The 72,089-nt window shown below is 43.5% G+C and overlaps 1 protein-coding gene across 2 annotated transcripts; it reads left to right on the forward strand.

Moving 5' to 3' along the window:
- Positions 1–21,655: 21,655 nt before the first annotated feature.
- On the forward strand, positions 21,656–50,299 carry IRS2 (insulin receptor substrate 2). Of its 2 annotated transcripts, XM_087814231.1 has the most exons (3): positions 21,656–25,864; positions 37,163–37,386; positions 47,837–50,299. In XM_087814231.1, exons 1-2 carry the CDS (start codon positions 21,841–21,843, stop codon positions 37,369–37,371), a joined length of 4,233 nt encoding a protein of 1,410 aa, XP_087670357.1. In that variant the 5' UTR covers positions 21,656–21,840; the 3' UTR covers positions 37,372–37,386; positions 47,837–50,299. The 2 variants fall into 2 exon arrangements, with proteins under 2 accessions (XP_087670357.1, XP_087670358.1); XM_087814232.1 differs by lacking the exon at positions 37,163–37,386.
- Positions 50,300–72,089: the final 21,790 nt, after the last annotated feature.

Consider the following 72,089-nt stretch of genomic DNA (forward strand, 5'->3'; position numbering starts at 1 on the left):
CTCACTCCACCGGTTTGCTCGGTCGCGCAGCAGAGAGCCCACGGAGCACTTGCCTGTGCTGCCGTGTGAGAGAGGCTCTGAGGTAACCCACTTCCCAGATGATCCACACTGATGTTTCCAGGGCAGTGGAGATGAGTTTCAAGGAGGAATGGCTCGCACCTCATTTCACCATGAAGACTTTCCTGCCCATTATAAAGCATATTGTGTCTCCCTCCTCTGAACATTCATAGTCTTTCCTTCTCAACTCACGACTGTGCAACTATTCCTGTCTTAATTCAGTGCACACCCATTTCTAACTGGCAGGGAACATGACCCTGCTCCTCCTGTCCCCGTACAACATGCTAGGTGCTCAGTGTGTGGCTGCCGGGGAAGGGTGAGCTGAGTGTGGGGCAGCTTTATTGATTTCAGAGAGAGGAAGGGAGAGGGAGAGAGAAACATCAATGATGAGAGAGTCATTGATCGGCTGCCCCCTGCACGCCCCCAACTGGGGATTGAGCCCGCAACCCGGGCATGTGCCCCAACCAGGAATCAAACCGAGACTGCCTGGATCCTAGGTCGATGCTCAACCGCTGAGCCATGTGCAGCTGGGAAGACCACATGGGTTTTGACACAACCATTAACAGATGGGTTGAATTCTAAGTCAAGTTCATCTGCATTTAAAACCCCTGAGCTTTCCCCCGTGGTTACCCAGAAAATATAGTGATCACATACACTTATGCCTGCACGTGCCAGGCATTGTTTTATCACTCTTCAAAAATTAGCTTATGTTGTCATCATTATGTCAGGAATGTAGCTTATTTCCTTCTACCTGTGAAGTAAAAATGATATTTATCTCCATGTTAGAAATGAGCAAACTGAGGCACAGAGAGTGCTAGTCACTTGCCTGGGTCACACAGCTGACTGTGGTGGTGCTGGGATTTGAACCGAGGCAGGCTGCCTGGAGAGTCTGGGCTCCTAACCACTATGCTAAAACACGGGTGAACCAGTCATCCACAATAAAAGATGTATACTGTAATGCTGAAATGGCTGATAAAGACTCCCAGTGAGCCTGAGTTTAGACGGAAGCCCATATGGAACAGAGCTGTCAAACAGTCCTCCCGAGTGAGGGGTGAGAGAAGAGGAAGGGACCCCAGTCAGGAAGAGCAATGTCTCAATGGCACCAGGGGACAGTGCTGGGCTCCACGGAACGGAGTTATCTGGTCCGTGTCCAGACACGTTGTATCCATCCATAACTAAAACTTATCGAGCACTTACAATGTGCCTTACTCCATTAAGTGCTTTCATTGCCCTAAAAGACCTATTAATCTGTTTTACTACACAGATAGTCAGAGAATATGAAAACGAAACATGGCTATAAAAACCATCTAGAGAGTTCCAGCTGCCCTCAGGAAGGAAAGACTGGCTCAGCACTGTGGCGCTGACACCTGACCGGTGGCTTTGCACATGGCATGACCATCTTCTGAGAGGCTTCTTGGGTAGGGCTTTTCCTTCTTCAGGTGGCAGACCATACACTTCAGTTGGCTTACACCAAAAATGGGGGGCTTTACTGACTGCAGACCACAAGGTCCAGGGCCATTCCCTTAAAGTCAAGTCAGCTGCCTCATGAAGTGGGAGTGGGGGCTGGTGTCCTGAAAGCCATGTGTGTCTGCTCCACTCAACAGCCCTGGGCTGGTGCCTCACCCCGATCCTCTCCATTTCCTCACCACCGTGACTCCAAATACCTTAAAGGACTGATATACTCAATGTAAAATCCTTAAAACTGAGTTGTCATTTGGCCCCCTATTCCTACCATCTCCTCCTTACCTCTACCACCACCAGCACTGCAGTAGGTCCTTTGTGACCTGGCCCAGCCGTTAGAAGGTTCGGGATCCCAGGGGCTGGGAGGATGTGCCCATGAGAACCTCCATCACCCCCCCTCTTAGAATGTGTTCCGAAGATTCTGGACTTGCCTGCCAAACACGGCAAAGGGCTAGACACCCTTCTTTGGCAGGTGGGAAAATATGAAGCAAAATGAAGGGACGTTCCTGTTCCTATGATCCTATCTTTAACTTCATGTTGTGCTGAGCTAAGGAAATGCTATAGGTACCCAAGACAGAAAGAGGGAATGGAAAAAATAATGCTGTCTAACTTGCTGTGAGATTCAAAGAGAGGGGAACAGTAGGAAAATAGGACGAGCGAATTTCTTTTGCTGGTGCTCTTGGCTTGAATCAGGTTGTTTGTATGACTTTATTATGTAACTTTAAGTTCTTTATGAAGTTGAGTGAGTGGCAAAAATCCAGCGGAATGTGTACCAACCTTGCAGGTTCTCTCAAAGGTGGGCACAGAGGTAATCATAACATTTATAGAGTAAGTTCATTCATGTTACCCTGTTCATTCACTGCATCAGCCCTACCCTCATGATTCTCACAGAGGCATATCTCAGTGCTCCAGAACGTCACCTGCCACAAGACCAGGGCCACCACTCTGCACAAATCCACGGACCACCACTCTTCATAACATGCAATGACCCTGAAGTTGTGTGTGGCTTTAGGTGGTAGTCCCAGCCAACTGGAAGTAAATGGTAGAAGGTGGTGCTCAAAACTAGGTCTTTGTCAGCTCATTCCAGGATACATGTTACTTAAATATGTAAGTAAGGGAAGGAAGATTTCTGCCATGTCCTTTGTCTTTTATTACAAAATATAATGTATACTGCAAGTAAGTTTCCATTCATATATAACTTACTGAGGAAATTAGTCATCTTTTTAGACTCAATATCTTTAGAACTTTAAGTAACTTTGTTCACATATATTTTACTTAATTTTGCTGTCTACGGGTGTGATACAGTATTCACATCAAATGTCATTTAAAGAATATATATATAAATAGTTATACATTTTTTAAGTATAAAAACAAAGTTTATAGATTGAATTTAGATATTTGAAATACTCTAGCTTTCCCTTTCCAGCAAACTTACATTTTTGATATCCTGAAATATTTCTGCTATAAAATACCTATAAGTTATAAAATAAAATTTTTAAAAATCCACATCTTTTAAAGTTCATATGAGCTTGAAAGTAAGAGAAGTCCCCAGGGGACAAAACCATATGGGGCAGGAGTCTAGAGGTGAGCCAGCGCTATCATATGGTTTGCTGGAGGTACCTGCCAGCTTTCTAAAACTTTGTTTGGGTTTAAAAGCCACAAAGAAGCAGAAGAAAATACCTTGGATCTTGGAGAGCCTGACTGGACCTTCTCACGCAGCTAGAAACTCCAAGAGTCCAACTCAGCAAGAGAATACACACAAAAAATGGATCTACCCTTCAAAGAGAGAGAAGGTAACTTAAACATTTAGGCACAAAGATTGACAGTCAGCAAACAAACGAACAATGAGTTTCCAGGAACACACACAGACACAATATCGGATGTGGGACTTATCAGACACAGGTCTTTTTATGAAAAATCAAAGTTAAAAAACGACCAGGTTAGATTATTCCAGAAATGCAAATTTGATTTAACATTTGAAAATTAATCACTGTAGTTTGCCATGCTACTAAATTAAACTAGAAGATCCTAAGGCCATCTCAGTAGGTGCTGAAAATATTTGATAAATGTTCATATACCTTTAGCTTAAAACCATCAGCAGAAACACTGAATCTACCAAAATCTTAGAGCAAACATTGTCATAAATGGTAGAATTTAAAACATTCCTTTTCAAAATTCATTAAGACAAGGTTGTCCTTACACCATGAACTGGTGGGTCTGGATAGCTCAGTAAGATGAGGAAAATAATGAAATAAGAGTTTGACACTAAAATTCCATTGTTTGTGTACTATCTATGAAGACATTCCCTTCAAACATCTTTAAAGTACTCATATTAATAACAGGGTGTAACTAAATTGCTAGATATAAGATAAGTTAAAAATCAAGTTGATTTCTATAATCAAGCAACAAAGAGTAAATATAATGTTTTTATACAGGTGCTATTTAGGATAGCAACAGAATATATAAGGTGCTGGAAATAAATCTAACAAAAGGTGTTTAAGAGCTCTGTAGGGAAAATGCTAAAACTTTATTAAAAGACTGTTTTTCAATCCGCTACATAGATTGGGAAATGTACCATATGAATGGGTAGAGGAACTCAATATTTTAAAGACGCCCAATCTTCCCAAACTTATTGGAACAAGGTGGTTTATTAAACCTGTCGAGCCGATTCTAAAACTTATAAGAAATAGGGTAACAAACGTTCAAGATGCTCCGCAGAGGAAGGTGAAGGAAATGCTTTACCAGACGGTGAGATGTGTTAAAACACAAATGAGCTGGCAATTATCACAGTGCGGGGCCGGCACAGGAATAAGCAAGGACGGTGGCGAGAGAGCAGCACTCAGGCCCTGACACGACGCCCGCCACAGGCAGGACAGGACGCCGGGCACAGGCAGGACAGGACGCCGGGCACTGACAGGACAGGACGCCAGGCACAGGCAGGACAGGACAGGACGCGGGGCACCGACAGGACAGGACGCGGGGCACTGACAGGACAGGACAGGACGCCGGGCACTGACAGGACAGGACAGGACGCCGGGCACTGACAGGACAGGACAGGACGCCGGGCACTGACAGGACAGGACAGGACGCCGGGCACTGACAGGACAGGACGCGGGCACAGGCAGGACAGGACAGGACGCCGGGCACTGACAGGACAGGACGCGGGGCACTGACAGGACAGGACAGGACGCGGGGCACTGACAGGACAGGACGCGGGGCACTGACAGGACAGGACAGGACGCGGGGCACTGACAGGACAGGACGCGGGGCACTGACAGGACAGGACGCCGGGCACTGACAGGACAGGACGCCGGGCACTGACAGGACAGGACAGGACGCCGGGCACTGACAGGACAGGACGCCGGGCACTGACAGGACAGGACAGGACGCGGGGCACTGACAGGACAGGACGCCGGGCACTGACAGGACAGGACGCGGGGCACTGACAGGACAGGACAGGACGCCGGGCACTGACAGGACAGGACAGGACGCCGGGCACTGACAGGACAGGACGCCGGGCACTGACAGGACAGGACGCCGGGCACTGACAGGACAGCCGCCCGCCTGTCCGACAGGCTGACCGGGGCCGGGAGGAAAGGCCGAGGCCCAGACACGCTGCAGAAGAAAGGAGCGAACCGGAGCCGCACAGCGCAGCCAGGGCACACGCAGCGCCGGCGACCTGAGGCCCGGGGGAAGGGAAGAGGCAAGGCAGGAAGAAGGGACATGCGGGGACAAATGCCTGTGACTTCAGGGCTGGGAACATCCTTTTTAAAGGAAACCAAAAGAAAAATACAAAACCTAAAGAGGAAGTTTCATAGATTTGAATCCATTAAAATTTAGCATTGCTGCTCATGCAAAAGACATGAAGAAGACGAGGAGACGGTAACAAATCGGGAAAGTACATTTCTATAAAGTCTCAATACGCAGAGTATCTAAGCAGGTCCCACGAAGCAGTGAGAAAAGACCAGCACGCCGGGAGTGAACCGGCCAAAGGCCTGCTAGTTGCTTCTCAGAAGAGGAACTGCCAACGACCAAGACCCCGTGAAAAGATGCTCACCCTCTTCAGTAACTGCAGGAAATAAAAATTAAAACCACAATGAGATACTATTTTACACACACACACACAGGAAAATTGAAAAGTTGATGATATGCTTCTGGTAGAATTTTCAATTTGTATACCCACTTTAGAAAATAACTTTAAAATATGCATTAAAGTTAAAGATGGGCAGAACTGAGACCAGCTATTCTGTTCCTGTGTCCAAAACATGTGCATAAGAATATGTACCAGTATGTGTTAAATACTACTTAAATTGTTAAAAATTAATTGTTAAACATACATTTTTTTTACACCAAGTGAGGCTAAAATAAAAAAATAAAACATCTACAAATAACCTAAATTTCCACTGGCAGAAGTGAAAAGTTGTTACGTATTTATCACAGTTTAAACGAATGACCTGAAGCTACATGAACAGAGACACAAAGTGAGTTAGTGGCCCACAGGGCCTGGGGAGAGGGGGAGTCGGGGGCGAGCTACTAATGGGTGCAAGGTTTCTTTTTGGAGTAATAAAAATGTTCCAGATTTAGACAGTAGCGATGATTTAACAACTTTGTGAATATGCTAAAACTACCTCTTTATGTTGTGTAAAATTATATCTCGATAAGAATATGTAATGTTTAGTGAAAAAAGCAAGTTGCAGAAATAATACAAATAGTATGATAATGCTCATATAATGCTTAAAAACAAGCACAACGCAGGAATATATTATTTTGTTTACATACATACGTGATAAAGTCATAAACACAATCAGAGAATAGTAAGACAAAATTTAGGATAGTGATAAGTCCAGTCAGTGGACTTCAAAATATTGGCAATATTCTATTTTTTAGGCTTGGAGATGAGTATGTTGATCTCACATTATTTATTTATAATTGGCATAAACATTAAATACAGCTATGTTGTATAATGTAAAAAAAGCTAAAGTAAACAAAACAAAAATCCCTTTAAATATGTGAGAGAAAAGTTGGAAGAGGAGGAATGGTGTCTGCTTCTTAGAATCTGAGATACAAAGGAGATGATGAGGTCCTACTATATTACTCGACCAATTAGGGACTCAGAAATATTCAGACAAGGCGTTGACACAGGGGTGGGCAGGTGGAAAGAAGTGAATAGGTTTGTGGGGTATTTTGGTTGGACTGGGATTGGGAGTGAGAATGACAAGTAGGACCTTAGCTTGCATAACTAAATGCATGGTGACCTACTTACCACAACACAGCACACAAAACATAGCCGTGGACAAAGTAGGTTTACAGTTGTTCGAATGGGAAATAATACAATTAATTAATAATAATACAAAGATAAACTTTGCGTTTAGCATACTCACAACTGTAAACCTACTTTTGCCCACCCCTGTCATGTTTAGTCAGTTCAGTCTAATTTTTTTAATTAAAAAAAAAAAAAGTGATTTTGCATGTTTAATAGTAAGAAATTAGCAACAACAAAAATGGACAAGTATGAGAGAGAGTGATTAAATAAATCATGGTATGACTGCATGGAGGATGGATGTGTAGCCATACAAAATCATGTTTTATGAAATGAATGACATTCAGAAATATAAAAACAGACTAATATCTGCATATGCAGTATAGTTTCCATTTTGCACAATAATATAGATGCACATAAAGAGATGGACAAAAAGTCCTTAAAGTGCTAACAATGGTTGTCTCTGGGTGATATAAAATCGCCATGAGTTTTTATCTGTATAACTTTAATTTTATAACTAATTTTAAAATTATTACTAATTTTTGCCCTGCCGGCGGTGGCTCAGTGGTTGAGCATCGACCTAGGATCTAGGACATCAAGGTTTGATTCCCGGTCAGGGCACATGCCTGGGTTGTGGGCTCGATCCCCAGTCCGGAGGCAGGAGGCAGCCGATCAATGACTCATCATTGATGTTTCTCTCTCTTTCCCTCTCTCTCCCTCTCCTTTCCTCTCTCTGAAATCAATAAAGATATATATTTTTAAAAAATTATTACTGATTTTAATTTTCTTCTATTAACTTTTTCAGTTTAAAAATTTTCTAAGATAAGCAATTTTTTTTTGAGATTTTTAAAAAAATTGCATTTCAGAGAGGGAGGAACGGAGGGAGCGGGGAGAGAGAGAGAGATCAATGTGAGAGAGACACATAGATTGGTTTCCTCCTATATGCACCCCACCAGGGATTGAACTTGCAACCTAGGTATGTGCCCTGACCAGGAATTGAACCCATGACTTTCTAGCGCATGGGATGACACTCCAACCAACTGAGCCATACTGGCCTCAATTATTTTCTTCAATGATCAGAATATATACATGGTATTTTACATTGTAATTGAATGTTAAGACATTGAAGTTGTACAGTGGGTTGCAAAGCCACACATGAAACCGTGCATGCTCTGCGAGACAGTGTGGGAAATCAATTGGAAAGAGAAATGTATGTTTGTTATGACATAATTATGTGGCTGGGGTTTAAAAGCCTCTTTGGACAATCAAATTACAGCTTTCACTCAGACACTTTTAACACATGATTATAATGCCTTCTTTTCAAGCACATCCCAGGTGATTCAAAGTGAGTATTCAGCACAGCACCTTCTTGCACAAAACCACCTTAAGAGAGAAGGCTTGTTAATTCATCAGAGATATTAAAAGAAATCTGGTGGGATTACAGGCACTACATGATATTTCTCTTCTCCTTAATTTGGGAATGCCAGAGCTTTGCATGTTTATCCTGGCCTGGCCTGTTTGTCTTAAAATTTTCTGACCTTCTTTTCTAATCTCCTTCCCTTCCTTCCTTTTGAAATAAGAACATCTTTTGGAATAGATGTCATGTGTTCATTTGTGTATTTATTACAGTAGGGAAACCATGGTGTTACCTGAACCCTCTCTATAGAGGCGATGTGCTTTATTCATGGCAGATTTTTTTTTTTAGTAAAAATTCATGTTATATAATCACACACACACAAAAAGTTTAATTAGAGTAAAAAGTATACAAGTGTGATCTAAAAATGTAGAACAATCCTGATAGGCATATGCTGAACATCTACTACATGGTATGTTCCCTAAGAAACAATATCAGGAGTGAAGAGTGAACCAACAATGTTCAGGGGCCGTCAGGGGACCCTCTGCGTGGATGTGCCATGAAGAAAGGACAGCCTGTGGGCATGAGGACGGGAGGAAGGTGGGACATTTGTGTTCATATATGTTTACAATGATGTCAATGTTTGGCCCCGAGTGTTTAATGGCATCTAACACTCTCCTAATGGAGCCATCTCTAGGGATGTTTGGCCTGAAGGCACACGTGGGGAATTTCCGAAAATAAACAAGTTGCATCCGTTCTCAGGCATTACATGAACGAGTTCTAACACGCTGTCTGTTTGAGAGTCGGGGAAAGGGGGATCTTGACCCATATTCCAAAAACGCAAAAGTGTTTACTTTGGGGGGGAATCAGCAATGGGGATTCCCAGCTTTACAAGGAAACCATGAGATGGAGGAACGCTGGAGACCCACTATCCAGACATGACAGAGGCCCTGGCCAGCAGGCTGACTCACACAGAGCCACCCCAGGCACATGTGGATCTTGGCTTCTTCCTATCCCACCCCAGGAACCCCATGGCTGGGGCCCCTTACTCACCCATGGCAGCTTTGCCGCACCTACCATGGATGCCAACACAAGCAACATGCAGAAAGCAGGTCTTGAGTGGCCCCAGTAACGCCAGGCCTTGCTTTCTGGCTACAGCTTAATGAGCATCTTCACAGACACGATTAAAATTCAACCCACAGGCATCGCACTTCTGCCCACAGCAGAAGCCCCTCCAGCCACCCGCCTGCTCCCACGGGGTCATCCTAGCTGGTCCTTGCCTTTCAGGGGGCCCATTCTCCAACTTGACCTCCAGTAGGTTCTTTCAAGTGTCTCGTCCACTATAAACCTGAGTCTTGTCTGAAACCGGGTTCCAAATCTGAGGACACCAAATGTCCTTTGCTCCCTGAGGGTGCCGCTATGCCCCAGCCCAGCTTTCCTTGGAATTCAGTGCCTTTCTTGGTCCCCACTTTTCCAAGGCTTTCAACCCATAATGAAAATGCATCACTCATTAAATGTCATCTCCAGGGACCCGGCCATCTTCCTGCCCTCTCTGGGCTGCATTCCAGCCTCCCCATCTCCACGGACACCTCACATGAGGAAACGAAGCGCATCGAGGCCAGCAGCAGCTTGCACGCTGCCAGGCCCACCTGGCGGGATTACTCAGCACCACTGCCCACGGCCCACCAGTGACCCCTCCGCCACGCTCTCCTCTGTTCACTCCCGTGATTCCTCCCCTGCTGCTTTTCTCCTGCTTCAAGGACTGCTTCTTCCAGAATGTTTCCCATGGGCTCCTCCCCCGTCCCTGACTTTCTATGTTAGCGTGGCCTGGGCACAGTCCTGGGTGGTCTTCTCTATCTCGTCTCTTGCACTGATTTTTGCTAATCCCACAAACTCAAGTGCAGCTGTATGTCCCTGACTCCAACCGATATCTCCAACCCAAACCTCCCCGATAGTCTACTCGACATCTTCTCTGGGATTGTGACAGTTACGTGAAGCCTCTGGTGTCTGGAATTGCTCTCTCAGTTCCCCTTCTCCGCCCTCTACTGGGCGCCGCTTCCACATAGTGCCTGCGCAAGGCTTTCAGGAGCCATTCCCGATTCTTCCCTAAGCCCCCTCCCGCTCAAACAGGCACCAAGGTCTATGGGCTTTGAACAATTGAAACGAATCCTTTGTGCACTTTGATTATTTAATAGATTCCTGCTTTACAAAATTCAGAAAATCGAAAAAGTAACTTGGTGAAATGTGAGTCCTCCCCGTGTCCCACGCCCTGTCGCTCCAGGGTCTGCAGGGTTGCCAGCTTTGTGAGTATGCTTCCAGAGTGTCTGTGCACATATACGCACATTTCTTTATGAAAATGTAGCGCTCTACCATACACACAGTTTCATGATTTATATTCCCACTTTACACTGTATCCTCAAATGTTATGCATCAGTATAGCTAGAGCTGCCTCATTCATGTTACAGTTGCACAGTATTCTGGAATGAATATATATATAGATAGATGATATAGGTGATAGATGATATAGATATGTGTAGATCTGTATCTATAGATCTACATATTTCTATCCCCATCTACATAACCTATCTATCTAAAATTTGACCAGTTCCAATTGTTGACATTTAATTTGCTTCCAAATTTTTGCCAGTCTAGATAAGACTGTAATGAAGCTTCATCAATACATATTATTTCACACATGTGCATGAATTTTTATTCTAAACAATAATGCAATAAATACCCTTGTAAAGAAATCATCTCATATACGCACAAGTCATTCCTAGAAGTTAAACTGTGGGTCAAGGACCGTGAGCATTTGCCATTTGATAGATACAGTCAAATTGCCCTGCATAGGTGACGTTTCAGCCTGCATCAGCGGCAGCCCTGTGTGGAAACCGTTCCCAAAGTTCTGGCAAACACACAGTGTTATCGAACTCTCCATCTGTGCCGATCTGATAGGTGAATGATTGTAGCACTCTGTGGCTTAAATTTGCATTTATCTTATTATGAGAGAGGTTAAGCAAACTTTCATATGTTTAATACTTTCTTGCATTTATTTTCATAATTGTGAACTTTGTGTTTAGATCCTTCACTCATTTTTTATATGTGTTTTTGGTCTCTTTCTTATTGTCTTACATGAGCTTTGAAGGTATTAAAACTCAATCTTCCACGCGTCATACTTCTGCCCACAGCAGAAGTCATCTCAAACCATCCATCTCCTCCCACAGAGTTATCCTAATTGGTCCTTGCCTTTCTTTATGTTGAATTTAAAACATTTTTTTTTAGTTTTCAATGGCAGTTGACATTCAATATCATATACTAGTTTTAGGTGTACAACATAGTGATTAGAACACAGTGATTAGACATTTATACCTTATAAAGTGTTCACCCCAATAAGTCTAGTACCCATCTGACACCATGCATAGTTATTACAATATTATTGACTATATTCCCTATGCTGTACTTTACATTCCCGTGACTATTTTCATAACTGCCAATTTGTATTTATTAATCCCTTTCACCTTTTTCTCTCATTTCCCCAACCTCCCTTCCATCTGACAACCATCAATTTGTTCTCTGGATCTATGAGTTTGTTTGTTTCCTTTGCTTGTTTATTTTTACTTTGTTTTTTAGATTCCACATATAAGCAAAATCATATGGTATCGCCTTTGTCTATTCTGACAATTTTCAACAACATGGATTGATCTAGTGGGTATTTTCCTGTTTTCCTCCTTTATTTCCCAAACATTTCCAGTAGGTTCTTTCAATTGTCCATTTCACTGTAAACCTTTTAAATATCTACCTACCTACCCACCTACCTACCTACCTACCTACCTACATACATAATTAGCACTCCATCTGTGACACTAGCTGCAATTTCTTCCCAGTTTGCTACCTGCACTTTGACTTTGTTTTTACTGTATCTTTTCCCAAGAATTCTATTTCAAAAGTCACATTTATCAATAGTTATTTAATTTTCTCATAAATTTTATGGTTTCGTGTTTTAATATTTAAATCTTTGATTCATCTGACATTTCAGTGGAAGACAGGGATCCAACTTTAATGTGTCTTCAGATTGATTTTCCAGTATGCCAACCCCATAATCTATCTTCTCCCCAATGAAATAAAATGTAAAATTTATAATACACTCATCTCCCCTATGGAATTGGACCTGTTTCTGAACTTCACACAATTAGCCCTTTGATTTGGCTATTTGCCTATAGGTTCTCTCTCTCCCACTAGCTGTGAGCTTCCTGTGGACACTGTGGGGTCTGAGGCTTCATTTCACTTTTCTTACAAACTGATGGGTCCACCTGCTGCTGTGACATGCACGCTGGCAGAGGAGGTGAGCTTCTGGGACCCGACAATTTCTGGCACAGGAACTTGCTTCTGTTCCTGCCCCCCAAGCACCATGAAGGTGACATGGAGCGGCCCAATGGACACTACCCCATGTAGGGGCATTGTCACAGCTGATACACTGGGCTTGGGGAATCCACCTCTTTTATAGCAGCAAATAAGCAAGCCAGCTGTTTGTACTGGAGGAGCCATCACTTTTCCCTTAGGGTGACTGGCTTCAAAAGCAATCCCTAGAGATGGCCTGAGTAAAGGGAGGCCAGGGACATGCATGTTTCATTTGCACAGCAGAAGTTTTGGGAACTGGAGAAACCCATGGAAGGCTTCATTACAGGCAGAACAGTGGGGGGGACGGGGGTGGTGGTGGCTGTGGTAGGTTTGCATTTTGGTGTCCCCAGGACCACACACAATGTTTAACACAAAGTAGATGCTTGAAACATATTGATAAATTTAATAGAATCAAATATTTCATGGGATTAGTATGAATTTACCACCAGACTACATAACTGGGAACCATGTACTCACTATTACTCCATACTAAGCAGATAATTCCTCGTACTCTAGACCTGGGCAGGATCAGCAGTATAAAACATTAGCTTTAAAAAAATAACCTAAAAATAGACTAAATAGAATTACTGATGTTTGACTAATTAAAACTAATTTCCATGATACAAAATTTAGAGACTTTATTTACAATTTCATTCCCTCCAAAGTACTCAGCTGATAACTTTGAAAGCATGCACTGAGTTTAAGCACCCTTAATAGCTTTTAAATAAAATAGGCACTTGGTTATTATTACTAAAATGTTGCAATTACACATTATCATGTTTGAAAATGTAATCCAATCATGAAGGGGAATAGTATCTAGAAAACAAACTTGGGGAGATTAAAAAGGGTTTCCCCTCCTAGGAAATTAGTTAGAATACAAACACCATTTAGAAGAGAGAAAAGTGAACTTGTTTAAAAACTAAAAAAACAACAACCCAAAACCAATGGGGAACAGCAGAGAGACACCAACGGCAACTAGTTTCATTATATTTGAGGAACACTTTGAAATGAATGACAGGGACTTCAGCATCGTTATAAACGGACTGCTGCTGTGTGACCGAGCCGATGACGGCGCCGCGGCGATGCCCGGGCTCCGTGTCCAGCGGCCGGGCCGGGGTCGGGGACCAGGCGCGGCTGGGGACGGACACAGCTCAGCATCACCTGCAAATCAAGGAAAATGTTAACTCAGCACCTACCGTCTGTAAAATAAAAAGACATTGAAAACAGGATTAATTTTAAAGTTGCCTTACTTTATTTTTTACTTGATCCCCTTTCTTCTAAGTGCAAACGAAATTTTAATTAAAACTTAGTTCTATTTAACGAAAATGAAGTTCAGTTCTTCTTTCCTTACTATATCTTCACATCACCTTTTCCTAGAATTTTTCTGAATACGTAATCTGATGTGATATAAGGTACTTTGTGAAACTTCCTGGGCTCAAAGATAAAAACCATTTTATCTACCATGTATTATTAGTAAGAAGAGGCTAATATAGCAACATTAGGAATTAAAGTATTAAGAAAATTAAGAAAAATGCCAGATGATGGTTGTTATAACATATAACAATTTTTGTTTCCAAATTTTATGTGACAATATTGTAACAAAAGGTACAAGAAAAAGAAATGAGTAGTATAAAGCATTAGCTTTTAAAAAATTAACCTAAAAATAGATTAAATAGAATGATTGAAGTTTGACTAATTAAAAATAATTTCCATGAAACGAAATTTAGAGACTTTATTTATAATTTCATTCCCTGCAAAGTATTTAGCTGATAACTTTGAAATCACACTCTGAGTTGAAACACCCTTAATAGCTTTTAAATAGATGTGTTATTTATAAAATGAATGACAGGGTCTTCAATATCATTAAAAATGTGGTTGTTACTCTAACATAAATACTTTAAGGAAAATCATGCCTTATTATTTAGATAGAAAACCCAAGGGACAAAGACCTGTTTTAGATAATTCCTAAAATATGTTTGATATGTAACAAATACTTACATGTTTATTAATTCAGTGTTTGCCTATTTTATATTTTGAATCGAGAAAGATATAAATTCACCTGCATAACTAATGATAATCCTACTTTTTTACTTTTCTATAACTAAAAAGCAATGAGGCTCGATGACAAACTGCATATTAATTTCCTTTTTAATTTATACTATGAGAGATATGGGTGTTATTTCAAAATCGGAATGCACTTTTAGTCTGTACAAGTTTTAAAATCAGGTACAAAATAAAACCAGAAAAATATCATATCTCAAAATATTCATATATTTCATTTTCTGTGTGCTTTTCAGTAGAATGGAAAATATGACTTTTTAATTCTTACTATTTACTACCTAAAAAGTCACTCTTGCAGTACAAAATGAAATTTTAAGAAAATTTTAATGTAATTCTTATTTTTGCCTCTCTTTTAGCAAGACAACAGGCTGACATCTTACTAAAGAACTAGCAAGCTTGAAAATGCAGGCTGATGCTTATACTTCCAGTAGTAATTCTTAGAATGTGTTTATCTAAACTGAAATCTCTATTTAACAGTCCTCGGGAAATGGCAAAAGGTGGCATCTGCTTTAATTTCACAAGTTGTTGCTTTATTTATTTTCTTGTGAACCTCACTAATCCATATTTCTTCAAGTCACTTTAGCTTAGTTAACATCATTTGAGTTGTAAGTGTTCTAAACAAGGCAAAAAAGAATACATATGTAAATAGCTAATCATGCTTCCTAAACATTGTATGTGGACTCGCAGAACAGGTTAGTAAAGATTAGGGGAATTAAAAGACCTAGGCTCCATGCTCAGCTGTGTTAGAATCATATATTTATAATATGAGAAAATTTATAATTATGAGAGAATAATGTATTTTTCATTTATCCCACAGGCTGGTAAGAATCAAATGCCTTAATTTACATAAATACACTGATAAACTATTCTCACTAGTTATTATTATTATTATTATTATTGCTATTTTGTATACAAGCTTTTCCCCCCACCCACAGATAAAGGTACCAAAAGAACATGTTTGGTAGCAAATAAACTGTGTTCTGATCCCCTCACTCTATTTGGATAACTTAGCTCTAAATGTCATCACTAACTTGAATATCTATCATCTGCATTGCCTAAAGATTAAGACTAAAGCAATTAAGAAAGAAGATATAATTTATACATTTAGAGTTGATAAATAAGTCATGAGTATATAAGTTCAAATTATTTTAATAAAAAAGATAGCTACATTTGACATAGTAACTGCCACTTGTTATTTATAGTTTTAAAATGTTTTTATTGTCCATAGTTTTCAAAATGTATTTTATTTCCCATCCAGACTTTTTTCAAATTTTGCTTTCAATATCTCTCAAGAGACTTTGGCTTATTCTAATAATAATAATAATAATAATAATAATAATAATAATAATAATAAAATTTAAAGTGAGACTGATAGCCCAATTTAGTAGAGAAATATAATAAAATGTTTACCTACAAGACAAGCAAATCTTGATTGTAACTCTTAGGTTTGCTGTAGTAAACATTCCAAAACAATCCTGAGTTTAGATTCTTTTTTGTTTTTATTTTGTTGGGTAGGTAGTTTTCTAAAATCTGAAACGAACATTGACACACATTTTTGTACAATAGCTGTTCTTGGTAAGTAAATATGCAAATTGAAATATAAATGTATTAGAAAATGTGAACGTATTAGCTTGATACTTACCCAATCTCAAAAAATAAGTTCTTAAACTTACAAATGTATTCATTCCTCGTTATCTGATACTGTTCTTAGCCACACATGGTCAATGTTTCTTTGTTTTATCTCAAATTGTTTCTATCAACTTATTTAAAGATTTGTGCAAAGAAAATGTATGTTAGGTTGTAACCAACTTTCTACAAAAGCAACCACCACTCTGGCTGTGACAACTCGCAGAACAGGGTTCTGCCTCGGGAAGAAACATTGCCAGTTGGTGGCAGCATTCACAAGAGCGGGTCACATTTCCTCTGTTATCTTTGGGTTGGATTTCAAAACAACTCAAGGAAACAGACTCAAAGGCAAGCCTGGAAACAGCACGTGAACTGCAGAAAAGTGGTCGATTTCTGACTAAAATTCAGTTCCCCAAAACACGGGCGCAAAAGGTGGCTCGTGTCCTATTTACCTCCTGAGCAGTTTTAGAAAAACAGGGTGAAAGCTTGATCCTAGAACAAACAGTGGGATCAATGAACATGGGCTGATCTTTCCCCTTCCTAACATTTGCTCTCTGTTCAAGGACACTACCAGCCATCCTCACTGCTCATCCCCCCTCCCTCTCCTAGAAAATATAGCTGTGTCATTTTAGAGACTTTCTCTTCTGTCATCTGCTCACGAGCTACAGATTGGGAAGCAGACAATTTTGTTCTGCTCTGATAGAAAACAACAACAACAAACAAACGTTTTTACCCCAGTAGCTAGAACACTAACAATGAGCCCTACACAAGGCATCCATTTAGTCATGCAAAACGGCAGATTAGGTTACAGGGCCAGCATTCCAAGGAAGAGGGATGTTCTAAGAAGGAACCCTTTTGTCTTTTTATGTTTCAGTAACGTCAAACAGTCAGTAATGTAAAATTTTTATTTCAATCCTTGGAAGTCTTTGGGAGATTTTTTTTTTTTAATCTAGAATTACATTTTCAAAATTCAAACACAGCAAAATCCAGTGGTGAATTAATAAGAATTGTAAGTTACTAACGGCAGTCACTTTGTAATTGGTTGTTTATATATTTAAATTTCTTCAACAAAATTATATTTTAAATGAAAATACTTTGAATATTGGGTTAGCTGTTCTTGTGCCCACTGAATGAGTGTTCTTCAAAACAGTATTAATTCCATTTATTATTTACAGAATAATTGTAAAAGTGATAGTAGTTTGCTCTACTGTATATGCACATGAAATATTCCTTTATTTTAGAAAACCCTTCTCTAAATATTTGAGAAAGAGACTACTTAAAATATATCAGTATTTATAATGATTAAAATAAATACTAAAGTGGAAAGTCTTTACAATTTCCAAGGAACTGATATGATCTATTTACAAATCCCGATCCTTTAGACATTTGGAATGCCATACGTTAGATACTACATGATCTGAACAAGTTACATTCTCTCATTTAAAGCATTCTGCTGCTCAGAATGTGTTACAAAATTCTTGTGAAATTTCAGTTGAAACGTATTAGCAAATATATTTGTGAAGAAAAAAACAACTAGCCACTAAAATGTAGGAAGTCCCCTTATGAATCCTAGATGAAAAAAAGTCTCTTTGCATGGTTCATTTATCAGAGAAAGGGAAATTTATTAAATGAGCTACTAAAATACATTATTTATAAAGCAAAATGTGATGAAATGTTGCCATTCTTTCAAAAGACAAGTATATCCTGTGACATAAACCTCTGAAGTTAAAATCTATACCTCCTAAAATACATTTTAATTTAAAGCTACTTTAACTGGTCATATAGTATTCCACTTAATGATCTCCCTCGTCAGTTTTTAGGTAGAGTTCATCTAGATAGAAAATGTCAAATAGCTACAGAGTATTGAATTAAAAAGAAAATAAAACCTTAGGCACTGAGGTTATCCAATTATTTCTCCTGCACATGCCTTTCTTATACGAAACAGAGAAGAGCATAAATGATGCTTACTATTATTAGAAGTAGTATGGATTTTTATATATTTTTAACATTTACATTTTAATGAAATGGACTATTCTCTGAAAGGTAATTAAATTATTTCAGGAAGGACTTTTTGGTTTTAATAAAAGGGTCATTGCATACAATTTTATGCAGAAACCAAAACAACAACAAAAAACATTGCTTGCTAAAAGATATGGCCATTTTGTTATCCATGAAAGGAAAGAGAACTTCCAGTGAAAGATCTTGGACCATGAGAAAAAATTTCATCCAGGCGGCTTGCTGGCAACAGGCCACACAAGCAGTACCCAGCCCCGCGTGGAAAGCAGGTTGGCAGATGTTGTTAGCTGACTTTTGCTGAAAAAGTATGGGAGAACAGTTGGAAAATCACAAGGTGTCGAACAAGCTTTAAAGAAATAAATAGCTTATTTGGCAATAGAAAGGGCGAAAGACGACAAGTTCCTTCCCCGAGGAAGAAGACTGGGATACTTCTAATTACAGAGTTTCACGAACTGACTTCTTAATGAGAATGGGAATTGTATTGAGAGGTTCTAAGACTTCAGAAAGACAATTAATTTGCAGTTTTGCTGTAGATTTGTGATCTTCTTATATGAGAACACCACTGATACAGGTGATACTTCTTCCCCTTTCTGCCCCTAACTGGTGACTGAGCAAAGTGCAAACAGCCAGCTTAGAGCCTCTGACACCTTAACCTGAGTACTGGCATTTTACACTAGAATAGTCCTAAGGGAAAAAACAAACCCAAGATGACACCATTAATACCGGATGGGCACTGCAAGTAAAATATTCAATAAATATGTGAAAATCTAATTTTGTATTAAAGTCCAAATAAAAAAGAAAGGAATGAAACAATTGCAAAAGATAATCTTCAGAAGAAATCATTGCATGATGCTGAAAAGAGGCTGCCCCCTGGTCACCGTCTGCTAGTTAGCATCACTGAACATATAGGCAGGCCCGGTTACATCCCTTATAAAGTGGGATGTAAATCATCACAAAGCCAATAAAACCCAGCCACATTTTCTTCAAGCTCTAAGATAAGAATCCCTTCATCTGAGTAGACATATTGTGAGGCAACACTTGTTAACACAGAAAGAGCAATAGGATCTAAAAAGAATAAAAAATACTAAAGTACAATGTCCATAAAGGTGGTTCCCCCAACATACACACGGTCATACATGTAGACACACAGGTACATTTACACACATGCACACACATAGATACACACATATGTACACGAATGCCTACACACATGCACATAGACATACACACATACACACATGCATACAATACACGCACACCTATACACACATACGTTCACAAATGCATACCTACACACACATACATATACACTTAAAAATAGCATTCCTAGAGGTACTTTTTATGCCATGGTTTAAAATGGAGGTGCAACTTCAAATATACTTCTTTGAGCAAATTCTGTTATATTTGCCTCACCGATTATTCTCCCCAAATTTCTGCTACTCATCACTGTATGCACTGAAACACTGATGTTTGGGTAAGTAGGGTTCTCTCCCCACATAATTTTAACTAGCAGAATCTTTAAGTCGCATTCTTACAAATATGTTAAACTATATCACCTTTTCAAAAATTGCAATCTTTAGTTATTTTCCTTAGATTTAAGATTTCACTACATTAAAAAAAAAGGCTTTTATATACTACAGAGGACATTCAAAGGCAAACTTCCAGAGGTTAATAAAAAATAGCCAACGTTATTGTTTCAAATTATTTAACAAAGACAAATTTTTTAAGAAAACAAGGATTTGTTTTGTTAGCTTTCTTAGTTTCTGCAAGACCCGGAGCCTGCTAGGATCTCAACTCAGGAACTCCCATCCTCATCACAGCCCTCACTTTTGTCATTTACGAGAAGCCATTGTATGGGTCCTTATTTGTAATCGACTTGGAAAGTCACAAAAGCGGCGCAGATGTAAAAATTAAAAGCACTTATTCAAGGGCATCTTCGCCGCAGCAGCCGCCGCCTGCTAGGGACGCGCGGGTCTGGAGCCGCCCATCTCCCGCGCCTAGGTGCCGGGAGCCCAGGGCCGGGGGGCGGGGGCGCCCCGCCGCCCGACTCGGCTCCCGAGGCTGTTTTCTCACTGGAGCCCGCCCTTTCCCCCGCACTATGGAAACTGCATTTTTTCTACGCCTGCCGCCCTCCTTCTTTCATTACATCCCTAACAGACAATTTCAACTTCTGGAGAACCTGACAAGTGAATGGCGCTGATGACGCCCGGCAAAAAAGCCCACGACCCGGGTGCGGGGGAAGGACACCCCGGGCGCGTGGGGCACCGGGAACCACCCGCGACCAGCGGGGCCTGGGGTTGGTGGCGCCGCGCCCCCTCCCGTACCCCGGCTCTCCTTCCAGGAAGGGGCACGAAGCTGCTATCGATCCCGAGCTCACCGGTGACTAATGTGATGCTCGTAAACAAGCTGCAGGCGCGGCACCAGGGAACCACCCAGGCGCAGACCCGCTGCGGCGGGCGAGCGCGCGCCCACCCTGAGCCCGGGCGCGGGATCCGCTCGCCCAAGTGTGTGTGTTGGTGGGGAGGGGGTTACGGGAGGGCAGCCAAGTTCACTTGCCCCCCGCGAGTGCGGTGGTGGCGGGGCGATGAGGGACCAAAACAGGGTGCTCCCGCCCCAGTCCCGGCGCCCAGCCCCCGCGGACGGTCTCGGGCCTCGATCGCCACCGGCCCCCGCCCCCTGCAGTGTCTCCTCCTTCGACCCCCTCCCGGGCGGAAGCTCCGAGCCCAATTAATTGAGTCAAAGCCGGAGGGGAGGACCCTCCGCCCGGCGACTTGCCCCCGCCCCCTGTGCGCGCCCCTTTTCCCGCCCTGGGTGGCATCTCCTCCGCCGGCATCCTCAACAAGCCTCTGATTAATTAGTTTTGGGCCGGCCCCCACCCCGCCCGAGCCCCCGCCTCCGCGGGAGAGGGCGGGGACGGCGGGAAACGCAGCCCCGGGAGAAAGGGGGGCGGGGCGGGGCGGGGGTGTGCGGCCCGCCCCCCCCGCGCCTTCTGGCCATTGGCCGCGCGCGCCATCCGTCGGGAGGCGCGGCGCCAATGCGGGCGGCGGGGCGGGGCTGCCGCGCTGTGTGTGCCTGCGTAACGCCGAGTCACATGTTGTTTTGCTCTTCTTAGTTCAGTCACTCGGTGCGCGATGTGTTACTCACAGTGCGGCTGGGACCGCGAAGAGCCCGGGTCGCCGTTGGCGGCGGCAGCAGCAGCGGCAGCAGCAGCCCCGGCAGCGGCGCGGACCCAAGCGCTCGGGCGCACCTCGGCACCCCGGCGCGCGGTGCGGCGGCGGGACTAGTGCGGCCGCGCGAGCCTGAGGCTCGGCCCCTCGCCTCGGGGACCCCGACTCTCCACCCAGCCAGCGAGTCCCCAGGCGCCGCCCGAGAGCCCGGGAGGCAGCGGCCGCGAGCAGCCGGGCCAGGGGGCGGCCACAGGCGGCGCCGGGCATCCTCTGGGGCTCCGGAGCGCGGAGGGTGCTGCGCCACCGCTCGGTGTCGGCCCCCGTGGGCCTCCCCGAACCTTCCCCACCTCCTGGGCCCAAGGGACACGGGCTCGAGCGGGCGAGCAGGGGTGAGGGAGCAGCCCCCGCCTGCGCCCCCTCTGCTCCCCCCGAGCCCCTTTATGCCGGGCTGGGCAGCGCGGCCTGAAGCGCCCGCGATGGCGAGCCCGCCGCTGCACGGGCCCCCCGGGCCGGCGGGCGGCGACGGCCCCAACCTCAACAACAACAACAACAACAACAACCACAGCGTGCGCAAGTGCGGCTACCTGCGCAAGCAGAAGCACGGCCACAAGCGCTTCTTCGTGCTGCGCGGGCCCGGCGCGAGCGGCGACGAGGCGACCGCGGGCGGAGGTCCTGCGCCGCAGCCTCCGCGGCTCGAGTACTACGAGAGCGAGAAGAAGTGGCGGAGCAAGGCTGGCGCCCCGAAGCGGGTCATCTCGCTCGACTGCTGCCTGAACATCAACAAGCGCGCCGACGCCAAGCACAAGTACCTGATCGCCCTCTACACCAAGGACGAGTACTTCGCCGTGGCGGCCGAGAACGAGCAGGAGCAGGAGGGCTGGTACCGCGCGCTCACCGACCTGGTCAACGAGGGTCGCGCCGGTGCCGCCGACGCGGCCTCGGGCGCCGTCACCGCCGGGTCCTGCAGCGCCTCCCTGCCCGGCGCCCTCGGCGGCTCCGCCGGCGCCGATGACAGCTACGGGCTGGTGGCGCCCGCCACGGCCGCCTACCGCGAGGTGTGGCAGGTGAACCTGAAGCCCAAGGGCCTGGGCCAGAGCAAGAACTTGACAGGCGTGTACCGCCTGTGCCTGTCCGCGCGCACCATCGGCTTCGTGAAGCTGAACTGCGAGCAGCCGTCGGTGACGCTGCAGCTCATGAACATCCGTCGCTGCGGCCACTCGGACAGCTTCTTCTTCATCGAGGTGGGCCGCTCGGCGGTCACCGGCCCGGGCGAGCTGTGGATGCAGGCCGACGACTCAGTGGTGGCCCAGAACATCCACGAGACCATTCTGGAGGCCATGAAGGCGCTCAAGGAGCTCTTTGAGTTCCGGCCGCGCAGCAAGAGCCAGTCGTCGGGGTCGTCAGCCACGCACCCCATCAGCGTCCCGGGCGCTCGCCGACACCACCACCTGGTTAACCTGCCCCCTAGCCAGACAGGCCTTGTGCGCCGCTCGCGCACCGACAGCCTGGCTGCCACCCCGCCGGCCGCCAAGTGCAGCTCGTGCCGGGTGCGCACGGCCAGCGAGGGCGACGGGGGCGCGGCGGCGGCCGCTGCGGGGACCGGGACGGCGGGCGGCAGGCCGGTGTCGGTGGCGGGGAGCCCCTTGAGCCCGGGGTCAGTGCGCACGCCGCTGAGCCGCTCGCACACCCTGAGCGCCGGCTGCGGCAACCGCGCGAGCAAGGTGACGCTGGCGCCGGCAGGGGGCGCCCTGCAACACAGCCGCTCCATGTCCATGCCGGTGGCGCACTCGCCCCCCGCAGCCACCAGCCCCGGCAGCCTGTCGTCTAGCAGCGGGCATGGCTCGGGCTCCTACCCGCTGCCTCCGGGCCCCCACCCGCACCTGCCGCATCCCCTGCACCACCACGCCGGCCAGCGGCCCTCCAGTGGCAGTGCCTCAGCCTCCGGCTCCCCCAGCGATCCCGGCTTCATGTCCCTGGATGAGTACGGCTCCAGCCCTGGGGACCTGAGAGCCTTCTGCAGCCACAGGAGCAACACACCGGAGTCCATCGCGGAGACGCCTCCGGCCAGGGATGGGAGCGGGAGTGAGCTGTACGGGTACATGACCATGGACAGGCCCCTGAGCCACTGTGGCCGGCCCTACCGTCGAGTGTCGGGGGACTGCGCGCAGGACTTGGACAGAGGGCTGAGAAAGAGGACTTACTCCCTGACCGCCCCCGCCCGGCAGCGGCCGGTGCCCCAGCCCTCCTCTGCTTCCCTGGATGAGTACACCCTGATGCGGGCCACCTTCTCCGGCAGCTCCAGCCGCCTCTGCCCGTCCTGCCCCACGTCTTCTCCCAAAGTGGCCTACCACCCTTATCCTGAGGACTACGGCGACATTGAGATTGGGTCCCACCGGAGCTCCAGCAGTAACCTGGGCACGGACGATGGTTACATGCCCATGACCCCTGGAGTGGCCCTCATGGGTGGTGGCAGCGGCAGCTGCAAGAGTGACGACTACATGCCCATGAGCCCCACCAGCGTGTCTGCCCCCAAGCAGATCCTGCAGCCTCGGGCTGCTGCCGCGGCCTTGCCCCCCGCCGGCCCCGCAGCGGCGGCGCCCACCGGCGCGGCTGGCAGGGCCTTCCCGGGGAACGGGGCCAGCTGCAAGGCCGGCTCCCCGGCCGAAAGCTCGCCGGAGGACAGTGGATACATGCGCATGTGGTGTGGCTCCAAGCTGCCCGTGGAGGGCCCCGACAGTAAGCTGCTTCCCAACGGGGACTACCTCAACATGTCCCCCAGCGACGCGGGCACCTCGGGAGCCCCGCTGGACTTCTTCTCGGCGGCCTTGCATGGCGGGGGGGAGATGCTCAGGAGCGTCCCCGGCTACTGCTACAGCTCCCTGCCCCGCTCCTACAAGGCTCCCTACACCTGCAACGGGGACAATGACCAGTACGTGCTCATGAGCTCCCCCGTGGGGCGCATTCTGGAAGAGGAGAGGCCGGCGCCTCCGGCCAGCGTGGGCCCCGCGCGGCCGGCCGGCGTCCCGGTGGCCGGGGCGGGAGGCGGCTGCCCCGCGCAGCCCGCGCCGTGCGTGGTGCCTTCGCCCGGGAGGCAGGGCGGCGGCCGCCCCGAGGGCGCCCCGAGCCAGCGCTGCCGCGCGGTGCGGCCCACGCGCCTGTCCCTGGAGGGGCTGCAGACCCTGCCCAGCATGCAGGAGTACCCGCTGCCGCCCGAGCCCAAGAGCCCGGGCGAGTACATCAACATTGAGTTTGGCGAGGCGGGGGCGCGCCTGTCGCCCCCCGCCCCGCCCACGCTGGCGTCCGCGGCCTCGTCGTCCTCGCTGCTGTCCGCCGGCAGCCCGGCCTCGTCGCTGGGCTCGGGCACCCCGGGCACGAGCAGCGACAGCCGGCAGCGCTCCCCGCTCTCCGACTACATGAACCTGGACTTCAGTTCGCCCAGGTCCCCCAAGTCTGGTACCCAGAGCGGGCACCCGGTGGGCTCCCTGGACGCCCTCCTGTCCCCCGAGGCCGCCTCCCGGTACCCGCCGCTGCCCCCGCGCCCCGCCGCCCCCGCCCCCGGCGCCCAGCCGCAGCCCCCCGCCCCGCCGCCCCCGGGGGAGCTGTACCGCCTGCCCCCCGCCTCTGCGTCCCAGGGCCCCAGCGCTGCCTCCTCGTCGTCCTCGGAGCCGGGGGACCACGGTGACTACACCGAGATGGCCTTTGGCGTGGCTGCCACCCCGCCACAACCCATCGCGGCCCCCCCGAAGCCGGAAGGCGCCCGCGTGACCAGCCCCACGTCGGGCATGAAGAGGCTGAGCCTCATGGAGCAGGTGTCCGGCGTCGAGGCCTTCCTGCAGGCCGGCCAGCCCCCGGACCCCCACCGGGGCGCCAAGGTCATCCGCGCGGACCCGCAGGGGGGCCGGCGCCGCCACAGCTCCGAGACCTTCTCCTCAACCACCACTGTGACCCCCGTGTCTCCGTCCTTCGCGCACAACCCGAAGCGCCACAACTCGGCCTCGGTGGAGAACGTCTCCCTCAGGAAAAGCAGCGAAGGGAGTGGCGGCGGCGTCCTGGGTGGGGGCGACGAGAACCCTGCGCAGCCGCCGCTCCCGCAGCAGGCGCGGCCGCGGACGCCGGGCCAGCCGGGGGGCCTGGTGGGCTGCCCGGGGGGCAGCGGCGCCCCCATGCGCAGGGAGACCTCCGCCGGCTTCCAGAACGGCCTCAACTACATCGCCATCGACGTGAGGGACGAGCCGGCGCCCTCGCCGTCCCCGCAGCAGCACCCACATCTGCACCCACATCCGCAGCCGGGCGACAAGAACGCCTGGAGCCGGGCCCGCAGCCTCGGGGGTCTCATCAGCGCCGTGGGGGCCAACAGCACCGGCGGGGGGTGTGGGGGGCCAGGCCCCGGAGCCCTGCCCTCCAACACCTATGCCAGCATTGACTTCTTGTCCCATCACCTGAAGGAGGCCACCATTGTGAAAGGTGAGGCCCTTCACCTTGTGGCAGGTGGGAGGAAGGGCGGGGAAGTGGGGGAGCGTCCGGGGGGTTCACCCCTCTTCCCTGTTCTGGTACCTTGACCTAAATGCCAAAAGACTGGCCCCAGCTCCTTGTTTTGTTTTACTTTTGGCTCCTGCGCCCTTCTCTTTTCCCCAAAGACCTTGCCAAGAGCAGTCAAGTCATCTTTGACTTGAATTTGAAGCTTCCAGCTCAGGAGACTGCTGCTTGTTTATTTGGCCAAACACGTTTCTTGTTTCCCACAGTCCTCTTGCCATCTGCTAACTCTGGACATGCTCCCCAGGTCCCCACCTCTAAGAGGTGGCAGGCACTGTCTTCTTGATCTGAGAGTGGGAAAGTTCTGCTAGGAAGGGCCCAGAAGTTCAGACTTCTCCCAGGCTTGTAACCTTCGCAAATTTTCTCTTTGTTTTCCTGGAGCCAGGCCCCAGCTGATTCTTGCTGAGCCTCAAAGTTTATAAAAACAGGCTCGAAAGTCACTTAGGAAGTGAGCATCCATTTCTGTGGCTGCTAAAGGGAACAGTTCACCGTTTACAGTTTACACATAAACTGTGTCCATCAGAGACATTCTTTTTCTCATAAGGGGCTGGGATAGTAATACCCCTTAAACACAGTTCAAAAGCAGTGGTTCTCAAACTTGAGCATACCTGGAGTCACCTGGAGAGTCTGCTTGAAACCGGGATGATGGCTGGGCTGGACTGCGTAAAGCCCCAGAGATTCTGATGCAGTAGGTCTGGGGTGTGACCCAAAATGCGCATTTCTCAGACGTCTGGGGGATGGCTGACCATCCTCTGAGAACCCTGCCCCAGGTGAGACCCATGTGAGGAGGTTTGAGAAATTACCTACTAGGCCTCACCCTAGACACATTCAGGTAGAGCCCAGGCACAAGCGTTTTTCAGTTGCCCAGGTGATCATGTGCAGCCAGGATTTAGAATCAGTGCTTTAGAGAAAACAAGTGAAGACAACAACATGGGGCTTTTCAAGAACAGTGGGATAGATGGTGCCCCGCATTGCTCTTCACGTTCTCATCAAATATCCATGAGGAGAGAGAGACTCCTTGCTTTGCAGCTGGCGATGCGTGCTGACTGTCTCAAACTTTGATAGGGGAGAGAGAGGAATAAAGGGGTGAGGGATGTTCATTTCAAGAGAGTTTCTTCTTTAATTCTGTAGCTTTTTCTGTGCAGGGTTGCTAGTGAGATAGAGACAGTGTGGGAACCACGGAAGGCACAGGAGTGGATGCTGTCCAAGATGCTGGCCTAAGGTCAGCAGTCAGCAGGGGTTACAACGAGGTGATGATGAAGGTGGCTTGGGGATCCATATGCCTTTTTTCCTTAAAGTAAACAGGTCAGTTTAACGCTACCTAAATGCAGCGTATGTTTGATAACATCCACGGGATTTAGAATTATAGCTGTAGGGTAATTACAATGTAATATAATAGAGGAAAAACTATTTACGTTTTTATTAAAACCCTAGAATAAAAGATGAAAAGTCACAGAATTATCAGGAATGCAGTGCTTCAGCATTTAGCTAAATCAATTGGAAGTTGTCAGAATGTTTTCCATAAACGGTGACTCTCCGCTGAAGGTCATTTTACTTGGAGTTACAATAAGCACTACAGGTATGCCTGAAAAATTGCTAGTGTGTCAGAGAGTTAAGCATTAGCTGCCTTTCAAGACATGGACCATATAAACACACCAGCAGAACAGAACTGAGTGGGGGGAAAATACACACACACACACATTTATTTGGTATGCCCAAATGGGTATATGCCACAGTGAACATGAAAGTACATTTTGCTGAAATCTGATTCTAATCAGAAAAACAGTCTGAGAACATAACACCTTTTACTGCTTTTGGTAGAGTAGGCGGTAAAAACCTGGACTGGATTCAGGAGGGCCCCAGGAGTGGGTTCTTGCAGTAACAGGAGGAGTGAGCTGCAGTGTGCGTCTACGGGCCTAAAAGGATTTGAGGCTTTTTTGATAACATAGATACATTCAGAAATGTGATTCATGTATGATATAATGCCCTTTTCAGACGAGGGAAAATTTTAAACTGCAAGAGATAAGTTTAGGTAGAGAACCGATTTGGCTTGTTTTGTTTAAGATTTCCCACCAGTATAAAATTCCTTTCAACTTATAGGATTCAGGATTCTGAAATCAAAACAGCAGTTTGTATGTTTCACGGTGGCTGCACAAAGATGAGAGATCGTTTTGGTTTTTGTTTTTCCAAAGTCTGTGTGGGCATGATGGTAAACACCCTTTTAAAAAGGAAAAGGGCTCTTTTTAAGCAAAATTGATAATTGCAATTGATTCATTGTGCCAAAACCACATTTAAAAAAAAAGGACCACATGCTAAGTGGGTTTCTAGTAAACTCATTTGAACACAGGGAACAGCAGAATAGGAAAGAGGAGGGTGTCATCTTAATTAATGTGGAAGCTAAATTGTGGTCTGTGAAGCCAGGAGAACATTTAGAAATTCAGAATGAACATCCACTTTTATTTAACTCATGTATTCCCGTAGACATTTGTTTGGGGTGTTCATAAATAAAAAGCTAACGGGAGATTATTGTCCTTTGAGAGAATGATTTCTAGAAGGAATACTTGCAAAGCATTTCTTTGAAGAAGAAATAGAAAAAGAGCTTCTGGGTCATTGTGCGCACTGCCCTGGCTCTCAGGAGGGGCAGCTGTTTGTTTCCACATAGAGCTTCTTGGGGTCTGCATGGGAAAACTGCACTGGTTATGCTGAGGCAGAATAATTTGGGGTCACTTGGTGGTGTTTGGTATTTGCATAAGTCGTGACAAAGACAGTAAAGGTTCCAGCAACGTTCGGTAGTTGTTTACAATAGAATTGGGAATGGGGGTGGGGTTTCAATGCGAAAGCCAAGTCAAAGTTAGGACACTTTAGGTATATGTATATAATATAGATATATGAGTCCAGAGAAAAATAAAAGTTTAAATCTAAAGTATGCATCTCATTTGGGAGTAGGGGAAGGTTATTTACCATGTATTTTATGTGTGTGTATGTAGAAAAATTGAACTAATGTGTTAGCATGTTGTTGTTGGGGAAGTGGAGGTATGTTACTGAATTTACTATGCTTTAAAACTACTTTTTAAAATTAACTCATATTTTTGTTCTGATTATAGATTGGTGCATGCCATAAAATATGCTATTTTAGTGTTCCTTTTTAGTGGGACTTTTATTCTAAAATTGGTTTTTCTATATGTGCAGGGCAGATTAGGTTAAAAATGGCCACTGAAAGCATCTGTATTTAAATGTTCGATAAAAGGGACTGTTTATTCATATGCTATAGTAAAAGATTATGGATTAAGAGAAATGTTTCCACAGGAATGATACAGTCACCACTTACGTTTAAAAGTATTGCCTGTTGAAATCTTAAAGCAAAGAACGTGGACACTTTTAGAACTCCAGGGAGATTGCCGGACAGACCAAGACCCTTTATTTTTTCTGTTGTGTGCATTTCTCTGCTTCAGCTGGCCAGCTCTGTCACAAGATAGTCATGTGCACGCTCCTACCCTACTCTCAGGAACAGACAGTGAGGTGCTAATGAAAACACACAGAGGCTTTCGTGAATGAAAGTCACATGACTTGTGCTATTTCCCTTATTGAAAGAGAAACCTTTACAAAAATAGTACTTCGCAGAAGGAAGCATACATAGTATGTGGAACACTAAACCAGAAATCAGGAAACCAGGTTTCCAGTTGCTGATCTTAATGAGTCTTTGTGTGACTAGAGGGAAGCCATTTAATCCCTCTTTCTCACTTTGTCTGTAAAATGGGATCATTTTAAGCCTCTCCCTTCAGTGTCACAGGGCCACTGGGAGGTCCAGGAGGTAGTAAACACGGAAAGTGGTTAACGTCTTGCAAAGAAATGTGCTAATATATCTAATGATGCTGTTGAGACTTATTACCTTGAAATGGTGAGAATATACAGGAAAGACACTTTTGTAAATATGAGTGTTTCTAAATTAAAACAACAACAAGCTCATAGTTGTCTGAAAGTAGAGACAATCAATACCTTTTTAAGAAACGCTTGCCATTTCTGCTTGATTGCTAGTTCTACCTCAGTTTCCGAGAACCATTGTTTTTCCCCCTCTCTATTTAACTTGTGACTGTTTTCATCGATAAAATTATCAATTGTAAGGAAGGAATGTCTTAAATTACACAGTAAAATAACAATTAAGGAAAACAGCATCTTAATCCTGACACTAGACTAAGATTATACTTTTGATTACCTTTTATGATTTGCTTATATATTACGAGATATTGTTAAGTAGTGTCAAGATGAACATGTATAATTAGAATACACATTTATTTAAATCAACAGTGTTTGTTCTCCTGCTGGATGCATTGAAAGAAAAACACAACCCTTAAACCTTCTGTAGTTGAATCCTCCATTGCTCCACCCTGGAGTTTCACTCGTTGGGGTTGATTTAATTAGGGTGGTCGCTCCTGCACTGTTTTGACTTGTTTGGTTGTCAGAAGCATTAGGAAAACCTCTAGTGTTTGGTTCTTCTGTTCCTCCGCAGACCCCCTCCCCCCCAAAAGGAATTTTATTAGATAATTAATGTTTCATATTCTTTAGAACAATTAGTATTAAAATGAATCTCTTTCTGAAGAGGGGAACTTGCAAAAGTTTTAGTAACAGCCTGGGCATAATGGGTTTTCTGTTAAAATTCCCACTAATGCATTTTCTGTAGAAGCATAGTTCCAAGAGCTAGTTAACTTTTGGTATCAGATTTGGCAAGTGGAGAGGTTTCTTTGTTTTGTTTTTTTGGGTAGCACAGAATCAAGTGTTCCCATTTCACCTTAGAAACTTAAGGGAAAATGTAACTTTACTCTTTTATCTGCATTGCCAAGTAGAGTGGGGGAAACACTCAGAGGGAAGCAAAGCGCTGTGCCCTGCCCCAAAGCCAGTCCCTCACTGAGGCCACTGTAATGGGGAGCTCTCTGCAGACTTTACTACAGACAGGAGCAGAATGTGTATTTCTATACAAGTTAAGCAAGGCATTTTCATGTTGCCTTTTAAATAAACAAATGAAAAAGATTTCTGAACCTCTGTAATGGTTAGTTCATACTATTTGTCAGTGGCAGGTTTTGTGAAAACAGTGCTATCCAAATTTAAAGGGGAACACTCTGTTAACTTTGTTGATTTGAACGTGTTCTTTGAGATTGCAATGGTTATTTTTAATCATTCAAGGTAGGTCATTGTAGATAGAGTTCAGTGGTAGATTTTTGTGAACTGAGGAAGTCATCACTCAAGGCAGAGGAAATGCTGAGGATGATAATGGCTACTGATTATTTGATTTCTTTCTAGATAGCCACAGGGACTTATATTAACTATGTACTAAAATAAAAGGCACAGAAGAAAGTTTGACTAGAGAGAGTTAGAGTTTATGTTGTATATTGCTTTGTGGGTACAAATAATACAGGATACTTTTCTGCATTGTATTAGAACTGAATTCATTGAATTTTGCTGAAATACAATGTGGTTAAAACATACAGGCTGCCTGTATACACCTGATAAAACAGTCAGTTTAGGGATTCTGATTTCTTTTTTCTTGGGCTAGAAATTAAAAATTTTCAGAAAGTCACTTTTCATGTCCAGAAACTATATAAAATTTGATCAGGCAAATGTATCTTCAAACTTGGCCCAGTTTTCTTATGCTGTGTGGGTTATATATGCACACAGACAAGATTTATAAAATATTTACTTATTGTGCTATTACTAAAATTTGGACTATTCGGTCAAATATTGTGATCCATAACATACCTTAAAGAGAAATGATCCACATGCATAACACTTTGTGAATACTGTTTTTTTAGTATTGACTTTAAAGAGTATCAAATTTTCTATAAATAAGTATTTTTGGGTGGTGATGTGTGTGTGTCAGTGTGTGTGTGGTTCTATAGTTCTGCTCCAAGAGGCTTGATGTGGAGTTTTCATAATTGAACCTCAAATACTAAATAATGATGTGTTCTCTAATTATGTTAGAACTTTATAACCTTAAGTATAATTATAATCTTACAGTTATGTTAATCTATCCATATGATATTGATACAAATACTTCAGTGAATGATTATGGTGTAGTATTAAGTTTCAATATACAAAAATAGGTATTATAATAGAGTTCATTATATTATGTGATTTTAATAGTTACCTTAAAATTCATATGCTTATATGAAGAATGACTTATGCTTTTGCATGATATTAATGGATAATCTATAATATTGGGTGGGGCAAAAGTAGGTTTACAGCTGTAAGTACAGGAAACAGAGTTTATTCTTGTATTATTATTTATTAATTATTATATTGTTGTCCATATGAACAACTGTAAACCTACTTTTGCCCCAGCCTGTGTTTGTGAATGTGACACACTGCTTTTTCTATGCAAATTTAAAAGTAGTTACTTAAATCAGTCTATCTTTTGCCTCCAAATTATAACAATCCCAGAAATTGGTGGTCAATGAATTATGTAAGAATGCTACTGAAATTGGAGGTGATAAAAATGTAACCATTATTCTGATCAATACTGAAAGATGAATGCAAGCCTCTCTCCCCTTTGGATCAAAAGAATTGCTTAAAATTCAAAAGGTATTTTTCTTTGCTTCATAGTGTTAAGACATTTTCACATATAGAGGATCATGTAATAATACTCCAAAAACCTTATGACATAGGCAGACACACTTGGATCCCCATTTTTTTAAAATAAGGAACCTGCAGCTTTGAGAGGTCCAGTGACTTGCCCGGGATTCTCAAGCCAGAGGGAGTTGTGTTGAGTTTAACTATAAAAAGAGACTGTTACACGAGCATTTTCCTGTGGTTTCACCTGGTGTCATCCTCCCACCCCCAGCCAGTGCTCCTTATGTTATATCACAGTGTCTCCAAGTTATACACATTGTGTCTGCTTTGGAAGCTCATATACAATAGAGACATTAGGATTTTATTGTGGACTCCACCTTAGGCAACTTTCTAATTCACATTTTGTCTTTTATTTCACTTGGGTGATAATTTCTCTTTTCTTTATGCGTTACTCATTTGAAGTGAAATGGGGACAGTTAAGCAGAAAGACTGGACATTGAAGGAAAGCCCCTTATTTTATTTTATTTTATTTTTTTATTTTATTATTTTTTACCAGTTTTTACACCTGTCAGTTTGAAGGGTTTAGGATTTGATACTACTCTCAAGGCTGTCATATTGTCAGTGAATTTTAGGGTCCAGTTAAGTGGCTGGTTGGTCATCTGTTCTGGGGGTTTCCAGTTTCCCTTCCTGGATTTCTAGTGGTCTGCAAAGTGGAAAACTTATATTCCTTCTACTATTTTTGTTTCAATAAAACAAACTATTATACTTGATAAGCTACCTTCTCACCACCACCACCAAATACAGTGTGGTGACAACCAGGAAAAAAATACAAGGGAAAAGGGTTGGGAACCATTGGTATAATGTAACTTATTTTAAGGTTGTGCAAACAGAGCCCAAGGGAGGTCAGGAGTCTTTTCCAAGGTCACTGGTTTAATTAGTTGGTAGAGATGTTTGTAAATAGTATCAAGAAAGAATACGGAATTCTCTGTCTCCATGGGTCTTTTGTGTACTGATGAATAACTTTCTCCCAGGATATGACCTGTTCCTTCTAGAACAATTCAGTATTTGGGGAAATGGTATCCATCTTTTTTCTTTGGAACATTTTAGTAAATTCTTTCATGCATATACCAGGTATGCTAGTGGGCAGAAATAGAGAATGCAGAGGCCCCTAAGTAAGGAGCATGTTGTAAATCAGGGAAATAGGGCTGCTCACAACTATGTGAGCAGTGTTACTGATGAGGCAGAAGAGAAAAGTTATGGTAAACACTCAAGATCATGTGCTTACTTGTAAAATAAAAAGGAGAAGAAAGAAAATTCTTGGAATCATTCAGATCAATAGGCCTGTATTTAGGAAAATGTAAGTTCTTGCTCTTTGTAGATTGGTTCACCCTGGACCCCTGATCCGGTATCTCGGGGGGCAGTTGGTGTTTCTGTTGCTGCGGGAGGTGTCTTTAAGATGCATTTATCCCATAAGTAGAATGTTATATACTCCTCATTTTGATTAAGTCCATTAACAGTTTCCTAAGAAATGAGTCATTAGCCTATTTAATGATGAGTTTATTTGAAAACTAACCAATTTGGAATTTGCCTAAGAACCCATAATAAGTAAGTCATCAGTTGTTGCTAGGTGTTCTGGGGAGTGGATTATTTCACCAGGGCCCTTCTTTTAAGGTTTTGTGGTTGTTTTTTTCCTCCCTGAGAGAAACATTTAACTGAATTTTTTATATGAAGAGAAATGGTTTTTCTGAAGGTGCTACCTTTCTGCTGATGTGCCTATAACTAAGACTTAAGCAAACACAAAAAGTCATAAGCTGTCCGTATTTTTCAGAAATGTAGTTGGGAGTCTGTGGCCTGGTGCTCGTGCGGGTGACTCAGGGTTTTGTTTACATTCGCTGTCAGTCTCTGCAGCATCCGAGGAGAGAGTACTTCCTTCCTAGCAGATGGCAGCCTCCGGGGCCCTGCGCCTGCCTTTATAAGCAATGTGCACGCGTAATCTAGCCAGGATCTCTGTTGACAATAGGCATGGGATTGGAGACTGTCTGCCCCACAGGATAAACAAAATAGGGGAAGGCTTTTTCCTTCTATCAGGGAATAATGGGGTGGTGAAACTTGTTTTTAGGTGAAGAAGAAAGCCAAGTTCAGAATACCCTTCTACTATATCTGTTGATCACTTACTGAGTTATGTAGAAAAGTGGACACGATAGAGATTCTGATGTGCTATATAGGGAATCTTCACAAATAAACCCAGCAGGCTTTCCCCTGGGCGAGGTTTGGATTCCTTCTGTGAAATCTTGCCTTCCTCTGAGGACCTGGGAACTGAGCACTGGGTGCACTGCCCAGTGCTGGTGGTGGAAAGTCACCAAAAATAGGGACTGAAGTAAGAGACCATCTGATGCCTGTGAGTTCCCAGGTCTGTTTAGAGGCCACCCCCAAACCTATCATGTGAGTTCCACCACCCAGCCACTGCCCTGCCAGGGCCCAGATCACACCCAGGAGGGCTTCTCCTCCCCTTGCCTTGTTCCGGGCGCCCAGAGCCCCTTGGTGGCTGGATGAATTGGGGGGAAATTGTGAGGTAGGGGGAGACATTTGGAAATAGGCCAGGATGTCCTTACTGAATTTTAAAATGACGCAAATAATACTTGAAGAACTCTGGACAATAAGCAGGATTAAACAAGGCATGGGTTAGAATGTGATGGGCGGCTTGGTTTTGTTCAAAGATCAGAAATGGGGGTACTAGCACTCTGGTACATTGTGGACACCATGGGGTTCCTGAACTTATAAGACAGCAGACTCCTAGAGAGGAAGGTATTCACGGCCAGTTCGTACACCACGGCCTGGATGCATTTTAAAAAGAATTACTAAAGTGATTTGTGATCATGTTATGCTTCTGTTTTATTCTTATATGTTAGTAGGTGTTTTTTTATTGTTTTTCAACATAAAAGTGACCTAAAAATAACACTTTTCATATGCAAATGAAACAGAACAAATCCCTAAGCTGTATCCATGCTCTTCCAGTTTTATATATATATATATATATATATATATATTTTTTTTTTTTTTTCCCCTCAATCAAATAAGTTTGGTGAAACCTCTACAAAGAACTTTTGTTACTTCACCAAGTAGGTTTCTAGTAACTGTACAGGTCAATTGAAAATATTCAGATATGTTAGTTGCAAAACTGCAAGATCTAATCTTTCCTTCTTTAGGATTGTATAAATCCAGGAGGGTGAATTTACTCTATAGTCAGTTTCAGAAAAGTAACTTGAACTGGTTAAGTAAACAAAAACAAATTTAAAACTTTAATAGTGAGTAGTATGGATATATTAGATAGGAAAGCCTGACAAACTTATAAATATTAATGGATTTTTAAACATTATTTACATTTCTTTTATTTTGGCAAATTTCTGAAATGAGCATTTTCTTCCAAAGTTTATGTAGCTTCGAAATGCCATTTTGATATTTGGGCTTGTATCAGAATGTTAAAGATGCCACAGGACTGACTCACCTTAATTCTGTGTTACTTCTTATCATTATTTGCAGTTTAGCTTATCAGTAATGCTGGTTTATTAGCAGTCTTAGTTCCAGATGAAATAACCACAGCAGTAAAGTATCCCCGTTTCCCCGGCATGGAGCATTTAATTAAGTTCCTAGAATAACTCTGGGTGATAAGCATTCATCTTCACAGCTCCGGGGTCCCTGCGGTTCAGTTGGAACACTCAGAAGTCATGGGGTGTTCAGGCATTTTCCAAAGCTGGGACATGGTTGATATTTAAGCCAGTCGATTTATTGAGAATTCACTGTGTACCAATAAGGGAGTAGATGTTCTGGGAGATACAGGAAAATCTGAAACAAGCCTCTGTCCACTTGGCGCCTTTATAGTCAACTTGGACAGCGCCCCACTCAAGCTGTTTTCTGGGCAGCCTCTGGGAGCCCTTTACTAGGCGCCCACTCTCCAGGCCCTCTTGGCCAGAGACGAAGAATGGGATGTCCCTGCCGGGACTGTGGGTGCCCTTGCTGGAAAATTCTGAAGGAACCACTCAGACATTCAGCCCCCTCCCTACTCAGACTTGGGGCACATTGGAAGAGGCTGGATTTCCAGGTCCATTTTCTTCTCTGAGAAACTCTGGGTTTGATTTTGCTGGGTCCTAGTCCTAGGTGTCCGCCTGCTCGAGGCTCTTGGCAGCCTTGCCTCCTCACTAGTCCAGTGTTTCTCTTTGTGCCCAGCCTTTGTTGGCAGTGGTAGTATTCCAGAAACTTCCCAGGGCTAGGTTATTGGTCTCCCTTTCCTGTGCCTGCTGAGTCTTCTCTGCTCACCCTGCCCTGTTACTTTAAAGAGTCTCCCTCTTCAGTGTGCTATGTGAATCCCTCCTGGGGACTCATCACTGCTTTCCCTGGGCACTCGCAGCTCACACTGAAAGCCAGCACACACCATGCCTTTCCACAGAGAGTAAATGCTTAGACTTCAGTGGCTATTTTTCTCAGAAATAATCCACAAACATTTAAGAGAATCTTAGTTCGTTTTACATTTTGTGATTCAAAGTTGCTTAATTTTAAATCGTCCTAATAATTTCCAAATAGGATATAGTGTTTTCTTAAGAAACACCTATAACCATGTGTGGGTGGCTCTGAAGCCTTTTTTAAAAGTGTCGTATCCCGTCGTTTTTACAGACATCCATGACCTGTCCAGGAAAGCCCCCTTCTCCTCCTGTGCAGAGGAGGCCTCCTGGCCAGCAGCAGCCCCCTCCTCTCATAATGCCTCCTGCTCTGAAAACCTGCCGCTGCTGGACGCCCTGCCCCCCGCCACAGTGGCCACTGTAGTCGGAGGAGGGCAGTCTCATTTGGCTGGGCAGCTCTGTGTTACCAACCCATCAGGCTGATGGAGTCAGCTCCAGGTGAGTTTCCTGTCATTCTTACCTTTTACCACCTTTTATCTGTTCTTTCCAGAAAAAACAAACAAACAAACAAAACGACAGGAACTTCACTTAAGAGCTGCTTGGGAGGGTAGAAGGCTGGGCTTTGGGGCAGGAGGGAGATAGGCAGAAAGGGTTAGACTTCCTTTCACCTTTCAAGTGTAACCAGATTGCTAAATTTTCTTTTTCTTTTTTTGTTCCCCCATTACAAAGAGGCCAATTGTTATATGTTAAATACTTTTTAAAATATTTCACTCATTTGAAATATATTAAAGTACAGGCTAGAAGAAAGAGGTTTGGTTTCTAACTAAAAAGAAAAAGACCGAAGGTACTACTGAGTCTTCAAGTCTACCTTTGAAACCTAGGAAATAAACGTAATTTTGATATGTGTTCAGAATAGGAAGTAGTATTTTAGGTGGTAGCAAATGCTCTAGTAAATGCACATAAAGTGGGGGAAGGAGAAAGGGAGAGGTGACAACTTGAAGGTGGTGAAGAAGCAAGTCTTGTAGACATTTAGAGGGAGAATCCATGTAGGCAAAGGGAATGAGTAGCCATGCAAAGGCCCTGGGGCAGAAGATTGCTAGTATATGTTTCAGGATAAGAGGTAAACCCGTGTGTCTGACAAAGAGGGAGCTGGGTGAGAGTCATAGTGAAGTGAAGGGGGTAACGGGGCCATGTAGAGCCTGGTCAGCCATCATAAAGATGTCAGTTCCTATTCAGCAGTGTAGAAGTTCATATTTAACAGTGTAAAAGGGAACTAGAGTCTCTTTGGAACAATATGTAGAGCATTTTAAAACTTTTCTACTGGAGTCATCTCCTGTCGTAGTATCTTCTTACTTAGTGAGGTATTCGTCGAGTCTTCAATTTTCTTCTCAAAAATAGTACGTAAGATGTGAAAAAACCTAAACATTTTCTTGTAGATTGAAGATGCCGAGATGTAATTGAAGTGGGGAAGGCAGCCAGAAACTTTCACAAGATAAACAACGAAATCAAAGTGCCAGTGTTTAGTCATAGACTTGCAAACCTGATTACACAAACATCCTTGTAAGGCACCTTATAATTTATAAAACATTCTCAAATGGTATTTAATCCTCAGAACCTCCTTGGAGGGCAGGTTCTTGTTGTTGTTTTTTTAAGGAAAAACCCAAGGGTGGAGAGATCTACTGTGGGCGTGCCATGCTGGCGAGCCTTTCCAGGCCTATAGGGGGGCACTGCTCGGGGAGGCCTGCTGCTACCTGGTTCTCTGTCTTCAAAAAAATAAAAATAAAGTCCAGGGACAAACCCTGGACAGACAGATATCTCGGAGCTGTGTCAGTGACCTGTCACTCCTAGCCCTCCCTGACCCAGGGTCTTCTGAACATTCGCTTTCCCGTCAGGGCTGCTAAATTCAGGCTGTCCAGCACATTGATTTGATTCTTACGCTGACTTAGAAACTAAACTGATAGGTTGTTTATTAGCCTGTGTATTTCATAGAAATTCCACCTGAAGAGCGCTAATGGAGTGAGTTCGGAGCTGAGGGTGTAAGATTTGAGCAACGCTAGTGCACTGCTGGTAAAAGACCCCCCCACTCTCCTTTTAGCCCGCCGGTGAGGAAGGTGCACATTTAATCAGTGACTTGGGTCAGCTCTGTCTCTTATCTGCACCAGAGGAATGTAAATGTCCATCTCTATTTTGGTGCATCTTTGTGTAGAAGCTGGAGAAAACAGAGAGGCAGTGCCCTGTGGCCCCAACTAATCAGAGCTCAGCGAGTTGGTGACCCATCCTGCTCTCTGGGCACATGTGACATGAAGAGGAATTTGTCATTCTCTTTCTGTGCAGCTGCCTGCCCAGGGACACATGCCTCCCCTGTCCGGCGTTTTGTCCCGTTCACAGGGTGTGAAGAAAGCGGCTGGGCCAGGCTCTGTGTGCAGCGTTTGAGAACTATTAGCTTTACATGGCCTAGAGTTACCCCCAGAAAAACAATTCTACTTCTGTTCTGCTTCTCTCCCATTAAAACAAGTTTATTCATTTTATTCCGGGAGCTATTTGCCATTGTTATTGTGTATTCATCAGTTGTTTGTGTGCTGCTGAATTTGCAGTTGTTCGTGATGTCATTCATGGATATAATTTTGAATGAAGAAAAAGCTGTGGTGGCAAATGTGCTCAGAGATACCACGGCCGTGGCTCCACAAATTAGCCCAAAGAGCGGGGTGGGAGGGGCAGGCTTTCCTTGGCAGCAGAGGGCTGCCCGCGTTTAAGAAGCCTTTGTAGTTCAAAACAAAACATGTGGTTACATGTGTACATCATTTAAAGGTGCACAAAAAAAGCAAAAGGATCAACCACAAGATGCGAGTCATGCCAGTAGCATGTGCTTTGCGGCACATGGGAAAAAAAAGTATCGTTTGCATTATTTACTTACAAATTTTAATAAAATTTCATTTGGTAGTTTCATAATGACCCAGTGAAAAATTCAGGGCAAGAGGATAATGTCCCTGTTAACCGGCCGGTGTGGTGGTTCCTGGGCCCCGGGACCCTAAGTCTGGTGGGGCCGGTGGCTTTCCACACCCACGTCTGCTTGAGCCATGGGACTGGCATGCGGTTTTAAGGTGTGGGAACAGCTTGCCCTGAGTCATTCCTAAGCTCCCAGGAATGCTTTTGTGGTGACTGATGATGGAATGAGCTCTCCGACCTGTGCCGGGGCAAAGAGAGTGTGCACTTCAATTCCTGAGTAAGGTTTGACCTTCAGCCTTGACCTTACTGGTAGATCTTAAAGGGTGCCCATTTGCACAAGGGCTTTTAAATTAGATACAGTCTTCCTCCCAAGAGACAAAGCTGACATCCTGTATTATGCAGATGTTACAGACTGTAGTCTGGGAGGGAATTTACCTGCAGTTTGGAAGCAGAGGCTGCTCAGGCCACTGCGTTTGTGCCCAGTGGAAGCTCAGTATATGGAAGGAGGACTGGCCCTCTCACTGGCTCAGTGGGGTAGGGGAAAGGGGGAGGCAGTGGATTATAGAGTTTTTCCCTTTTTCCTATAATCTTTTTTTCCCCTATAGTGAAAGACAAGCACCTCACTATACCTATTTTTAATACATTTTCAAATTACCGCATTTTTGTTAAATATGAAAAACATTATATTTTAGAATCCCAAGGGTATACCTTTTAAAGTGTACTCATGAGTATATTACTTATTCAGTGATATTATAGGGGGTGTTTGAGTTGTGTTGGGCATAATTTCAGACTTCAGAAAATGTTTATTTCTATTTCAGTGGTAAAAACAAAAAGGAACTGAATCATGAAACTAAAAAAGCAAAAAATGTAATAGCAACTCTTAAGTATTTTAACATTTGAAAGAAAGAAAGGCTCATTTTTAATGATATATAACAAAAAGCTCTTGGGGATGGGTATATGTTGAATAAATTGTTATTCTAATTACCTAATTTCATAGGAAAAACATTCAGGTTTGAGAATTTCAGATATAAGCAACATAAACATTTTTATAGCATAAATAAAATACAGAATTTTTACATTGGTATAAAATCCTAAGCATAATGTATTAAATCTGAAGAAAGTATTACACCACACGTAGGATATTTGCAGTGTTTAGGCAAGTTGTTGTTGCTTGGTCCAAATATTCTTATTGTTTTGTGTATTGTTACACTTTCAAATGACCAAAGAAAGAGAAAAGATTTGGGCCCTTTTGAATTGCAGATCTGATGTGAGTAGCAGTGTGGGATATATTTAGTAATAATCAGAGTTATTCAGTGCTTTTGTGTTATGCATGAGAAACCACCTAGAAGAACCATAAGTTAGGGACATTAATTCCAAAAGCGTGCCGGCCTCATAAATGATTTCATGACTTGCTTCCTCCTTTTCAGTAGGGTCTGTAACCGGATAGCATGGTTTTTAGTAGATAGTATTGCATTTCTAAAGGATGTAAGCCTGCAGATAATTTTCAAAGGGTATCAGTTAGTCTCCAGGTGTAATATACAGATAGAAATATACAGTGTTGTTTTGACAAATTAGTCTTCCTTTCTCCTCATTGTCTTCCTTATGTCGAGGGGCATACAGTCTTTGTCACAACTGCTCAACTCTGCTATTAAAGCGTGAAAGCGGTCATATGCAGATGAACAAGTGTGGCTGGGTTCCAATAAAACTTTATTTGCAGAAACAGGCAACAGGCCAGGTCTGGCCGTATTTGCTGACCTCTGTCTTAGAATGCCACTCTCATTCTTTTAAGGTCTTTTCTCTTGGGCCTCAGACAGTTCTAAAGTTTTGTTCTCCTTTAGAAATTTTTTTTAGCCTTTCTGCCTATGAGACATGGTATAAACCACATGGGTTTTTGTTTCAGTTTAATTCAACAAGGCTTTGTAAGGACCAAACAAGCATTGTGCCAGATGCTGAGGACAGGCATGGTCCAACTCCTCGACAAGTAGGGGAGACAGATGCACAAAGCAGAAATTCATTGTCTGGGCAGTGTTTTGTGTCATTGGGGAGAGTTTTATAAAGAGCTAATAGTACCATGTAAATGTTTAAACTCTGGGTCCCCAAGTGGAAATTCCAGACGTCCCCCCCTGTCCTACCCACCCTTTCATTATTTGCAGAAATTGACAGTAGTGGCCCCAAGTGGAGCAGCGAGGAGGGTTCTGGGGGAGGTTATGGACTTTCCTTCCCTGCTGACCAGCTGCAAGGCTTTGGGCAAATCACTGATGCTCCCTCACCTAGGCTTTACCTAGAAAGGTTTAACATTTTATTATTTAACAGAAGAGTCCACCAGCAATTCAGGGGGCATTTTTGCCTCTTGGGTGTTTGTGTTGAAAAATAATAATATTTCTCCTATGATGTTGGACACCGCTGCTGCAGGTGTGGTAGGAAACCCTTGCCATAGAAGAGTAGCTTAAAGGACACATACACCAGGCTCTTTAATAACAAGCATAGAAAAGAAATGAATACTTAGGCATTTTGATATAAAGTCGGCTGAAGCTCTGCACTATAAAATTAACACAGGGCTGTGGGTGAAAGCTTGACTATGTAGAAGACATTTGAAGTATGTAGTTAACAGTCCAGGAGGCCTGCTTCCTCTCGTCTTTGGTGATTAAGACAAAGTCTCATGTGAAGGATTAAACAGGAGCTAAAGGAGGAGAGATACCTTTTATTAACCCCAGCCTTATATGAAAACTAGATTCTCTCATTGTCTCATCCTGTTTCATGTTGTGTCATTACCATCAAGTTACAACTTGATGCTAGGAAATTTCTTTAATAACAAGCATTCAGAATGAGATGGTTTTAATTGTCAGTGGAAGTGATGAGCTCATGTAGAAGAAAGTTTTAAATCTTTCACAGGTAGGGGTGGTAAAGTAATTTACTGCCCCCATTTTTCTGGGGGAACTTGTTCTTCCATATTTTCCTTTTAAGTAATTTTTTTCCAATTTAAAAGAAAAGTTCCAGTAACCATTTTTCTCAGAACCCCTGGCTTAGTCGTTATCACACCCAACCTTAACTTTTTTTTTTTTTCTTGCATATTCTAAGAGCGTTTTGCTTTCAGTAAAGTAAGGAGATACTAAATTATCAGGTTTATTTTTCTAGGAATTTCTCATGTAACTGAAAAGTTTATTTTTTCCCTGTAATTCTATGTTTAACACAAAAGGACCTGAAGGACATCTTTGGGCTCATCAAAGAGTTTATTTTTTAATCATAGTTGCTACAAAAAAAAGTAATAAATTTTTATTTTAAGTATATTGTTTCATTTTGTCATGCAAATTAATGTCTGTAGCACCCAATTTAGATATGCCCGAAAATGTTACCTGCTAAGTGGCTTTGCACTCTGGTCCAGTGTTGCTTACTGCGAGGCCCTGTTCCCTTCAGCAGGGCCATGGAGCCCTCTACGGGATCTGTCTGCATGGGGCTTCACATGAAACTCTGCACTGAGCTCCACATGGGGTCTACATGGAATGGAGCCTTACATGGGACTATATATGGAGTTGTGTATGGAGCCCTCCATGGAGCTGTGTATGGAGCCCTCCATGGAGCTCTACATTCTAGACCTGATGTTTCACTGTATTTTCCACTAATGTGATTGGAATCATGGAGCCCAGCACATAGGTGATGTAGCATGTTAGTATTTTGACCTTTGTGCTGTCTGGGGCAAGGGAGCTTTCCCACTTATTTTAATGACAAAATTTTTCAGTGATCTATCTTTTTTCCTCCCTCCCTCCCTCCCTCCCTCCCTCCCTCCCTCCCTCCCTTCCCGTAAAGTCGAGCAGATTGAAGGCTTGTTCTTTACTGGACTCTACCTTTACTCTTGTCACTTGCATTCTGATTGCTCTTCTAAATGGAGTAGAAAAGGGGTGGAATCAGTCTCCAGGGAATTATGATAACTGGCACATAAGACTGTGCTCCTCATATGAACATCATTTGTCATATGTGACAGAGAAGAAAAATAAAATATGGGGAGTAGCTAGCCTGCGTGACCTGTCATATGGAACAACTTTAATCATTTTGCTGAAAGTTTTGCTTTAAATCAAGTAACTAGATCAATGCTTGTGTGAATGGGGTTCTTGACAAAACGCTGTCTAAGCTGCGGAAGGTACAGTGTGTAATTACACGACAGACTCAGTGAGTATCAATAAGTTTATTTTTAGACGCATTGCCTCTGGGGGCAGAATTGGCGCAGGTCGTTCTGTAACTGCCTTCATAGCAGCACGTGCTTCTTGCTAGATTTCTTTTTTGTTTTGCTGCTGCGCCTAACGTGTTCAAAGAATGTCTCCTCTCTTAATGAATATTCAGTGTGCAGTGATCCTAAAATTAATCATTTGTTCTTTGCTTCTACTAGAATTAGTATAGATAATAAAATAAATAAATTTTTGCTGAATCTCATCATTAGGAAGTATAAATATTTGAAGGTTAAATATGTCAAGTCAATGGTGTTAGAAGACTTTTTTTCTTCCTAGTCTGGATGAACCAGATTAATTTTCAAGGGGAGGGACAACTTAACTGACTTTAAAAGTAAGTAAGTAAAAAAACATTCCTAGCTTCTGGCTCCTGCCTCTCTTCTGAGTTGGGGGGAGTGACACCCAAGGAGGGGTTTCCAGGTGGCCTTCAGACCTGATTTGATACCTGGATGCCCTGCCCGCGTACGAGAGCCTGAGCGACAGCACATGCTAATGCTTTTAGCCCAGTCATCTTTCCTGAGTTGTTTCCACGCCACCTTTTCCTTTGGCTGGTTCCCTCCTGTGGTCCTAGGTCAGAGCCCTTGCTGGCATGCCCATCAGAGATTGGCACCCAACTCCTATTAGAAAGGCTGTATTAAATCTCAGTCGAAGCAAGTATCTTCTGTCACTGGCTTTCTTTCCATAAGATTAAAAAATTATGGTTAGGTTTCCAAAATCCCTTTTTTCCTCTGTGCATTCTCAGTGTACATTTACCTTCCATAGGTTTTTGTCAGGATCCTTTTGCTCAGCAAGTCATAGTCCTCTCAATCTGATTTGGGGGTACCCTCAGCCTTTTCCTTGCTTTGCATCTCAGCAAGGATTGCTTTTGATGGCCAGCTCTGTTTATGTTTGTTGTGGATACATCACGTGGGGGAGGATGTTCACGGAGTCGGAGGTGAGGCGCAGGCGTCTCAGTGGCAAGCTGCTGGGTGATGTGGGCTGAAGTTCCATGGGCCATGAGGAGGCCCACAAGTCTCAGCTCTTTCCTTTTGCAGTAACAGGAGGCGTCCATAGAAAGCAGTTGTTTTGTATTCTAATAGGAGACAGGTTGCGTCCACGTTGTGTTTCCTCTAGTGCACATTTCTGTATTCATAAATGTGTTTGAAGCACTGCACATCTCATGCCCAAGCAGCTGTCTCTGAGCTGGTGGCCGTCTGCTTTCTGATCCCCCTGGCCTAAGCCTGCGTGCTTCTGTCCCAGGTGCCATGAACAGATTCCTCTCCCTGTGATAGATAGTACCTGCATGCATGTGAGTGTGTGCTCGGTCCTCAGTGGCTCTCCCTGGCCCACATGTAGGATCATGTCCCTGCCCCTTCCTTTCGAAGAGGCCTGGGGCTGTGCGTCCTCCTGGAAGATTGGGTTTCTTACTGTCCCAACATTAAATTGCACCACTGGGTTGCTGGCAGCCCTCGCTTCTGCTGCTCCTTTAGAATAGCTTTCTCCTTTGCTGATAACCGCAGCCTGGCAATCCTTCACTATCCAGGCGTTTTGGAGGGTTGGCTGCTTTCACTCCCTCCCAAGAGAAGAGCTCTCATGGGATTCCCATTCTAGTGGGAACTCTCCTCTCGCTCATCAATATCCCATGTGCCTCAGTGAGGCCCTGCACAAGACTAGAATGTTTTTAAATCTTGAAAGGGTATTGCATGAATAAATGCATGAATGAATGATTTCCTTGCCTTTATCAGCAATATTCTTTCGTAATGCTAATGCATAGAAATTAAGGTCTTGATAATTGTATCGTACTTCAGAAAATAAAATTACATGTTCAAACTGATGAGAGCTCATGAACATCTAGTGATAGGACTTGTTTCATAGCAAGAAAGCATCCTTGAAAACAGTGAAAATGGCCGTGGCCTTGTGACTTTGCAGATGAGAATGGAAAGTAAATTTCCAGCAGTAATTAACCCTCCATTTATATGACCTGTATTTAAATTTGGGAATTAAATAACTTACCTTGTTAACTGTTTTCAAGATAATGGGTTTAGAGTTAAGAGGAGACAGTTTAGCCACATTTAGCTAATCATTAGTGTAATAATAAACTATGAATAGAAATCTTTCTGGAAGCAGATCCCCTGGGTCTGTACTACCTACTCTGGGTGGCCGTGGGATTCATCTCACAGTCAAGGCGTGAGTGAGGCAAATCCAGGTAGATTTTAGCAAATGTCTCCTTCTAAGGGATGAGAACAATATTCAGATCCTCCCTGCAGCCTCTTAGAACCGGACATCACAGTGATAATGAATGAAGTAGCTGGGGGACACATCTTTCCTTCAGGGGACAGTTTGGGTCCTGTTTTCCATTAGGTTTCATTTGTAGAACTGTTTTCCTATTAAGTTTTTTGAAGGACCTAAGTAAGGCTTTTTAAAAATAATAAGATACACTTAGCACTGCCTCAAAATGCCACACAGTAGGGAGATTTTAAAAACAGTCTTGAAAAGATCCAGTATTTCCATTGCCCTTTGACAGCGCCGTGTCTGCACAGGCTGCTGTTTCTCTGGCCACACGCACGACGCAGTGAGCACTTCCAGTTTGCACCAGGGGGCTGCCTGGCATGCAGAACCCCAGTGTTTCACACGCTCACTCCCCGTTATGGGCCACACTGGAAATTTCTCTCTTGCTGGGATCGGTCCTCTGAACTCAAGATGAACAAAAAAGGTTGAGATTCACAAAGAAGCAAACCAGAGAGTGTGGTGGGTGTCTAGGATCGGAATTCTGAATGATCAGAAATGCAGGTTAGATAAACACGACTGCAAGGAAGAGCACATCCCTGCATAAGACGGGGCGTGACCCGCAGGGCTCACGGTAATCGAGTCGCTGCAGTTAGGAGAGCGGTGACATGAGCAACTTGGCACGTTTGTTAAAAAGCCTGGAAGCTTTTTTGCAAAAGGTAATCTGCTATGAGATGTCAGAGTCTGTCCCTTAAAGAAGGAGGAACTCAAGTGAGAAAATGCTGGAAATGATGGAAACTGTAAAAGGTTAAAGGAGTTAGTCTTTTGTCCGGAAGGACGGTAGCAGTTAGAGCTGGTTGGGGGCCCAACGCCATGTCCCCTCCACGCTCCACCTAAGGGTAAATTCCTTAACTGGGGACACGGGGACCTTGAGTAGATGAAGGAGGGTGTGTAACAAGTGTGTCATTGCAGGCAGGAGCTTTTGAAATCTTGGGCTGCTTTAGGAACAGGGTAGATTATCCAATTGCAAGGGTCTTCTGAAGGCAGAAGTGTGGACTCATGACTTCTGCTTTCTTGACTATGATACACATTTGCGCAGTCGGTCTCGTTTACAACGTACTTTAACATGTGCCGTGTTTTTCATCTTCTCAGCAGCCCTGTCAGGAAGGCAGTGGGTTTTTTTCCCCCTTAAAGAGTCAAGACCTAGGCAGTTAAAGGGGCCGCTGCCAGGCCGCACAGCTCCTCTCTAAAGGGTAGAATTACGCCTCTCTCCTGTTCAATGGAATGGCGCACAAAAGCACGTGCGAATGGTTTTCTTAAATTGAAAATATGAACTTCAGTGTGTGGACCTCACAGCTCACTCTAAACCTACTAGTTCTGCCTCCAGGGAAACCGAATAGGCGTTTACCCATCAAACTTGTTTCTGGAAAAGGGAAGGAATAAATGTTTGCTTTCCAAAGTGCACATTTTATGAAAGCCACACAGATTGGGAAGGCAGGGTAGGAGGGATCTTTTCTCTAACTCTGAAGATCGCTCTGTTGTCCGGATAGTCACTACTGCCTTCTTTTCTTTTTCAGAGTGAAGACCTCCCTGGCTTCATTACCACGACATCACACATCAGAGAATCGCTTCAAAAGAAGAGGATCAGCATTTTTTTTTTTTTAAAAAATTTAAGCTGCTTACAATTTTTCTTTTGGATCTGAGCAATTACCTTGTTTTAAACATCTGTGACTGTATCAGACATGGAACCAACAAGGCGAGAACTTGCCTCGCTCGCTTGTTCCCACAGGGGGCATTCATCCTTGTGCTGTTTGTGTTGTGTTTTGTTTAGTTTCTTAACACATTTTGCCGAAGAAGTAATTCTCAAGAAAATTGGATGTTTTCATTGGCCTTTCAAACTGTGGCCGGTGTCTTAATTTCTTCTTACTTTCATTTTGGCAAGGCCAATTTGTCCCTTGGCATGCTAGGAGATCCTACCAATACCCATTAAAGTGGTAAAATCTGGTATTTACTGGCATACACTCAAAACTACCACAGTCCTACCTCAGTTCCAGGTAAAGCCGGATTTGCGTGGTTGGGGGCCAGCAGGACCTCCCGTGTGTCTCTGCTGAATGTAGCGCAAGTGTGGTCATCAGCCTTATGAACTGGTTCCAGTACACAGCTGCTTGTTGGACTCCTACCCAGGTACCTGCGTGTTTACTCACAGACAGAGCCCAGTGTGGGACTGACGTTTCTCAATGGAAATGAGATTTGAGATCGGACTTTGAAGATGGATTAATAAATAATAATTATATGTAACTGAAGCAGCCTACTTTTGAAAATCATCAACTGTATTGGGTAGTGGGGGGTGGGCCGGGAGGGGTTTGGGGAGGGGGTGAATATCTCTTTTTACCTTTAACAGACTTGTTTAATCTTCTCTATGTAGATGTTTATGTAGGTACTTCAGATTGCAAAAGCCTTTGATCCTATTTACAAGCTCAAATGTCTCTGCTATCCTTAATCTTGAGCTTGCATTTCTTTAACCAAAAACCCACATCGGCATGCTAGCGATTCAAGGGTGGTCACCACTTTAGCAGATTAAAAAAAATAAATAAATGTATTTATTATCTTGACTATAATGCTACTGTGTGGGCCTACGAGACTGCCCTGATCAGCAGTGTAACAAAAATAGCGGGGGTGGAGGAAAAAAACTGATAGAGGCATTTCAGGGCCTACATTATTAATGGAAAAAGAAAAAAGAAGGAAACAATCTCATAGTACATGTCATTTGTTGAAAAAAACCCCTGATGAGACTTCTCTTATGTTTTCAGTGTTCTGAAAATATCAGTGTTGTGGCGAGTACCACAGGTGTCACCCCAAACTGCTGCCCATGACCAGCAGAATGTCATGTCATCCGCTGCTCCCTTGACACATGACAGAGGGCTCGAGACCTTTTTCCCCCATGGGTGCATCCCCAGTGCCTATCTTCTCTGATAGTCCTGTAGAGGTTACACTAGTTCATTGGAGGTGTGAACTTTTTCTTTTTTTGGAGAAAAAAATTATATATAAATATATAGATATATATCGCTATAGATTAATGCATTAATAAAAATGAGGCTTTTTTAGGAGGAAGACCAAAAAATTCAATGTCTTAAAAATATATATAATGGCAATGCAAAAGTCTTCCTGCTTCCACGCTGAACTTTTAGAACAGAGGATTGTATTGCAAGACAAAGTTGAATGTAAAGTGATCCCCCTGAACATTTTTTAAAGTTTTACTTTTCTAAAATTACACATCACAGCAGTGCATAGACCATACGTTAGTTTGAAGGTCAGTTTCAGTGTATAATATATATACTTTATAAAAAAATGTATAAAATGTCCTAAAGTTTTGATTTAGTTTTGGGACTAGGAATCGATGGATGGTATTTGCTATGTGACTCCCCCAGGTACAGTAGGACTGAATATGGACCCTGCTGATTCCAGTGTATGGCGCGTATTTAAGTAGTTCTCTATACCTAGAGTAGTCATGCCTCTATACAACTGGTTCATGTTCATACTGCAACTTAAAACAAGCAAAATAAGTCGATAATATACTAAATATTCCTCTATCCTGTACATTTCAAAAAAAAAGGCATATGCAATATTTACATTTTTAGTTTACAGAATGGAACCAAAATGTATAAATGTTATGTTTGCTAAAACTTCACAATGTATATTGGGTCTTTGTACATTTTGCCTGACTTACCTTAAATTTAAAATATTTTTTGCTATATAAACTTTAACAGTTATTAAACAGTGTTTTCTTTTTGGGTACGTATTGTTTCTGGATATCAAGATGTTAAATATATTTCTTGCTATTGTGATATGACAAAAGACTTCCCTAATCTTGCTCTGTCTTCCACTGTACACGCTGTATATAAGGGCCAATGTGACGCTGCTGGAGACAAGAATAAATGGAACTAGAATAGTGCATTGTATTTAGTCTGTATTGATCATGGATGCTCTCCTTAATAGCCATATGCAATAAAATAAAATACATTATTTATGAAATGAATAAAGCCTTGAGGATGTTTTTTTCTATGTGGATTTAACATAAAGCCACTCTACTCTTGGTATTTTGTAGTAAACAGGTAAATACCCAGCTCCATAAAAAACTTTGATACCTCTCAATTTTAATATGTTCTGGGAACGAGAAAATCCCCCAAATCACAACATTTTTGGAAAGTAAATGTATTAAACAAAAAGAAGAATTTTACTTTACAAAACAGAATCCCTGCAAGATGCTGGATGCTGTTCTAATTTTTTATAGTTCACAGCAACCTCAAGTGTTAGGAATCCCCATTTTATAGATGAAGAGACTGAGACACGAAGAGGGTAAATGACTTGTCTGAGGACACAGCTCATGAGTGGCAGAACCAGGAGTCAAACCCAGAACTGCAGTCCCAGAATCTGTACCTGTGCACTCTGCCATGCAGCCTCCCAGAGATGCACACAGAATTAAACCCATGCATACATCAAGAAGGCATAGAAGTAAAGGCACAGCCAGGAGGTGCATTTTACGAGCAGAAAGTATAAACAACTTGATTTTTACCAATGACAATTCTACCTCCTTGTCAGAAATAATTTTTTATACTTCCTTTTTACCCTAAAATCATAGTAATGCAAAAACATGGGTGTCATGTCTTTTGAACAAATAAAAAGCAGAGGAATTTGGAAGATGATATTAACATAATGACTTAATTCACAAGACTGGCATGTGCTACAGGGTGTTTAGGAATTTGCTGGTGACAGTTCGGCCTATTTGTGCCTAGACGGGTTGTTCTGAGGGCTCTTGGTAGGCACAGAAGGAGGCATGATCTGCAAGGCTAGATATCCCTGAAATCTAACCATTTTAGTGATGAAAGGGCAAATGATGGATGTCATTCCAGGGGAGTCTTTTTCAGGCAGGAATTGCAAATGTATTTTCCCAAAAGAGCCAATTATAAATAAAGAAGTAAGTTGTTTCAAAGGTCAGTCAATCTAGAAATAGTCACTCAAAACCATAAACTTTTAGGGGGAAGCTAAGTGTTACACAGCATATTGAGATGAAAGATAAAGATCGAACAGCATTTATTTTGGAAGTTTGATTCTGATCCATCGATGGTCTCAGTAGTCCACTTGGATGGTGCAAATGGCTTTTTGGTGCTGTCATATTCTCATGGTGTTGTCATTAGACTCACGTCCAATATCTTTTAGCTGACCTTCAGGATCATAGATCCAGGTTAAATGTCATTTAGTGAGTTTCCAGGTTGACTTGGGCAGGCCGTTCATTCATTTGTGCATGTAACCCTGAGTTGACAAGGTCTACTAGTATTTGAGTGGAGCCAGCAATACTTACAGCAGCTCTTAGATGCCACCAGTTGAAGGACAAAGGGCATAATTGCTTCTTTTAAAATATGCACCCCAGGAGTACAACTCTTCCACATTTCTCTGATTTATACAACTAAGTGAAATATATTTACAATTTTTGTTTTAGAAATTATCTCTGTATGATAGAACTCTGTAGTCTCATGTGGTTGACAGTTTGAAAACTCTGAATGTCCTTTCAGGCTCCCCTGTTAAATTTGGACTCTTCCAGCTGCATGTCTGCTCTTGTCTCTTGAGCCTGTTTACATCCCATAGCTCCAAAGGACCCCACGTAGCAACTTGGTGGTTTCCTTAGCATCTTGTTGATTTCATACTGAAACTTCTTGAGCCCACTTGACCCCTCAAGTTACTCAGCCTTTGCCACTGCGTATAGAAAAAAAAAATTCTGCCCTTTTGAGGCACCGGTTCCTCTGATTGGAGCTGTACCTTCTAAGTTTTTCCCCCCTACATCATAATTTCCCCCTTTTACCTAGGAACTCTAAAAGTTCTAAATTTTTACTGAAATTCCTTTCACCTTAAGAACCCTACCTCAACTCTTGACCACCCTATGTGGGTGGCCCCAAACTCTTATCAGAATGTACATGTTCCCCATCTCTCCATATCTTCCCATTCACAACATTGTAAATGCTCGAATGACTTCAATATAAAACAAAAACATCAAATTAATTGATAGAGTTTCCCAGGAAACATGTATAAAATACAAGTACTTGTGTTAATTAGGATATGTTTAGCTGCAAATAATAGAAAACCCAATTCAATGGCTTAAACCAGTGGTTCTCAAGTTTGGGGGCTTATCAGAATCCCCTGGAGTGCTTTTTATACCAGCTCTCTGGGCACACTCCCAGATTTCCTTTTTAGTTGGACTGGGTGAGACCCAAAAATTTGCTTTCCTAACAATTTCCCAGGTGATGCTGATGCTGATAGTCTGGGATGATACTTGGCGAACCACTAAACGGTAAAGGAATTTATTATCTCACATAACAAGAAGTTTAGGGTTGGATTAATAAGACAGCTAAATGACATCATCAGGGGCCTAGGGTCTTTTCATCTGTCTACTCACTCAGCCATCCTCAGGACCTTGGCTTTTATCTCTCAGACTGGTCCCCTCGTGCTTATGAGATGGTTATAGCATCTCCAAACAGCACATCCTCACATAATAATATCCAATAAAGACAGTCTCTCTTCCTTTGGTACCTTTTGGAGTGATGCACATAGTCTCTAAAACACCCCCTTCACCCAGCTTTGCCTTATTTCCATTGACCATAACTGGGTCCCATGCCCATGTGGACATTAGTCCCCAGGAAAGGACACTGTGCTGTGACTGATTTACACTAAGAGATTCACACTCTGGGCTGAGAAGCAGTCAGCATCCCATGAAGCACCAGGCCGCTGAATACTGGACAGAAGTTGGGTGCTGGGAACATGCATTGAGGAGGGATAGTGTCCCTATGACAGCAGAAAATGAACATGTGATCAAAACCCTTTCCAAACGCAATTATTCCTCAAATGTGTTCTCTCCACTCACGGTGCATGTACTCTCAATCTCCAGTGATTGTGAAAAGGAGGATTTCTAATAAAGCCCAAGTAGAATAAAATAATTTTGCATCATCAAAAATGTAATAGTGATGCTGTCCTATACATACAGAAATTTTATTTTCAAGACCATGGACATAATTCTACTACTCTGTTTCTCACGTATGAGTTCCTTTGTTATCCAATCCTATGCAACACTGGAAACTGTTTTATAAAAGATCAAGATACAAAGGATGGAAAATTGGACATTAGAAGGTGCCTGAAAGAGCAAGGGCTCTTTAGGTTGGGAAAGAGAAAGCTATGGTGACTTATCAGCACCCATTACATTAGAGGCTATGATAAAAAAAAGATTTGTCAGCTGACCTTCTCAGAAGATATAACCAGAAAAAGGGGCAAAAGACAGTGAGAGAAATGTGTTCATTTTCCCCAAGAAGTAATTTGATAATAATGAGGATTACTAAATATCAATATTGATGTCAAACAAATTTTAGATCACTTTTCTTGGAGGCCTGAAAAAATAGGACTTTGTAGCGATCTTTGCTTGAAGGATGAGAAAGAGGCAGTTTGGCCATACAAGCTCCACTAGCCCTTCCCACTGGGGCCTCCACAGGTCACAACTCCAGGAGCAGGGATTCACTCCCTTTGGTGCTCATGTCGACAGCACCCTGGCCTTGTTCAGGGCCCTGCCTGAAAGCCTATATATCCCAGTCCTGTTCCTTGCCCTGGCATTTCTGAGGATTAGCACACTACTTAGCATTGGATTTAAGCAGGAGAAAGAAAATTATGATACTGTGTCTTATACATAGTTTACTTTGTGATGAAATTGTGTAACAGTATAGTGTTGAAGAATCCGAAGGAAAGATCTAAAAACCTTAAGGAAAGATCAGGATTTAAGTTAATCCTGACTATCCTCTAGTTTTGTAAAATCATGCTGATAGAGCATCTCTAATTCCTGTCACTTCAAGGGATTATAAAACATGGTGCAGCCAAGTGACAGAATGATCTTTATAAAATGCACCTGTGAACATGTCTTCATTTGGGTGTAAAAGATCCCTTGGTTATTTCCCACCCCTCCTCATCCATATTATCTTAGAGGAAAAGTCAAAATTCCTTAGCCTAGTAGATACAAAGCACTTTGTGATGTGGCTTCTCATGGCCCTCTCCCCCAGGTCCCACCCCTACAGTGAGTCTATGCCCAAGCTTGACTAAATTACATGAGCTGAGCCCAGCTCATTGATGAAAGAAAACAATGAAACCGAAAGAGTTGCTGAACTTGAAATAAACCTTTATTTACCAAGAGATATTATTTCGTAAACGATCTCTCAAGAAAAGCTAATGCAAAATATTAGAGGTTGGAAGCATTTTTAAAAATACACATTTAAACATCACACATCATTCCTTCACTTCTTCCTTTGAAATCTGAGGCCATCCACATCATCATTTCCTCTCATCTACCACCTCTTTCCTGTTTTTTCTTCCTTATATTTGTTAGTTACATTATTTTTGCATTGTCAAGGTTCAAAAATTACATTTGTTTTGTAATATAATTACCATGATTTTAAAATATTCAACGTCAGCTTGAAGTGATTCATTTCCTGCCACTGGTCCGTTGAACATGTGTACTTTTTGATCCATTTATTAATTGTCTGGATTTCTTTAGTAAAAGCAAACAAACAGAAAACTCAAAATTTTTCCAGAAACCTTGATATATGACCTATTGCCTAGGTTCTCTCACATACGAGAACATTTGCCTGTTGCCTTTATAGATGAGCATCAAATTGGTCGGGTAGAATATCCCTTAAGTCATCTGTTCCTTTCTCAAAAACTTTACATACATTTCCCCATTGCTTTCAGGCATTGAATACTGGTGTATAGAAATATTACCTAACCTAAAAGTCATCATGGCTTTTCCTTTCTGTGTAGATGCCTGATAAGTTCTGCTCTCATCCTTTGAAGTTCAGTAACTTAACCAGGGTCTGCCTCAGTGTTGAGTATTTTATTTCAAATACTCTTGATAACACTGAACTCTGCATTTGCCGATACAGATCTTTCTTTCTGTCAAGATTATGTCCTTGTTTCATACCTTTGAATTTTTTTTATTTTGAATTTATTGAGTTCTCTACTTTAGGGGCAATGATTATTTCGATGGGCTTTATCTTTAGCATACCTTTATTTCTATATCTTTAGCATCTCTCTAAATGTCTTTTCATCTTTCTCCTCTTGTCCATCTGTGTTCAGTATGAGCTGAAGTTTTCTCTACGTCAGTAATTCAAGTTTCAGCCATGTATACCGTTTCTTACATTTTTAATGTATGTACTAGTGCTGTGTTAATGTTGTTTTCATCCTCAATTCATTGACTTTAGGACTACAGCCCCCATTCTCATCTTACTCTGATTTTTGTTTACTAATTCATTTTTGAGCTCCTGATTTATTAAATCTAGAGGTTCTGCTGAATGGTTTCGGAGTTTGAATCTCTTTTGGGGAATTGGCCTTGTTAAACTGCCCTATACACACTGTCCCCTATCTACCAAACTTCAGGCTCAACTTCTGCGTCTCTGCCCCAGCCTCCCAGTGTTAGTAGCAGTTGCACTGAACACATCACCAAATGTAATCCTTTTATAAAACTGTGACTTTGCATTAAAATTCTCTTTGCCCTAGAGTGTTGAAAGCTCCTTGTTTATCTGGAAATGGGTTCTCAGTCTTCAAATGTCACCTGGACCAGTTAGGATAGGCTAGGTGATGCTGCAGTGACAAGCAACCCCCAAATTTCAGAAGCTAATTCTCACTCACAGGATCTCCAATGCGAGTGGGTGGAGGGAGCAATGGGTCTGGCTTATGGTGCAACCAGAGACCTAGGCTGATGAAGGCGCAATCATTTGCTTTTACAATCACTGCTCTGTTAGTGGGAAACATTGTAAATTGTTTGCTGCCTTTTAAAATTTACAGTCAGAAGTGAGATATGTTGCTTCTGCTCATGCTTTCATTGGCCAAAGCTGATCCTAAGGCCACATCCTCAAAGATGATGGGAGACAATCCTACCATGTGTCAGAAAGAGGAAACCCAAAAATATTGTGTGAACACTGTTAATAAAAACACAATCTATTTTCATCTTAACCTGAGCAGTTACTTCTCTGGGTTCCAAAATACTCTGCTCACCCCTCTGTTATTGGATCTTCTAAGTTTCACTATGTCTTATGTTTATGTATATTTCTCCATGAGAGAACTTCTTGATGGAAAGAATCACATTGTAGATATAGGAGCTACCAAAACTCTGTTACCATAACTGTGAAGCAATTGTCCTGTGATGTTTGTCTACATTCCCATTTCACATTCACAAACCCCCCTTGGGCAAAGTATTATTTAGAACACCGAATCTCAGAAAGATTAAATAACTTGCTCAGGGTCACAAAGCTAATAAATAATGAGTCAGGATTCAAAGCCGTTATTCTAGGCCTCAGCTTTTTCCTACCCTGTGTTGGTAGCGTTAACACAGCACATGGTGTATATAGCAGGTACTCAACAAATATTTGTTCAATATTTTGAATGAATGCACTGGTCTTATATGTTACTAGAATAGTACCAGTCTGAGTTTGTTATTTTTAATGATTATAATATATACTTGCATTATTTCTCAATATTTACCTTGTTTATTGGCTTGATGAATGCATAACATTACTCAGGGAATTAAAATACAGTCTCTGAATTATATTAAGTGACCGATATTGAATCTCAGTGCTCCCCCAATGCCTAGCATGTATGGGAAATACATTTAGTTACATATAATAGAAAACCAAAACAGCAGTGGTTTAAACATATAAAGGTTTATTCTCTCAGGTAAAATTAGGGCAAACGTGGGCATTCCAAGGTAAGTATGGTGTTTCCATCAAGTGTCCCAGGACAGAGGCTCCTTCTGTCATTTAGCTTTGCCATCCTCATTGGACATCTTTTGTCTTCAAGTTTGCTTCATGGTCCAAGGTGGCCCCTACAGCTCCAGCCATCACATTTGCTTTACCCACAAAAAAGATGAATGGAAAAAACTTTAAAAAGCTGCCCCTCTTGACTTAGTCAGTTACTTTATAAGTGAACCTTCTGCTCGAGCCTTACAGGCTGGACTTAAGACACATGTAAAAGCTGCAAGAGATGCTGGGAAACAACAGAATTTGAACAGGGAGCATTGCGCTGCAAAATGCAATCCACCTAAGGAGGATGGGAAAAATGACAGTTGGGTAGTGACCTCTGATGTATCGTAATATGTAGCTCTGACTTCAAAAGCAGCTGTTGCTTTTGTGTTACCTTGATCACGTGTTTTGATTTTAAAAATATATATCTTTTATTGGGTTTCTTTTTTCTTTTCTAGGGTTTTAAAAACAGTATGTCTCTCTGAATTGAATGACTTAGTCTGAAGGCAGGTGCTTGTGGACAAGAGCTAAAAGCATTGAGCATAGCAGAATAGTTGTTTAACTAACATGCACTTACTTTGACCTGGGCAATGATGAATGGGAAACACATATGGATATATCTATGAAAAACTGCATAATCTTATGTTGTGAGAACACCTCGGCTTTCTCAGGGAAAAGTGTACAAATTTAAATTGACTAAGATTACATGTGAGCCTCAATTGTGGTAGGGCGATCTTAGCTCTGGCCCCTCACTCAGCTGTCTAGAGGCAACAGGGAAATTCATTTAACATGAATTCAAGGCAGGAACCACTAGGCCTTGCAGAAAATTCACCCCCTTTCCCCCCTCCTCAGAAGACCTAGAAAAACACAGCCATCCCTGTCCAGCTGAGAAGGTGGTTGCCTGCAGGTAACTGAGAAGGCAGGTTCCAATATACACCTGCATATTAGAAACACATATTTCAACATTTCTTCTCCAGTATTCATTTCTTCAAAAAATGTTTATTGTATTTCTCTTCCATGTCTGGCTCTCTTCTGGGCACTGGAGATAGCATGGTGAAGAGACCTTCATCCCTGTACTCATTGAACTTCCTTCTAGTGATAGACAAGCAAATAAATATACAACATGAGATGATAACAAACAAGACAGGAAATACATGTAGAGAAGGCCAGAGCCGAGGTGAATGGCATGAGCACTGTTTTTTGCAGGGGTGGTCGGAGAAGGCCTCTCTGAGAAGGTCACACTTGAGCAGAGCCCTACGGAAGAAGCCGGGAGGCTCTGTGTAGATATTCAGCAGAAGAGCATCAAAGGCCTAAGGACCAGCATGTGTTAAGGCCCTGGGGCAGGGACATACTAAACCAACTGGAAAAACAAGGGGGAGGCCCAAAGACTTAGTTCCTGTTCCACCATTCCACTCTTTATACTTCACTATTTAATTCTCGTGTTTAAATGAGAATTATGCACTTAATCTATTGAAGTTGTACCATTTAAATGTGACTATTAACAGCTTTGCTTTACTGCCTAATACAGAGAATAGGTGAGCCAGGAGGAAGGACGGCATTAAACAAACTGCCAGAAATTTCCCTTGGCTTCAAAGGCTTATTCATTTGGGTGGCAAGTACATTCCATGAGAAAGGGCAGGACACAGGTAGGTTGGACGTTAGCATAGACAGTGTGTTTCCTAGCAGGGGGAATGTGTGATGTCCACACACGCCAGAAGGGCTGTGAGCGAAGAACCGGGCAATAGAAAAGTGCTCGGAACCAGGCTTCTGCTGGGGGGAGCTGCCTTAGCTCTGCTGTTTCAACCAAGTACTTGATTTCCTTAGAGGCCCAGAGCTGCTGCAGAAACCACAGCTGACAACGCAGTGATCCTCTTCGTATGGACACGCTGAAGGACAGTGTGTGGGAGCCAAGGTTTTCGGGGCCAGCGTGCACGGTCATTGCACGTGGGCATGTGCTGATAAGCTGTTGTCTTTGGCCCAAGTGTCCTGCCGTGACCAGGCTGGGCTCTGTTGCAGGGCAACACATGTGCTATTTCATCGCTGGCTAATCACATAGAGGCCTTGGATGAAATCCATGGTTAAAAGGAGTCGGGCCCTCTGTTAACAAGATCTTGATGCTGATGAATCCATCACCCCACTTTGAAGATAATTTTATGAGTCAGTTTAATCAAAAATTATCAGGCTCTATGTTTTCTTTATCCACCGAGATAATTATTGGTATCTCATATCTCAGCATTGTCATCATCGGTGACGTCTGCTAAAAATGTCCATGCTGTCCAAAAGTAAGCAAAATACACAAAAGTCACGGTCCCTGTTCTCACATGGTAATGAGTATTAACTGATGGGCCGAGGGGGGGAGGTGGGCATGCTGTTAAAATAACCAGATATTACGTTTTTAAAAAGGTGCCATCACTTTCGATGTGTTTTTACATGACACCTTACTGCACCATCCCACAATGCCCAGAAACCATTACATCCACCGAGACTTCGCTGAGATTAGAGATTTGGTTTATAACTGTCGTGCTGGGTGAGCAGGTTTCCCCTAAAAAGCAAGAGGGCCAGCCTTTGCAACGGCGATAGATGAAGAACACCAGGGTCTGTCTTTGCCAAGCTCCTTTACTCTTGTAGGTGTGTTCACATACCGCTCAGACCACTTGCAACAGAGGGAGAGCAGCCTCTGGCTAAGACAAAGCCAGGCCCTCCGTGAAGAACCCTGTAGCCACCACCTGAGTGGCCATGGCACCCACCTTTGCCTTGGTGTGGACAAGCTCCCAGCTGGCCAGGAACCCCTGCTGGGAAGAGCCCTGGCGGACACAGCTGGGCTCCACCCCGCTGCTCTTAAAAAAGCTGAACCTGCATTGGGTTTATCCCCAGACACCAAAACCATCCCGGGCTCTTCCTCTCTGCCATGCCCACCCCATGGAGACACGAGAAGAGAAGGGATGCCCACTGCCCCTGCCCAGCAGCCCTAAGGCGGCCCATGGCTGGCCCGAGCTTTCGAGGATCTGTTGGATGTCAGGCTCTCCTCCCTGGCAGGCAGCCAAGATTTTGTTTACTGCTCTCACAGCAAACTCGCACTCCTTCCTCCCGCCCGGCCCGTTTTTTGAAAACATTAAACTCTTGGCTCACAGTCATCGCTTCCTGCTTTCATCTGCTTGGCCTGAACCGATGACATCGGGCCAGTGGCCAGAGCCAGCCATCCCTCAGGGGCAGCACCACCGCCCCACCAATGCACAGAGGCCAGTGGACAGCGAGGCCGGGTGTGGTGCCTCAGAGAGCCCTGTGTGTTCCCTCTTCTTATCACCTCCCCTGGGGTTACTAAAAGTTAGCTGACTTTTGAAGACTCCATCTGAAGGGGTGTGTGTCTAATTTGGGCTGCAGCAATATAAAATTAAAATAATACAGAATCCTCGAGGGATATAGGACAAGACCAACAGGGGTTGCCTGAAACCTCGGATAGTACCAAACCCTATGTATACCATGTTTTTTCTTATATTTACATATCTATAATAAAATTTAATTGATAAATTAGGCACAGTAAGAGAATAACAATAACTAATAATAAAACAGAACAAGTATAACAATATGCTGTAATAAAGTTATGTGAATGTGGTCTCTGTCTCTCTTCTCAAAATATCTTATTGGTTTGGACTCACTTTTCCACTTAGAGGACACACTTTATTGCTTCTCTTTGGCATATCCAAATTGCCAGCCTCTTGCACTTTGGGGCAATTATTAGGCAAATAAGGGTTACCTGAACACAAGCACTGTGATACTATGACAGTCAATATGATAACTGAGATGACTAGTAAGTGACTAATGGGTGGGTAGCATGGATATGATGGACAAAGGGATGATTCATGTCCTGGGCAGGACAGAGCAGGAGGGTGCAGGATTTCATCATATCCTCAGAAAGGCGCACCATTTAAAACTTATGAATTGTTTATTTCTGGAAATTTCCATTTAGTACTTTTGGGCCATGGTTGACGAGGGTACCTGAAACCATAGAAAACAAAACCATGGAAAGGGGAACTGCTGTACCTCTGCATCTAGTTTAGTCATGACACCCTGCCTTGGTTTCACACCATGTTTGCAAGACGGCAGCCGCCTGGGTTTGTCCTCTAGAGTTCTGCTCACTCCTGGAGCTGCTCTGGTAATGGAGTTCCCTTCTGGCGTCCTCTAGAAGCCTAATTGAATACAGCAGGAAGCAGTTAGGAGAGCCTTTTAGCATGTCTACCTCCTTCCAATTGCACTTTTCCAAAAGGAAGCAAAGCTGCTCCATTCTGAGGAGGGTAAGTAACCCCCCTCCCTCCCACTTAACTTTCCCGGGCACACACACTCCCACATTCCAATTATTCAAAGCTATGTTGTTTCCCTTCCACTAAAAGTTTTCTCCTAATTACCTGGAGGCATCCAGGTGTGGCTGAAAATATGCTCAACCCCGAGCGTGAATATATACACCTAAGGGCAGTGAACAGCCAACCAAGGCAGCCTGTGCAGGGAGCCTCCTGCTTACAGCAACCTGTAGCTGTTTACCTGGTGACTCAGGAAGGATGCAGAGGCCAGGTGGTTGCACATTGCAAAGGCCGACAGGCACCTTCATTCGACTGCTTAAGGATCCGTTCAGTGGAAAGGGGGTTTCACAGGTTCTCATCCTCTCTGCAGTTCCAGAGTTTCATCATGCTGTTCTCTAAGCTATTATCTCGGGGAAGAAAGGAAAACTTTTGTTTTCTTTGTACTCAAGGTCAGGTAAGAAGGTAAACCTTTTAATTCTTGAACTGCAGGTAGGCGCACGTGTAAGTAAACTTATAATATATACTGAAATAGTTTTTGGCATCCTCTATAAAATAACTTCTAATCTTTATTTGTTGCTATAGACTGAACGTTTGTGTCTCTGCCAGATTCATTTGTTGAAGCCCCGAGGTGATGGTATTGGGAGGCGGGACCTTTGGGAGGTGATGAAGGGGATCAGTCCGCTTATGAAAGAGGCCTGAGGAAGCTCCCTTGCCCCTTCTGCCACTTGAGGATATGAGGAGAAATCAGCCATCTGCAACCCAGAAGAGGGCCCTCATCAAGCTGGCACCCTGATCTTGGACTTCCAACCTTCAGACTGTGAGCAATGGATCTCTGCTGTTCTTAAGTTGCCCAGTTTACAATAGTTGTGTGATAGCAGCCCACGGACTAAGACATTTGTAAAGTACCCACTTGTGACGAGTATGTAGAAGTGGCTGAACTGAGACATATCAGTGAATGTCCAAGCTAGTAGAGGGCACAAAATGATCGTGTTTGCTCTTCTTCTCTTGCACATGGAGACTGCAGGGAACTATAGTCTGAAAGGGCCTGGGATATAAGCTCGGAGACTGGGTCCATGTCCTGCATGACACTGGGCAAATGGCCATCATTCAACTTCATGCTCATCAGCAGCTGGTAAGGAAGAGATCACTTAGACTTCTGCTGGGTTCGTGAAATAGTGAACATATATAAGGGGACTCTGAAAAGAGTGAGAGAGTGCTATACCAAGTAGGTATTAAGGCCACATCAGCCACTAATGTGAACATCAGCAACCTGCTTTGTTTTGCCTTGCCTCCTTCGTTCACACCTAAAATAATTCAAGTGAGCCCTTTTCTGAAAGGTGAAGAGTCTGTGTAGTTTCTTTGAAAGTTTTTCTTTGGAAAAACCTAAGTAAAGTGTCATTTAATCATATATAATAGTGCTCACACATTCATGTGCACATAGATATTACTTGCAGATTCTGATTCCGTAGGTCTGGGGTGGAGCCTGAGACTCTGCATTTCTAACAGGCTCCCAGCTGATGCTGATGCTGACGCTGATGCTGCAGGCCTGGGGACCACACTTTGGTTAGCAAGGGTATATAACGCAAAGCTTAGAATGTGTGGGACATGCGCAATGGGAAGAGGGGCTAACTCTTAAAAGTCAGTGTCCTCCACCTTATTCCAGTCTTCCTCAAAATCTGCTTTCCTCAATTGGCACAATAATAGAGCTAATGAACCAGAGTGGAACTGGGAGGTCAACTCATGACATGGAACTAGAATAACTGTAAAGGGTTATCTGAGCGTCTCTCCCCTGAGACTGAAGTACTGAGGGCCTTGGCCCTGCTGGAGAGCTGCTAAGGCAGGGTGGCCTGGGTCCTCCTGGCACAACTCATTCAACTGCGCCACCAATGACACCATGTAGTGAAAAGGATCCCTGCAAAGCCACTCTGAAACAGCAGAAGAAGCCTCCACAATCAGTAACTGCTTTTTCCCTATGTCACCCACATGTCACAGAGGCCCACTCAAGAGTTGTCTTCTGATGTTTGGGGAGAAATGATGAGAAGTTATGCAAAGTTATGATACGAGCTTCTTTCCTCTCCCTGCTAATCCTTGGGGTCCTACTCCATTGTGGTGAGGATATGATTTTCCTTCTCCATTTTTGCATATTTACCTGAAAGTATCTTAGGAGCCTTTACTACATCAAACCCCCTTTTCTTATTTTTGTACTGTTTGGTGGTCAGAATTTCGATGCTTGGTAAGAAGGGATAGTGACACTAACCCAGATGCAAGGAACAGGTCCTCTCTTGATTAGTTTGTGTGACACAGTTTCTCTCATTAGCACATTTTCCTCTTTGTGTCCTATGAATCAGTGTTCTTAACTGTCCTATGGCTGGCCTCACTCGATACCCTTCCTGGATGCCCTCATGCACCCTCATTTCTTCAACTCCCAACTCTATATCCTGTCCTATATCCAGTCCTCAACTCTAACTTCCATGAGTCTTGACTTCACTTAACTCCCAGCTGAACAACTCATAAGGGTGTACCACAAACACCTCAGGCTCAACATATCAAAAAAACAAATCATATTCTTGCCTAGACCTGCTCTTCCTCCTGAGTCCCCCATTCAGCTATTCTTGCCAAATATTCTCTCTATTATTCGCATTACACTTCCCTCCAAAACACGAAGTTTGGATGGCGATCTTACAAAAAAAATGGCCCCAAATACCATCCTTATGGCAATGACTCAAATCTACTGAACATCTCCACCTGTATGTCTAACATACGCCTTGAAATAAACATGATCAAAAAAGGCCTCTTAGCCCATCCCACCCACCAGTCTTCCCCACTTCAGTAAATAGCACCACCATCCAACAAACACACAGGCCAAGAAGCTGAGAACCATCTTGGTGTCTTCTCTCCATCTCATGCCCTACATTTAACCCTTCAGCTAATCATGACTTCACCTTAAAAAGATGTCCTGCCCTTACTCCAACCTTCTCACCACCTCTCTTCATAGTTCATGTCATCATCATTTCTTGCTTAGGCTACACAGCAGCCTTCTAAGTGAGCCTGTTGCACTCTTTCTCCCATTCCATTCCATTCCATTCCATTCCATTCCATTCCATTCCATTCCATTCCATTCCATTCCATTCCATTCCATTCCATTCCATTCATTCTCCATACAACTGAATGAGATGTGTGCCACATAAGTCAGATCAAATCACTCTCCAGTGGCTTTCCAGCACATTTGCAGCAAAATTCACACTTTTTTCCATGGCTGACAAATGGCTGACCATTTGTTACATCTGTCCATACTAGTACAGGTCTAATCAATACATTAATTTACCTTTAAATATTTTGGAGCTATGGGAGGAATTGAAAATGGAAAGAAGAAAAGGATGATCCAGTTATTAATAGATAATAAATATTTACCCACTCATTTGAATTAAAAATACATACATATATAGATACATATCTGAATATTCACACAGACATGAAAGTTTTAAATACAACCAATATATGAATTTATATGATCAATTAATAAAAATAGGATTCATTATGGGCTAAATAGGATCCCATGTTTTCCTTTAAAATGTCCTGACTACAAATGCAGTTTCAGTACCCTCAGCTCTTACTTGCTGATCATTTCTGCTGCTGCTACAGATGCTTCTAGTCAAATCACTTTCCATGGCACACGCTCATTCTGGAAACTTGTCTTTGAGCTACTTCCTCTTTTCTTGACTATCTTCTGTAGCACCATTCCTCTGTGGTTTAGGGCTGTTCTTAGCAAAGGGCCATCATGTAGTTTGGGGATGCAATGCCCTCTTGCTTCTTGACAAAGGGAAACACTGACAAGCAGATTAAGACTATAAACACAAGGATCCTCTTTTATGAAAGCCTTCCTTGAATAAATATAGAATTAGCTGTCATGGAAAATTCTGAGGCTGAAACAAATAGGGTTTGATAAAATGATTGAACAACATTCTTGGATTTGATTTCCTAAGCCATGTTGTTAAGTAATTGACACAGAATCTGGTTTCTTGTATGATAAAATAATCTATTTCATACCACATAACACATCACATGAAGACACAGCACTTCTTGGGGGAGATGGGGTGAATAAAAATTATGTGACTTAATGTTACTATAACTTCAGTCATTTTTTTTTTTCTATCACTTATACAAAACTTATCAACAAAGAGTGAAAAGGAGATGGGAAAGACTAGGAAAAGATTCTTCTCCTGTGTCACATTGAACAAATTATCTTACCTTTCTGGGTCTCCCTTTTCTTATAAGTGAATTATCGCATGGGTCATTAAATTAGACCCATTCAGCAAATATCTATACTTTTCGCTTACCTTGTTCCAGGCACAAGCCCTTTATGAAGTTCATTAATTTTATAATAGGTCACAAGCATTAAAATAAATCATAAGAAATGCTGAAGATTTCATACCCAATTCACTAGATGTCATTCTGCATGACAGATTATAATATCAACTAGCAACTCCAACATTTACTCATTAGGCCTTACCAGGAGTTGAAAGTGATCCATTGCCAAGACTTCAAACTCCAAAGTCCCCTGACTTGCCATTTCACCAATCTTCTTTGTTCCCTTCTTCTTCTTCAAGCTTCTTGCAGTAAATTGATTGCAAAATGGTCCTACATACTTCCCATTCTGGTCCTCCCCTATGTCCATCCCCCTAGGATGTCCTTTGAGGCTCCTCTCATCAAGAAATAGAGTCTGGCTGGGCTGTGATTTGCTGTAGCCAGTAGGATATGGAGGAAGTGACAGGTATCAGTCCCAAACCTAGCCTTGCAGCTTTTGCTTGCTTTCCTGGAACCCTGCCTTCACCATGGAATAAGCCCAGGCTAGTCTGCTGGCTGACAAGAGACCACACAGAGCAGACACCAGTCAATCCGGTTGTCCAAACACATAAGAGAACCCAGTCTAGATGAGAAGTCACCCAACTGACTCACAAACTCAAAGCAAAATCATCAGAGCAAAGGTAAAGGTTTATTGGTGTCTCCCATTGAAGTTCTGTGGCTTAGTTTGTAGAATCATGTGACTATAGGTACTCTTCTTAAACCTGTACACCAGTCAATGGTTACTGCTGGCCCCTCACTTCTTTCTATTCTCCCAGCCCATCCTCCCTCGATGGCTTCACATGCCTTTCTATCCACATTCATCCTAAAGCAGAGTCAAGAGATCAGCCATGAAAGGCCTGACAGATTTCAAATGTCTGGCCCCCATGTGATCCTGTGGTCAGGGGCATTCTTCACCTTGGGTTGTGCGTGACAAACCAAGTCAAATTTTTAATTTCTAATTTCAATTTGGGTTTCATGGGTGTTTTGTTATTTCTGTCTCTTTGTCTCTTTTACTGACACCTCAGAACTTCATTTGAACATGTTATATGACAAGGACACTTCATGGGCTTTCTCACTCCACCTCCTCAGTCCTCACCGCCCAACAGTGGCCCTGGTTTTGCACAAGTGATCCTTATTTCCATACGACTGCATTTACCAATCAGAGCTTCCTTCTCCTCCTCTTCTTCAAATTATCCCCCCTCTTCATACACTCTTCCTTCCATCCTTCCTTCTGCCTCATCTATAGTCAGTCAGCTGTTCAACAAGCACTTAATTTGAATCTGTTATGTGACAAGGACATCATTCCTGTTTGAATCACTCTCAGCCTAATCAGTGTGGGTGAGTTGGTGGAATACAAGCATGTAAGAAAATGAATGACTGGATTGTATCACTGGAACCTAATATAAAGAACAAAGACCTATGGAGACACCAGAGGCTGGAACCACTAATTCTGGTTTGAAGATTCAAGAAAAACTTTCAAGAGATAAATTTTCAGCTAAAACGTGGAAGGAAGAAAAAAAGGCTTTCTCCAGGTCAAGGAGGGAAGGCAGAAATGCTTGTCTGTTTCCTCTATAGTCATTCACTCCCTACCCCTTTGCAGTCTGGCTCCTGCTATGCCAGCCAGTGAAATGATTGTGTTGACAACCTTCTAGTTACCAAAACAATAACTCATTGCTCTTGAGCAGCTCCCTCTGTTGACTCATCCCTGCTTAATGAAGTCACAACTCTTTTTCTTGAGTGCTAGCTGTGGGCCAAACTTCCCACCAAACACCTCTCATCTCATTTCACCCTCACAACTCTCATTTAAAACATGATGGATTGCTGATAGAGTGAGTTAAGACCAATTTCCCAAAGTTTCATAACCATAGAAGAGCAGGATCAGGGCTTGCACCCCAGTGTGTCTGATTCCAAACGTGTGCACATAGCCACCCTGCCCTCCCTCCATGGTCTCTGGTTGCTGGTCTCTTCCTTCACCCCTTCTTCCTTGCTCTGCTCTCTAAATCTCATCAGCCCCAAATTTCCATCAGTGACCTTCTCGGCCTTTTGTTTCCTTCCTCCATGACCTCGCTCTTTGACTTCTACTTCCATCTCACTGTAGCTGCCTCTCAAATCCCAGAAGCCACACTCTCGCATGTACCATCGCCTGCAGGATGCCCTAATTTGGTTTTCCTAATGGCATCTTAAATTCAACATGTCAAAAATTGGATCGTTATCTTCCCCAAAAACCAATTCCACCTCCTGACCATTTTCTCTGAGTCAGTGAGGCTAAAACTTAGAGTGGGCGGCTTATTTCTCACAGTCTCCTTCACCCTCCCCTCATCCAATCAATTTCAGCCTTTGACATGTCACTGGAATCCGTCCCATTCCCACTGATAACATTGCTTATTACGCCTGGACTTCCTGTCCCAGTTTATCTCCCCTTCAGTCCACCTCTGCACGTAGACAGATTAATTGTTCTGATGCTCAGCTTGGATTATGTCACCGCTCTATGCACAAAACCTTAAGAGTTTCCCCTTGTTACCAAATAAAGTCTAAACTCTACATGCTAGTGCTTCAGGCCCTTACGGTTCCAGCCTGGGCTCCAGCCTTATCTCCTGTGGCTCATCTGCACATCCTCTGGGCTTCAGCAGCCCAGTGGCAGGAAGGAATCAGATGTCCTCTGCACATTTATACCTCTGTATCTTCATGTATCCTGCTTTTTCTTGTCCTCTAACTCTGCCTGGTAATAACTTGCCCATCGTTGAAGGTCTTTCTGCATTTTTTACCTCCTCCATGAAGACTTCCCTGATCCCCTTAAACACATGACTGACCCATTGCACTTTTTTGACCCACATTTGCCCCTGAATTATGATATCTCTTTTATCCCTCTACTAAAGTGTATGTCTCTTAAGGGTAGAAATGAATGACTGTCCTGTCTGCCATGAACCTTGACCCTCCTGGGTGTAAACTTTTAGAAAATTGACTTAAATTAATAAGTGATAATTATAAGAGTATGGTGGTAAATATGGTTTTGTAACTCAGGGATAATCCTTTGAGAAATGTGCAAAAGAGTGAACTGGAGAGGTGTGTCATGTGGTTAAGAAAGAGCAAACAGCTTCAGGGAGCTTAAACCTTGTGGGGTATGGACTTCTCACTGATTGAAGTTTTTGCACCAATAGCATTGGATCTCTCAAAGAATGTGAGTGTTTGGCTCTTCAAAATCATTTGTTTGTGGGATTGTGGGTTGGTATGAAAAGGCAGTTCTGTAGGAAACTTTGCATTTTGATAAATAGCTTTTGTGGCCAGTTTGGGTAACTCAGCTACACTTTTCTGTATATTTTGGCAGGGCTGTTCTTGAAAGATATGATTATGTGTAACTCAGGCAAATATATCATAAGTGTGTATCCTTTTGGGGGGCTTCTTGGATTTAATAAACCTATTCATAAAATGAAGCCTAGATGTTTCTTTAGAAGATCGAACCATTTGATATTAGCATTTTGAGAAACCCTCTACCTGAATTCCCCCATTCATTGAAAATTACATTAAATCCCATAATATGCGCATTCACTTTTTTAAACATGTGGGGACATTACAAGAAACAAAATAACACTTTAAGTCAGGGGCAGCAGAGTCCAACTTTCCCTCCCCTAGGTCAAGGCAATTTAACAGAAAAAGAACATCATCCCCAAATCCACACATTTAGCCTATCAGTACAGCAAATACAAAGATTTCCTCCCTCTAGTAAGTTCAATGTTTCACATTCTTTACTACACTGAAGAGCCAAAAACCTGATCTGGTGTCAGAAAGGCAAACACACAGCAAGTAAACAAGAGATTTGTTTCAGTTCACACTTTCTTCCTTTTTCCCCACCCCCTTTTCCTCTATCTCCCCCCCTATGTCTCCTCTTCAGATGATTCAGTCATGTAGATCGGACCTAGTAGCTGCCTCTGACACCGCTGACCGCTCTCTTCTCCTTCCAGCACTTCAGGCTGGCTCGCGTTCCTCCTTCATCTCTGCCTGCTCTCATTTGGTCTGTTTGGCTTGTTTCTTTACTGGTCACACCTCCCAACATTACCCTGCCAGCCTCAGATGTGTTTGCTGCCTGTCTACATGCACCACCACGGTCATGCCATCCAACCCCATGGCTGTACGTATGGAGACACATCTATACGCCCATGGCTCCCCAGATCCGTAGATCCCTGAGGTCTCCTCAAATTGTCCATTTGGATGGCCAACAAGCATTGGAAGTTTAACATGTCCCAAACTGAACCTCCTCCTCTCCACCTTACTGTCCCTGTTGCCCCTTCATCCACACTATGGCAACTCCATTCTTTCAGCTGCTTAGGCCAAATAAGGCAGCAAAGTGGCAATCTTCCTGCTCTCCAGTACAGCAGTAAATCCTGGGGGCTGTCCCTTCAGATGTGTCCTCTCTTCACTGTTGAGGGCTCCTCAGCTTCCACTGCTGTCACTTGGCCCAGCTGCCTCCTCTTGCCTGGATTTTGGCTTCCTTCCTAATGGTTGCCCTGCTTTTGCCCTCACCCCCTTTCAGTTTATTCTTTATTAAGAAGCACTGTGATCCTGTTAAGAAAATAGGTCAGATGTGTCCCAACTTCATTGGGAGTAAAAGTCTAACTGTGTCCTGAAAACCTTTCTGGTTTGGTTTGGTTCCCAGCTTCTTCTCTGAAAGTTTCTCCTTGAAACTCCTGTTTCCATTGCCTGCTGAGCTTTCCCAGGTAACTATCCTGCTGAGTTTCTCAATGTCACCTTAGCAGGACTTGGTGCCCACCACATCCCCCACTCTGCTCACCACAAAGAGCAATTCCCTGCATATCATGATTTCCTGCCTCCTAGCCCATGGTCTCTGTCTGAGGGAAACACTGAGCTGTGTCCTCCATGCTTATTTGGTCCTCAGCAACCTTGAGTCCCAATTGCCTTGAGTCCCAACTGAGGTACGCTTCTATGTAGTGAGATCTATTCCCATGTATAAAACATCCATTATATAAATTTTGGAATATTCTGCTCTTAGATATATAAATTTAATTGCCTTCATTACAGATTATCAATTGTCCCTACATTTTGCATTTTATAGTTTTATTGGTGGCTAGAATGGCACCAAGGTCTGCTCTGACCGATGGAGTCAGTCTGGACTTTTTGGTTCAGAAACCTCTGTACTTGAGTTCTTGCTAAGAAAGAATTCAGAGTCAAGACTCAAAATATAAGAGAAAGTTTATTTAGAAAGTCACAGAAGTAGAAGTGAGTGGTAGAAGAAATGGGCTCAGGGGGTAATGTGCCTGGGTGGTGGTGGTGTGGCACTGGGTCCTCCATGACTAAGGGATTTAAGGGTGGGTGGAGATTTTAGGGGAGGTCTCAGGGGAAGATTTCAATAGAATATTCATCAGCATTCCAGGTGTGTCCTTTCAGGGCTTTGGTTTCCACTGATTGGTCGGCATTAGGGCAGGGATCTTTAGTCAATGCAGCTGGTCCTGAGGTCACCCATGGCTTTTATTCTTTTCTGGGCCTGGAGCTGAAACACAGCTGAGGCCTAGATGTACTTAATGTGGGTCAGAACCTCATTGTCCTGGGGTCTTAATGCTTAAGGGCTATTCTCTGGTCCCCTTGTTTATCCCCCCCTCCAAGGGGGTCTAACCTGCATGACTAGCAACATGCTGGGGGAGGAAAGGTCAGAGGAGGGTCTGAACCACAAGACCAGCGAAATACTAAGGGAGGAAAGGTTACCTGGGGGTGAGGTCCTTGTTTTCCCAGTTTCGCCCCTTGCTAGGCACCCAAGGCTTTCCACCCTGGTAACCTTCTTCACCTGGCCTATCATCCTTGCTCTGATCTTGACTAACAGCCTACCCATTTAAATCACACTTGATTTTATAGGGAACAAAGGGTTATCTAAAATCACACACACAAAAATGTGTTTATTTAACATAATCCAAGAAGTTGATGGACACAGTCCAAATTATAATTTAAAAGTGAAAAGAATGTATTGGGTTAAAGTATCCAAAACCTAAAGAAGTAACTATGAGTTAATTTTATTATCTCGAGTGGCAGGTATATTAACTATATGTGCCTAGCTAGAAAATTAATCCTGGCATTATTGTATATCTTAAGTACATTTTAAAAAAATGATATTCCAAGTTGAAAATGGGGACACCAAGTCCGACAATGGAACAAGCTGTTGGAATCTGAATTCTGTGGAACACTTGCACACATTGGGTGATCTGATCTTCCCTAGCCTTTCAACTTTAAGCCACCAGGGTTCCCTAAAAATAAATACATTTAAACAAGTCAACTTATTCATAAAATGTGAGTTGTTTACACATGTTTTCCAAGCACTGCTGGAAAAAGAAAAAGAAAGGAATGGACTCATGAGTGAGGTAACAGAG

This window comes from Miniopterus natalensis, chromosome 2, assembly GCF_054644295.1.
Source record: "Miniopterus natalensis isolate mMinNat1 chromosome 2, mMinNat1.hap1, whole genome shotgun sequence".
NCBI lineage: Eukaryota > Metazoa > Chordata > Mammalia > Chiroptera > Miniopteridae > Miniopterus > Miniopterus natalensis.

Coding starts and splice junctions, on each gene's coding strand:
- IRS2 (XM_087814231.1), top strand. CDS start 21,841: ATGCCGGGCTGGGCAGCGCGGCCTGAAGCGCCCGCGATGGCGAGCCCG. Junction 25,865..37,162: donor GGAGGCCACCATTGTGAAAG/GTGAGGCCCTTC, acceptor TCGTTTTTACAG/ACATCCATGACCTGTCCAGG.